This window comes from Staurois parvus, unplaced genomic scaffold (genome assembly GCF_062004578.1).
Source record: "Staurois parvus isolate SC_StPar_1 unplaced genomic scaffold, SC_StPar_1.0 ptg000018l, whole genome shotgun sequence".
Classification (NCBI taxonomy): domain Eukaryota; kingdom Metazoa; phylum Chordata; class Amphibia; order Anura; family Ranidae; genus Staurois; species Staurois parvus.
This window is the reverse complement of record NW_028317814.1, coordinates 606,349-678,437: the sequence shown is the minus strand read 5'-3', so window position 1 is coordinate 678,437 and position 72,089 is coordinate 606,349. Positions and strand designations below refer to the sequence as shown.

Here is a 72,089-nt window from a genome sequence, read left to right as displayed (position 1 = left end):
CCCACTGGAAGATTTCCCCTCTACTCCTGTTCTGGTGGCAACTCAAAATTTGGGATTTTGTTTTACTTTCATGCTCCATGATAAATGGAAAACAGAACATAAGAGGGTGAAGACCGCAATAAAACATGACAGGTGTTCTAATCCATCTCCACTCTATCCGAAAAAATATTTAAAAAAATTGCCGTTACATAGTTAGTCCGGCTGAAAAAAAAAAAAACAAAAACAAAAATCCATCCAGTTCAACCATAGAAAAAAATAAGTTATAATCCTATACCCACAGTTGATCCAGAGGAAGGCAAAAAAAAAAAAAAAATAAAAAAAAAAAAACCCCAGCAAAGCATGATCCAATTTGCTCCTGCTGGGAAAAAAAAAGTTCCTTCCTGATCCCCCGAGAGGCAATTGGATATTCGCTGGATCAACTTTACCTATGTTAGTATCCAGTTATATTCTGAGTATCTATGAAAGAATCCAGGCCTTTTTTGAAACAATCCACTGAGCTAACCAGAACCAACTCTCGAGGGAGTCTATTCCACATTTTCACAGCTCTCACTGTGAAGAAACCTTTCCGTGTTTGGAGATTACATTTCTTTTCCTCCAGACGTAAAGAGTGCCCCCTTGTCCTCTGTGATGACCTCAGGGTGAATAGCGCCTTTAGTTCTACTTTAAACTTTTCAAAAAGATAAAGATTTTACCTAAGGAAACCGAAAGCTTTGAATAACATCTTGCAAGTATCTGACCCATATACTGCTACGTAGCAAATGGCATCACACACGTGCCTCTCACACACATACAATTAAAACCCACCAGCTGCCAGAAACCATTTTAGCTATGGTGACTGACAAACTCCTCATGGTCAAGGCCGAGCCTCTTTCCTTTACAAGAGTAGCAAGTCTAATATTAAAAATTCTTACCCAAAACAACATGCCAACCCTGCAACACATTCTTACAAGCTCACACATAGAATCTGGCTTCCAAATACACGGACAAGATGCCTTGAAGAGGGTTAAATAAAGACTTACACAATTAGGACTGAAGACTTAGCATCACCATTCACTCCAAAAGGAGGATGACAGTAAAAGCAATTGCTCACAGCAGGGGTCTGTTCAATGGGCACTAGAATTCGTCTGCTGATCTAAGCCACAAGCATTCAGTGATCACACTGACATCTGCCTTGCGAGTTTACAGAGCAGAGCTGCAGCAAATGTTGCCATACAATGGACCACATGTGCTGGACACAAGGAGCTCTTTATAGGGCAGAAGCTACAACTGTCACTTTTAGACGGAGCTGCTGGTGTTAACCCCTCATGTATCACAGCACACCTGCAAGAATTAACCAAGTTGTCCCGCAGGAGGGCAAATACACAAACTGCGGAGCTTGTAAATCCAGGACTAAATATTTACGATTGAAGAGATTTATACACTTTACTCCCGTGTGTGACCTTTTCATTTAAAATCTGAAATACTGATAAGTCATTTCTTTTAAAAGCAAAAGGCGTCATTACCAAACATAAATCAGAACCTAACACTGTATATAAAAAAAAAAAAAAACCCCACACACCCACCCACCCACAATGTTACAAGTAGAATGCCCTATAGCTCAGAAACGGACTCAAAAACTGAATCAGATTGCCCCTGGATACACAAAATAACCGCACGAGGCTGGCACAACATACCATTCCTATTACTTTAAAAATGTCCAATGAATTTGCTACTCAGGCCTCCTATCTGGAGCTGCGCTGAAGCTTTCAGAGAGCAGAAGCTTTACAAAACATAATATAAGCAGCATAGCAACAATGAGAGATCATTCAACTATTTATAACTTGCTACGATCAGTGTGAAGAAACAGCACATGAAGCAGCACTGAAGGAGGACAGAAAGCACACAAGCAAACCTAGCTTTCCAGGTTCCTGAAGCCTCTGCGACACATGTTCTGGGGGAATGAAATCACACCGCTACATGCCGAGTCCCTGCACATCCAGCTGTGGTGGTGGGAAAAAGAGGAAGTTTGCAAGTTGACAGTATTTGCTATTCCACACTGCTGCAAGATCCCAAAATGGCTTCCCTATCTCAACAAAGCCTGAAGGATCAGCCTAATCTGATACTCCCACTCCACAGTTCAGCCTGTCCGTCTGAGCCACGCTTCAAACCGATTGGATGACTGCAATGCAAGGACAGCCCACAAGCCTAACTTAACCATTTACGTACCGTGCATAGTAGAAAGCAATGCCAGTCCTGTCTGCATGAATATCACTTGTTAATTGCAAGTACTTTGATTAAAGGGATTTGAAGAAACTGAATAGGAAATGACAGCCCTGCAGGACAGGAGCATTGCAATAGGTTTAGCTGATAAATACAAGTTACAGCTGATGGCTGCATTCTGGATTTAAAAGAACACAAAAATGCAAGATGAGAATTTGATGTTATGCTGTTCAGGAGCATAATAAATTGTGTTTACTAAAGAAATAAAATGAAAACGCAGCTAAGACTTTATTAACCACTTGCCTACCGGGCACTTATAACCCCTTCCTGTCCAGGCCGATTTTCAGCTTTCAGCGCTGTCGCACTTTGAATGACAATTGCGGGGTCATGCAACACTGTACCCATATGAAATATTTATCATTTTTTGAGACTGAGAGCTTTCTTTTGGTGGTATTTAACCACCTCTGGGTTTTTCATTTTTTGCTAAACAAACCAAAAACTGAATTTTGAAAAAAAAACAAAAAACACGTTTTAGGTTTTTGTTATAAAATTTTGTAAATAAGTGATTTTTCTCCTTCACCAATGTGCGCTGAGGCTGCAGTGATGGGCACCGATAGGTGGCAGTGATGGACATTGACACGCATCACTGATTGGCACTGAAAGGCAGCACTCATATGGCACTGACAGGTGGCTCAGATGGGCACTGATATGTTGCACTGATGTGCACTGGTAGGCACTGATATGAGGCATTGATGAGGCACTGGCAGGTGGCATTGATGAGGCACTGACAGCTGGCATTGATGGACACTGACAGCTGGCACTGCTGGGGCTACACTGATCATCAGTGCCCTGATGAGCAGTGTATATGTCCTCTCTGAGGAATGCCGATTACCGGCTCTCCTGCATGCTGACAGCTCGTGAAGAAAGATAACCAGCATTTCCCTATTTACATGCGATCAGCTGTGATTGGACACAGTGCACCACCGATCGCCGTGCTGCGCGCTCCCGGAGTCGTGCACACATGGTTAGAGTGGGAGGACTTCATATGACGTCCTCCCAGAACGAAAGAACCGCCTTGCACTCGTCATTTCCTTATATGGCGGGCGGGAAGCGGTTAAAAAAAAAAAACATGCTTTTCAAGCACATTGAGGTTTTTTACCCTTTTTATGCGTTTTACTTTTTTTTTTGGCCAATAGGAAAGTATGACTGTTCTGTTCATGTAGTGTCTCTCTGGTACTCAAGTAGTATCAAAGTCGCATCAAAGTAGTGCAGGAACCTTCATGTGTCCTTTCACAAGTGGGGAAAAAAAAATAATGCCTAGTACCAGTTAGAACTCACCAACCAGGGTGTAAAGCCCGATCTCTGGCTGCTATTTCCATTATGAAATAAATCCAACAATCTTAAAACATGCAGCTGCAGATGTGCACATAGATGTTAACAGCAGATATACAAACTTATCATCCACACACAGCCAAGAATGTGCAGACTGGAGACAGGACCAGCTGGTAATAGACCGTACCGGTACCAATGTGTGTACTGCAGATATTCTCACAGCACAACTATAAACATCTGAACTGAAACGAAGCACAGTCATAAAGTCACATACTTCATTCAACTGATAGAAAAAACAGGTACTTTGCATTGAAAACTATTAAGAGTACCTGTTTTTGTCTGTTATAACTGTTCTAAAAAAATTAGTTCTAAGAGAGAAAAAAAATAAATAAAAAAAAAAAATGCGTATTTCCAGAAATTTTCTAAATAAATAATATCATCACCCTTGCAGTAACAACCCCCCCCCCCCCCAGGGCACCTCGTTCGGGCACGGAGAAACACTGACAGGAATAGAAAAACTACCACAGAGCTCAATAGCGCCATGGTAGCTCATTGAGAAGTACAAGCCGACAGCCGCATAGGCTGTCAGGACTTATCTAGTTTTACATTCACAGAATTCTGTAAACGAATGACACCATCAGGTGGTCGGCGCCCCACACAGCCACGTTTTTTTTTTTTCAATAATGACAGCCAAGCAGGGGGGGGGGGGGATGGGAAGACTGGGGGGGTTTGGAGAAGGTAACCCACTAGCTGTCTCTCTATGGAGGTGAGTAGGCAGCAGCAACATGTTATATATTCCACCCAATAAAATAGGTGAAACATGTTCCCAAAGGTAAAGTTATCCTCTAAAGTGATTGTAAAGCTTACATTTTTTTTCCCCTAATAAAAAAAAAAAAAAAAAAAAAAAAAAAAAGAGAAGGTCATGCTAAGCTGCTTTGTGCAATGGTTTTGTACAGAGCTGCCCTGAACCTCCTCTTCTGTGCTCCGCTGCACACTTGCTATAGGGGCACTAGTGTGGGCCCAATCTTAAGCTGGGCTGTGTGCATCCATAGGACGCACACAGAGTTTCCAGCCCCACCTCACTGCTGCCGAGTTTCCTCTGAGAGGAAGAAGAGCTACTGCAGATGGGCACAGCACTGGATTGAGCTCAGGCAAGTGTTTATGGCATTAAAAAAAAACAAAAAAAAAAAAAAACATACTTACCAAGGTGGATGCAGCATCGGTCTGATGCTGCAACTGTCACCCAATGGCTCTAATGGTGAGAACTCAGCGATCACAAGACTGCTGAGTTCTCACAGCCACTCTGAGCAAACATCAGTGACTGTGCCCTCATACTCACAGGAGCGCTGGCCAGTGGAAGAGGGAGCAGCTGGCTCAGGCTCTCAGCAGATCACCGATAGGCTGACCCAGGTGCCGCTCCAGACTTTGGGCTGGATTTCGACTTTAAAGTCGGATCTTTCCCTGGGCTGGACCAGCCGATTGACTTCGGCCCGCTATCAGCTGAACACCGTTCACAGAAGTACACAATGAACTGCACTCCTGTGATCCACAAGAGAAGTACAAACAAAAGACCTTTGGCTGTATTTCTCCTTTAAGGTAAAAGAAAAAAACCCTTAATGGGGGGGCAGCATTACAAGGATACATTTTTTTTGCTCAAGATTCCTGGAGTTGAGATACAAGCGTCAGCAAATGGGGTATAAGTGGCTGCACGCAAACCATCCCCTGCTCATTGCTGGGTAGACAAACATTTTCCTGTTCTATTTATTTACTCTAGCGTAAGCCCACAAAAATCCAATCATTGGCTCATTTGGGTGACAACGCTGAACTGTTCTCATGTATGGATGCAATTAGGGTAAAGTGGTTGTAAAGCCTTACAATTTGTATATCCAGTAAAAAGTGACTGGCCTGAGGTGATACACAGATGAAACAACCCCCCCTATACAAGTTGTACCCGTTTATCTGAAGTATTTTTTCTACATCCATCAAAACCTAAAATTCATACAGCTTCTCTTAGCTTACAGAAAACAGGGGTGGAGAGCTGAAATTACACACAGCAGAGATCCGCGCAAAGAGCTCTTAGGGCCAGTTCACACTACATGCGTTTCAGTTGATTTTTTTTCTGCACCCAAAAAAAGGCACAAAAAAAACCAGAGTTGGACTTACCGGTAACTATTTCCAGGAGTCCTCCAGAACAGCCCAGGAGACAGTTTCTCCCACGGAACAGGAAACACAATACCCCACAGAGAATAAAAGTCGGTCCTCCAGGTTCCAGCCTCAGTAAACCCGAAGGACAGACCTCAAAAAAACAACTCAACATAGCATAACAATGCATCGGGCGGGAATCCGGCTGTACTGGAACACTCCTGGAAAAAGTTACCGTTACATCTAACTCTGGTTTTCCCCAAGTCGTCTTCCAGGACAGCCCATGAGAAGCAAGAACTTACCAACCTAGGGTGAGACCACTGCCTGGAGGACCTTATGCCCAAATGTGTGCTCCTGACTGTTCAGGAGATCCACCCGGTAGTGCTTGATAAATGTTGAGAAGCTTGACCAAGTTGCCGCCTTACAAATTAGATCCGGGGAAGCACCAGCTCTCTCTGCCCAGGACGTGGATAAGGCCCTAGTAGAATGTGCATTAATGAAAGGCACAAATAGCCCCCTCGTCTGGTAGCAACAAGAAATGGCTTGCTTGATCCATCTGGCAATAGTTTGCTTAGAAGTCTGAAATCCTTGACGTTTGCCAGCAAAGAGGATAAATAGAGCATCCTTCTGAATTGTTTGGATACTCCTAAATAATGCAAGAGACATTTTCTTATATCCATCCGACAGAAGGAAGGTAGCACAATGTCTTGTGACCTGTGAAAAGACGTGGCTACTTTTGGCAAAAAAACCCAGGTCTGTTTTCAGAATAATCCAGTCACCAAAAACACGCAAGAAAGGTTCTCTGATTGATAGAGCACGCAGCTCATTTATTCTATGAGCCATAGTGATAGCCATTAAAAACAAAAAAAACCCCAAAAAACCCCACAACCGTGTCTTCCACGGTAGTTTAATGTAAGCTTCTGTCAAAGGTTCAAAAAACGGACGGAAAGTCAACACCTGTAAAACTAAAGAAAGATCGCAAGAAGAGCAGGACTTCAAAAAGGCACCGGTCTCATTCTAGCCAATGACTTAAAGAAGCTGAAACAGAAAAGCTCCCAAAGCTGCTGCCTGTACCTTTATGGTGCTGAGAGATAGTCCTTTGTCTACTCCCTCCTGAAAGAAAACCAAGAACGTCTGAATGGAAGTCTCCATATGTCCCTTCATCATCTAAGAACTACATTTTTTCAAAATCTTAAAATAGATGGCTCTGGTAACTGGCTTACGATAGTTGATCAATGTCTGGACTACCCTATCTGAAAAAAAAAACTTCCCAGTTTTAACAACTGCTCCTCATGTACCTCGCCGAGAGGTTTAAACATGTCCAAGCCTGGACAATGAACTGGCCCGTGACAAAAGATCCTCCCTTTTTGGGAGAAACACTGGAGAGCAAACTGCAAACTGCTAGGGATTGCAGGAGGGCGAACCAAGGGTGCTTTGGCTCATCAGGATGAGTTTCAACTTCTCCAGCTGAAATTTTCATATTACTGCTGGGACTAGTCTAAAGGGGGAAAAGCGCAAGCTAGACTGTAGGGCACGGATGTTCCAGAGCATCCAAGGCCACTGCTGCATCCCCTGGATTCATAAAAAAAAAAAAAAAAAAAAAAAAAAAAAAAAATCACTGAACCTTCGCATTTGCTTGAGGTGCAAACAGGTCCATCTCCGGTTGGCCCCACATATCCGTGAGCCAAGAGAAAAGCTCTTCGGCCAGCGACCATTCCTCCTGGCACACCGCCTGACGACTGAGAAAATTGTCCAATATGTTTTGGGAACCCTTCAGTTGTAAGGCAGAAATTGATGCTAGAATGACCTCTGCTTGCATCACGATCCTCTTCACAATTGCCTGCAGTCGCAGACTTCTGCTTCCTCCCCGTTTGTTGATATAAGCCATAGTCATTCAGTTGTCTGACAGGATTTGTAAATGATGACCCTTCAATTGCACCTGAAAACTTATTTTCCACAGCCAAGAGTTCCCTTTGGTTTGAGGAATATCTGGCCTCCTCCCTTGACCACTGGTCCTGGGTGAACCTTTGTATGTGTGCCCCCCCAACCCCATGAGGAGGCATCTGTCGTTATCCTTTGGGAAACCAGCCAGATCCACTCTAGCCCCTTGAAGAGATGTGCCTCCGTTCTCCACCACAAAAGAGACTTCATGACTCTTCTCGGAAGGAGAACTCTGAGGTCTAAGGTATCCCTGGACCCATCCCAGGCTCTGAGCAAAAAATACTGTAGAGGCCTTTGGTGAAAATGGCCAAAGGTACTGCAGGAAAACACACCATCACGAGACATAATACTGCCAAAATCTCCCTCAGGGGAACCGGAAGATTTGATTACAGCTGCGCTACCAGATACGTCACTTTGTCTAGTTTGTCTGCAGGGAGAAATACGTTTTGAACTGTCGATTCTATGATGTACCCCAAGAATCTTATCAACTAACATGGCTCTGGATTCGATTTTTCCCAACTGATCATCCATCCTAGTGCTTAAATGGGTAAACTTTATATCTATCTACAACTGTTCTTCGCAGGGAGCCGCTAACAGGAGATCGCCTAAATAAGGAGATATCAAAATCTCAGTGGAGCCAGAGCTTCTTCCCGGACTTTGGAAAAAATCTGTGGGGCTGAAAACAGCCCGAAAGGGAGTGCTTTGCACTGCCAGTGCAGAACCTTCTCTTTCGACCTGATGACCAGTCTCAAGTACCACTGACAAGAGGGATGAATGGGTACATGAAGGTATGTATCCTCCAGATCCAAGGTCACCATAGAAGAACCCTGCCAAAGGATGTTCCTGAGAGTGTATATTGACTCCATACTAACATGTTTGTACTGTTCTGACTTGAGTCGTCACAAAGTCAGGATCAGGCAAAATTTGCTTGAGGGTCTTTTCACCATGAAAACATGAGAATAAAAACCCTAACCCCTCTCTCTTGTTTTGGAACTGGAACCAAGACCCTCTTGATCTACCATATCGCCTATTTGCAAGCACAATGCACTTGCCTTCTCCTGAACCCGAGGAGAATTTATGATCAAGAATCTTTGGGGGGGGGGGTCAAGGTATCGAATTCCAGCCTGTAACCCTGACTTTTCAGAAAGATAGATGGGCTGGAGGTGATAAACTCCTAAGCTGGGAGGAAGAAAGGAGTCATTGGGACTTAGAGGAGGGTTGAGGAGGATTAAACAAGATTCCTCCTTTAGCCTGACCTTTGTTGCCTGACCAACACTTCCTTGCGCTGGCCTCCATACCTTGTTCGGCTTGCTGCCTTTGGCCACAAAAAAGTTGCCTAAAACCCTGCTTTCTTAGAAGGGCTTATCAGGCGTACACTCTAGTATCTCCTGCAAACCGAGACCAAACAGGTTATTGTCATGCAAGGACCGTGTAAATGGCAGCACACACAATCAAGCCTTGGAGGCGGAATCACCAGACCAAGTTTTAAGTCAAAGTGATCTCCTAGCAGAGCTGATGATCTAGCTGCCATTCTTACTGCTTCTGCAGAAGAGTCTACTTAGAAACCAAACAGCTTTAAAAAGCATAGGGAAAGATGTTAAAATCTCTTCCCTGGATGTGCCACCACTTAGGGGAGGCTTCAGCCAAGCCAGCCAGAAGTCCAGATTTCTGGATAAACTTTTGAGGAAGGCCTCCACTTTCTTGTCCATAGCGTCCCTAAGGACTCCCATGTCCTCGGTCAGATTTTTTAGAAACCATTGATAAGGGTGCATCCAATTTAGGCTTCTTATTCCAGGGATGCTCAATCCCTTCCTTAAAGGGGAATCTTCTGAGGCTGAGAAAAAAAAAAAAAAAAAAAAGGCTTGTGTCCTGGTTTCTCTTCATTCCAATTCAATAGCCTCATTCAGAGATTTATGGACAGGAAAAACCTTGCACTTTTTACCCCGAAGACCCTCGTACATGTCTGGAGTCATGTCTGGAGGGCTGGGCCCTGTCTTCTAAATTCTAATGTTTCGTAAATGGCTTTCAGCTTTCTACTTCACCCAGAGAGAACTTGTATCTCAATGACCTAGCACCCGAGATCACTCCTTCCTCTGAAGATCTTCCCCTATCTTTGCTTTCCGAAGATGAGGAGTTCACCCCTGAAGCTCCGTCTAGGACCTCCCGCCTAGATTTAACCGATGTGCGGGTCTTGGCTGTAAAAGGGCTGGCTTCCTCTTGAGGAAAGAGGAGGTGGGGTAGGATTTTTAAAATCCTCCAACAGAGTCTAGAAGGAACTGAACATGGTTACCAACTCGTTCTTTACGAACGATAGCAATTTGACACAAGCTGAGGTAGAGTCCTCCTTGACAAGACTATTAATACAGAACCGACACAAGGGCTTGCTCCAAGTAGATCCCAATCTGGCTGCACAAACCGCACAATTTCTTCTCTTGGGGCCAGGGTCTGGACCCTTCTTCTGAGCTTTAGTCTGCAAAATAACAGCAGAAAATAAAAAGGACCCTGAGCCCCTATAAAACTTGCTAGACAACACACCCTGTGCTCTAATAAAAAAGGAGGAAATGTGCTTTGTCTGAAACAGCCTACCACCCAAGGAGCTGTATGCGACAGGATAAAATCTACACAGGCATACATGTGGGAGCCCTCCCCATTATATTTACCTGTGAGGAGCTGGTGCTTGCTTGCCCGGAATCAACCGCTAGAGGTGCAGCTGTGGGACATTCCAGCCTCTGCTGTTGAAGACCGCCGCACTAGCAGCCCAAATAGTCCGTCCTGCACCTTGGATGGGGATCGAAACCGGCATCACCCGCTGTGATGTCACTACAGCTTGTTACCAGCACAGAACTCAGAAGCCCCCCCCCCCCCCCCCCCGTGAGGATTAAGCCTGGGCAAGAGCCGAATACAGCCACCACTACTGCCCCAGGATGTGATCTCCAAATCACCAGGTAAAGCACCTCTTCCTCCACAGGCAGGGGGACCCTAGTCAAGAGATGCCACCACCGATCCGGTCCTCAGAAGGGACAGACTGTCGCAGCCTATCTCCAAAACATCCCTAAAGGAGAGTGCTGCAGGGCTAGAAGACAGGGATTCTCAAATGAAACGCTCCCCCCCCCCCCCCCAACAGAGCTTCCAACAAGCCCTGGGGAGAGGATTTTTCTTTATGGTTCCAGGAAACATGTTACCCCCATCCAGAGGACACACTAATGATGGAGGCTGGAGGACTTTTTATTCTCTTCAGAAAGTAGGTTATATGGTTGTCAAGGGCATAGTTCACATCAGTGCTTACAATTAAGTGAATTCCAGTTGCAGGAGAAAAAAAAAAAAAAAAAAAAAAAAAAAAAAAAAAAAAGGGAGAACAGGCTGCATTTTTCCTGCACAGAACTATACTGAAACTCTATAAAATGCATCAAAAACACACTGGACCGCACCAAAAATGCACTGGAATGCACTTGTCCCTACTTAAATTGCAGAAAAAGAGGAGGGAAAAAAAATGAACCAGAAAGCATCAAAAATGCACAGGACACGCTAAAAGCACATCGACCGCACATGCAGAAACGCATCTGGACTGCATTTCTATAGTGTGAACTGGCCCTTAGAGATAATTGGAGGGAGGGGCACACCCCCCCTTCACACAGCACACAGGAACAGAACTGAAGCTGTCAATTACAGGCTGTATGCTGGAGCTCCAACCCCCATCACCTTTTTTCTCTTGGCGTCAGGAAAACTTGTTTCACTGCTGATAGCAGGGGAACGAGGCAGCAGATAGAAATTAAATGTAGTGCTCTTAACTGAGACAAGTACACACTATAGAGGGATATGCTTTGTTCATATTTTATGCCTAATGTACAACCACTTTAAGGGGGACAGAAGCTTTCAGTGCCAAGGTTAGTGATTGGATCAAAGGTCAGGATTTTTTTTTTTTAATTAGTATCAGTGTCAGTTAGTGGCAGGATTAAAAAAAAAAAAAAAAAAAAAAAAAAAAAAAGCAAAAAAGGCACACTTATTTCTGGGTCGTACTACAGGTACAAACAACATACACATGTAGTATCGTTGAAATCATCAGGAGAAAAATTATTTTGGGTTGTTCTTTGGTGGTTGGTTATGGTAGTAGCAAGAAATATAGAACTACATTTTTTTTCTATTTTGAGTCAGTTTTCCTTTGATGAGTAAAAAAAAAAACAAAAAAAAAAACAAAAAAAAAACAAAAAAAAAAAAACACAGGATTGCTGGGAGGAAGGGGTACTGTACACCAATAAATGAATTTTACAGGTAAATAAAAAAATCCTCTTTCCCTCTCCTCATTTACAGGCAAGCCAAAGCTGTACAGCAAAAGTGACATCATTAGGGTTGAGGCAAGTTTACAATTTTGCCAGAGGTGCCTAAAAGGTCCACCTTTCTGACCATTTTTCATGTGTCGCTCAAATTTTATTTTTTAATTTACTGGCTCGGGGCTTTAGCCCTGGTTCGCACTATTTCAAAGTCACATGTCTGGACTTGGCAGATATCTGTGCGACTTCATGGACAGATGTCTATGCAAGTCACACCTGAAATCGCAAAAGATAGTTCAGGAACGACTTTCAAAATTGGAGCAACTTCGACACATTGCCAATAATAGGGTGCGACTTGTCAAGCGATTTGAAACTGTCAAATTGTGTAACAAGTCGCACCGATTATAACCAGGGCTTAATGTAAAAGTAATCTGGCCAGCTGTGGAGCCATCCGATCACTTTTACATGACCAGTGCACGTGACTGTCACCCCTGCATGCACCCGTATATGAAAACACATGCATGTATATGGCGATTGCACCACAAGTTATATATTGCCATCAATGACAGAGAGAGCAATCACTCTATGGCTATCATTTATGGTTTAATTGAAACCGATGAGCTGTAAAAGCATTTAAAGTTGAAAATTTTGGGTACTGTAATAGTATGTTCACCATTTAACAGGTGCATGCAGTTTTGAGGCCTATCACATTTGGTATTCATTTTCTCTACACTAACTCTTCCTTTATTTTGTACACAAAATTGTGTTTGTGTGTAACTTTTTTTTTCTTTAGGTATTATTTCCTAAAAATAAAGATTTGATAAACAGTTGCGCAAATATTTTGCAACATATACAACTACTCCACTTTCAGAAAAGATATAATGTTCTGGGATATTTAGTAATTTTATAGCCATATAAAATACAGCTTTTAACATGTTTTCAAAAAATGGAAAAAAAAAAAAAAAAAACACTCTAGAGTGAAAGTGGTTCATTTAAAAATTTAGAAGGAAGAAAAAAAATGTTTTCGTAATTTTTTTCTAATGCAACTTAAAAAATTTGCAGATATTCACACAAATATAAACTCAGCAAAGCTATCTGATGAAAGATATCCCAAAACCCGGAAATAAATCTTGCAATTATAAACTGAAGAAAAATGGAGCAGATGCAGCCAACAAAGTTAGGTGCAGTTTTTGTTAAAGCTGAAGTTTTTTTAGGTGCAGTTTTTGTTAAAGCTGAACTCAAGGAATTCAGCCACTTTGTAATATGTGCTCGCTTACTACAAGTGGAGTCCAACACGTTGTATGTCATCCGGAGGATTCATCTATTTAAAACTTCCGGTTAATGGACCTTCACCTTCTGTGAATAGGCAGCAGATGAAGATGCCATAAAAACTATCAGATGTAAATAAAAGAGATAAGTCCACTATAATCTGACATTCACCTTAAGAAGTGGTGTCACAACTTGAGTTGTATTAAAGCCCAAATATTACATCCCATACAAGTATAAAAAAAAAAAAAAAAAAGAAGGTACAAGCAAACATTATTAATATGTGTTGCGCTTTGATAATATTTTTACATTCACATGGGCATTCTGCAGATTTAACTGGTAGCTGTTCGATTATCTGTGGCAACTTCTGCACATACTTTCAGTGATCACTGCAGGTCCACAAAAATCAAACAAAACACGTTCCTTCAAAATTTAGTGCCAAAGGGTATCAGACTAAAGAAATACCTTGCTGCAGTACTCGCCTCCTCCTATCCAGCACGGTCCGCTACAGACTCACCTTTCGGTCCAGCGCTGCTGTCACAGCTTGAACAACACTCAGGTTTTTAATAAAGCTGGAAAAGGCAAACTCAGGCTCACTTCTGCAAGTGAAACCAATCAGCTTCCAGGTGTTATTGCCAAAGCTTAAACAAGCTGAGGTTAGGAGATGATTGGTTTTTTTGCAGAAGTGAGCCTGATTTTGCACTCTATTTACTAATAAGGCGGCTTCTGAAGGCAATTGGTTCAACTAGATTTTAGTTAGAGGTATCAGAATAAAAGGGAGATGAATACAAATGCATACTGCACTTTTCAGATATGCATTTGTAAAAAAATATTAAATGAATCTATCATTTTCCTTCGACTTCACAATTATGTGCCACTTTGTGTTGGTCTAGCACAGCAATGGGCAAACTACGGCCCGGCGGACCTTTTAATCCGGCCCGCGGAGCTAGGCTCCTCTCACAGTCCGCCCTGAAGACTGGTGTGGCATTAAAATCTGTCTCCTATGAGGATCTGTCCCCCTCGACGTATCTGCGCATGTGCCGGAGATCGCTGATCGGCTGCTAATGCCTGAAACTGGCACATGCGCAGATACGTCAAGGGGGACAGATCCTCATAGGAGACAGATTTTCATGCTACACCGGAACGGCGCGGGAAGACGGCGAGAGGAACGCGCGGAGCAAAGGTAAGTGAACTGACACAGGGGGGACTTGGGGACTTAATATGGGGGATGAATTACTCTATGGGGGGTGAATTACTCTATGGGGGGTGAATTACTATAGGGGGGGTGAATTACTATGCTTACTATGGGGGAATATTACTATACTTACTATGGATGACACATACACATCATTTATCTACTCTTGGTCCGGCCCCCGGGTCCAATATATGAACCCATTGCGGCCCTCAAGTCAAAAAGTTTGCCCACCCCTGGTCTAGCACATAAAATCCCAATAAAAAACATTTACGTTTTTGGTTTTAACATGATAAAATGTGGAAAATTTCAAGGGGAATTAATATTTTTTCAAGGCACTGTAAACCCCTCTGTGTCATGCTGGCCGCTGACCTTTGATGGTGGCCAAAGACCCCCCACACTGTAAAACACATTTCGTTAACTCAGCAATGAAAAACCAAAAATATTTAAACTCAACAAAACCAATGAATGCAGAGAACACTATTTAATGGTGAGTTTTAAAAAACCCTATTTAAAAAGCTCTGCTGTAGGTCTAATCCACTGGAACATCCCACATCAGGGCAATCAATAGGGCATCAAAACAAAACCAGACTAGCCTCAAAGAAAACAACACCAGCCAATCAAACTGCCTCCTGCAAAAAATGTTAGTGGATGTTGCCACATTCACCTTGCAAAACATATGAACTTATGACCAAGTGGCTGCCCTACAAACTTGAGGAATCTATGCTTCGTGGCAAAAAGGATGCCTATACACCAAACAGATCGCCTTCTAGCCACCTGTCAAGCTCCCTTTGAAAAGTGATCCACAACAGATTGCTCTGCAGAGGGCAATGCTAATGTAAATGAGCCCTAACAGCAGAAAGAGTCCAGGAATGAGGATGGGTCTGAGATCCTCAAAGCTGGCAAGAAGGAACAAGAGGATGGCAGACATGGTGATAAAGCCAGAAATGGTGTACAGGAATTGCACATTGGAGTGCCAAAAGTGCCCTAGATTGTCACAAATAGGCTAGTGGAAAGCGTCTATCCACACCATCTGTGACTGCCACCTCTGTCACCACTACACTCTGAGGCTCCATGTACACTGCAGCTGATAAACGCACGCTTAGGAGCTTTTCTGCGTTTATTTCAGCAGCCCCTGAACTCTCCCTAATGTTTTCCTATGTGTCCAAAAAAAACAACTGTAAACTCAACTGCCTGTAAACAACATAGTGTACATGAACGCATCAAACTTGCGTTCAGGAGTAGATTTCATCAGAGTTTCAAACGCTTGTAAACACGGCTAACTGCGTTTGGAAATTTTTTGTAACTCCCATTTCCAGATGCTGTCCAGAGCCTTTCATCATGCAAAATGCATGCAAAGCAATTTCCAGGTACTCAAATGGACCCGGTACACCATACGTTGAGGTTTCGCATGAAAGAATATATTTTAGACACTGCTGCAATAACTTCTGCACAGAAATGAGCTGGAACACATCCAAACAAAAAAAAAAAAAAAAAAAAAAAAAAAAAAAAAAAAAAAAAAAAAAGGACAGCTAATCTCAACAAATACTGCTCTCTCTGCTTCTGCTCTCTATTTCTCTCAAAATGTCTGAAATAGTTAATTTTTTTACGGTTTTTCAGTGCATTCTGGACATTTGGGAAGGTCTCCTGAGGTTATCTTAAAAAAAGCCTCTAAACACAAACGCTCATAAACGCACATAAGCGCAGTATGCAAACGTGGCTAACAGACATTTTTCAACCTACGTTTTCCAGCAGCCAGTTTCCATCGTTCAGAAGTGTCCGGTGTACATGGAGCCTGAGGGGTCAATAAACTAACACTTATCACATGCACTTTTTTTTTGTTCTGCTGGCATGGAGTCCCCCTTAAAATTCATGTCAGACCCTAGGGGCCAGGTATAGATTGTTGGAGAACCCCAAAGCTGTTCAACACGATTCCAGGTCCTTTGTTTAAATGTACCTGTTAGCAGTGACTCCCCCCACAAACAGCTGAATGAGCCATGCCGGGATGAGAGGCTGCTTATTAGAATGCCAGCAGATGTCAGCTCCCTGACAATCAGTATCCCTGAGTAGGAGCGGTTACATTTTAGCAGCGGTAGTAATGAGAATGTAACCTGGATTTGGGCTTTAACCACCACCCCAATGTACTGTGGACAGGCGGACGAGGAAAGCAAAGCGGCGTACCAGTATGTAGCTGCCTACTTCCAAGTTTAGGGCAAATGCATGCACGCCCCCAGCTGACACCCACTGTGATTGTGCACAGAGGGAGTCTGTCAGCAGGTCCCAGCCAGGACCTACCGATCGGCGGTGTACAATCACAGCCCAGAGCTGTGTTGTTCCCTCTGTACAAAGCTCTGTGATGAATGGCCTGTTTCTCATCCTGCTTTGCTTAACCATTTGCCTCCTGAGGATTTACCCTCCCCCCCAGGCCATTTTTTGCATTACAGCGCTCTGTTACTTTAACTGACAATTGTGCAGTCATGCAACGCTGCACCCAATTGAAGTTTACATCCTTTTTTGCCCCACGAACTGAGCTTTCTTTCAGTGGTATTTGATCGCCTGTGCATATTATTTTTTGCACTATAAGGAAAAAAAAAAGACAATTTTGAGGAAAAAAAAAAAAATTGACTTTTTGCTATTAAACATGTCCAGTAAAACTTTTTTTTTTTTTTTACAAGAATCAAATTTTGTCAAATGTATGCCAAAAGGTTTCCAAATGGCGGTATAGATACTGGAATTTTTTTTTTTTTTTTACACTAGTAATGGCAGCGACCGATCAGTGACTTATAGTGGGACTGCAGCAGGCATTTTGACACTGGCGGGAATTGACTTGGTGTCCCTGACATCCCCAGTGACACCAATACAGTGATCAGTGCAAAAAAAAAAAAAAAGCACTGACACTGTACTCATGATACTGGGCAGGAAGGGGTTAACACGAGGGATGATCAAAGGGTTAACTGTGTGCTGGGAGTATATTACTGGGGAGGTGTGTTGGTGCTTCACTGTAAGCTTGAGCCAACTGAGAGAACTGTTAGGAAACCTAGCCAACAAACAGAGGGATCAGATCTGTGCTCCTCAAACTGCTGAAGAAAATGAATTTACTGGTGCTGGATCTGGGGAAATCCTTGGATATGAGACAGTGAGTCCCTCTTACTGAAGGAAGCGTTGGTAGATTGGTAAGCCAGAATTCACTTACACAACACCCAGAGCATGAACTGCAATCATACTGTAGCTGCTCACTTGGAGAACTTACCTGTCCAGGTGGCCAGCAGTTTCTTCAATGGGCTATCAGGTGCTGGCGCCACCATCTTGACGAAGGGACACCTTGGGGCTTCACATCTGGTTTCCTACTGCACATGTGCAAAGCACACTGCACTTTGTGAATGGGTCACAGTCCTCAGACCTGTGAAGTGTCCAAGAAGGTAGTGGGGTAAGGAGGGGGGCCGAACTCCAGGGTCAATTCGCCGTGGTGAACTGAGCTGGAAGTGGATACCTGTCAAACTGCCCGACCACCCCCCCAAAAGTGGGTTGGGTGGATGACGAAAAGTGGAGCTTACCCTTTTGGGTAGAACTCGGCTTTGAGTTGAGAAGTTTGTGGTCAGTGAAGGACAGAGCAATGTTCTAATTTTAATGGATTGACGATGCTACCTTCCAAAGAAAAGATATTATAAGACCACCTTGGCTGAAGTGATGGTACATGGGACTTCGTGTAAGGGCCCAAAGGGAGGCACCATGAAGGACTTACAGGCCTAGTCCTATTGGGTCACAGGGATATCCAAGTAAAGGAGCAACCAGAAAGCACCAATCTCCAGCGATTTGAAGGAACTCTATTGATCCATATGGTCACAGCACTGGATCCTTCCTCACAGTTTGTAACACGTTTTTAAAAAAAATAGACTTTGTTGCTAGGTGCATTTTTACACAGAAACAAATGGTAATTTGCTGAAAAACAAAAAATAAAAATTTTTTTTTGCCATGTACTGCTAGTTGGAGGATACCGCTATCCAGAGTAAGGAATTTTGGGGGCAAAGACTTTGCAGCACTGTGAAACTCTCTGAAGCTGAAGCATTTTGCTCTCCGGAATACGAGTGGCTTCGCAGAGAAGCTGAAAATGTCAATTTCACTAGAAGTGAAGTTATCCTTTAAGCCAGTGGTTCTTAACCTGGGTTCGATCGAACCCCAGGGGTTCGGTGAGTCAGTCTCGCGGGTTCGGCGGAGGTGAAGACCCACACCTGACTCATATGATTCGTGCAGTAAATATTCATTATTATGCTTTTGTTTTTGTGTGAAAATCATGTTTTAATGGTTTTGTTCTTAACGGTTTTGTTCATTTTGTGCACCTATGTATAAATATATACCTAAATATATACCTATGTTTTGAATTTTAAAAATCATATTTTATTTTTCCAATTAAGAAGGGTTTGGTGAATGCGCATATGAAACTGGTGGGGTTCAGTACCTCCAACAAGGTTAAGAACCACTGCTTTAAGCCCTTCATCTTCTGGCACTAACCTGTCACCATTCCAACGCTACAATGCCAAGGCAGTAACAAATAGTGCAGCTGAATGAGAGAAGGCGGGGCTTAAAGGAAAACTTCACCTTTCGTGAATCTCCACCCAGAATAATACTTCAAGATATCTTTCCTCTAATTGGTCCCCGACTGGCTCCAGGACCATGTCAAAGGAAAGATCATTGGATTACGGCTGAAAGTATTACCACAAGTGGTCTGCACTCAGGGATGATGGTTTTCATGAACCCTTTGACTACTATAGTACGTTTATATAAACGTCTTGCCATTCAAGGGGTTAAATCAAACTCACAACTTCAGTAACTCATTAGCTTGGTAACGCTTTTTTCAGTCGGCTTCCAGCTTTCAAGTGATGACCTGGGAGGCTGTGGTGCTCCCCGACCACTTTTAAGGGTTTGCTTGAAAACCTGCAAGAATGAAACCATGATGTACGACATCTGAAATCTGCCCACCATGCATAAAGGCTAGCAGTGTCCCTAATTCTAGCCGTACGCTGCAACGTTCTGTTGTAAGCTGGTGGAAGGCTCCAGAATTTCCAACTACAGCATAAGTTCAATTGATTCACAGCGTCAAGTATAAACTGAAGCACTCTTGTTCCTGTGAAGTCAGTTTAGGTTGATCTCAACCCCAAATTCAGTCATTTGATCACTGAGTACAGGGAAATGGTTAAAGTAATGACTAGCAGAACACTGTAGTAAATAAGCGGACAAGACCGGCAAGTCCTCTGACATCCAGCAAGAAAGGGTCAGCAAGTCTTCTGTTGCCCAGCAAGCCCTGTGATGCCCAGCAAGCGCCAGCAAGTCCTCTGACACCCATTGAGCAAGGGGCAGCAAGTGTTCAATGACTGGCAAGTCCTCTGATGCCCAGCAAGCAAGGGCCAGCAAGTCCTCTGATGCTCAGCAACTCCAACGACTCCCAGCAAGTTCTTCAATGCCCAGCAAGCAAGAGCCAACAAGCCCACCTGTGGCCAGCAGTTCCACCGATGTCAAGCAGGTCCTCCCACGCCCAGCAAGAAAGGGCCGCCACGTTCTCCCACGCCCAGCAAGAAAGGGCCGCCACGTTCTCCCACGCCCAGCAAGAAAGGGCCGCCACGTTCTCCCACGCCCAGCAAGAAAGGGCCGCCACGTTCTCCCACGCCCAGCAAGAAAGGGCCGCCACGTTCTCCCACGCCCAGCAAGAAAGGGCCGCCACGTTCGCCCAGCAAGACAAGGCCCGCCAAGTTCTCCCACGCCCAGCAAAGCAAGGCCCGCCAAGTTCTCCCACGCCCAGCAAAGCAAGGCCCGCCAAGTTCTCCCACGCCCAGCAAAGCAAGGCCCGCCAAGTTCTCCCACGCCCAGCAAAGCAAGGCCCGCCAAGTTCTCCCACGCACAGCAAAGCAAGGCCCGCCAAGTTCTCCCACGCACAGCAAAGCAAGGCCCGCCAAGTTCTCCCACGCACAGCAAAGCAAGGCCCGCCAAGTTCTCCTACGCCCAGCAAAGCAAGGCCCGCCAAGTTCTCCCACGCCCAGCAAGGGCCAGAAAGCCAGCCAGCGCCCTGCAGTTCTGCCAACACTAAGCAAGTTCACCAATGCCCAGCAAGTAAGGGCCAGCAAGTCTGCCCACACCCAGCAAGAAGGGGCCGACAACTCCTATGATAGCCAGCAGGTAAGGGCTAGCAAGCAAGGACCACCACGTCTCCCACCACCTACCAAGGGAGGCACAGAATGCCAAGCCCAGCAAGTGAGGCCTAGTGTGTACTTTAGCACCCCAGTGTCTTGGATATGTCAGACTCCAGCCCCTCATACCGTACAGCACACAGCCGACCCCTTCCGCATCTCATACTCACCACGCCGGCCGCTCCGGTCTCCTCACAATGCGAAACACCTCCCCGGGTCAGTTACCGGTCACAGGGCGGAGCCAAGGGTGAGCCGCAGAGGCCGCTCTGTATAGAAATGTCGGTGACGTCATGACGCAGCTGGCGGGAAGCTGGTGAGGCAGTAGTGGAGTGGCGATGGACGGGGAAGAATGGTGACAGATTGCTGCCAAGGAACGCTTCCCATGCAGTACAATCACCTTCCAATGGAATGATGGAACGCTGCAGGATGATTCGTCTGTGTCCTCTGGGGACATAAATTGTTATTATGAACACCTTTTGGAATGTATTAAAGGAGAATATGAAAACCCAGATCTCTACAATTTCAGGGAAACCAATACAAGTCATTGTCATTTAAAAAGTCATTTTTACCACCTGTCTGCAGCTTTCATCAGAATACAGCCCAGCGCTCCTGTCATGGTGGTCCTTGTTCAGGCACTTCCTGCTGTAGGATGACAACGCTGTCCATGTTTCCTAGTTGTGCTGCAGAGTAGTCACCGTCATATGTCTTTTTGGTTGAGACTACAAGTGGTTGTTTTGGTGGCACACAGTGTGCAGATATTATCTGTTGTGAGACAAGAAGCAAGCTACAGGAGATCAGCGGCACTGAGATGTAACTAAGTATGAAACAAGGAGGAATGCAAACATTTTATTTAAAAAAGGCAATTGTTTACGTCACACAGCACTTCTGTAAACTGTATGCACCCGGGTGCTTGGCTAGAGACAGATGTTAGGACACGGTGCTGCAGTGCTCTCTGTGCTCCCAATGGAGTTCAGCTGAATGGGTTAACACTACCTGACCATCCACCAGGGGGAGCTGACAAGTAGAAGGAGCTCAAGATACTTTGTGGTTGGCTGCATTGAATCATGGGAGATGTGCTGCAGGAAATAAACTTTTCTATGGTAGTCTATGAACCATTGGACTACAATTCCCAATGCAAGTTGGGTACAAAGATAGAGTTGTATTTTCTCTGGCTGAATACGAAAGGATTTCCTCTTTGATATGAGGAGATTGAGGTGTGCACATGTGCTGAGGACCAGGCGCTTCAAGAAGGGAGCTGACATCTGAACACAGCTGGACCCCTGTTGCTGTATCGCTGGGACTGGTGCCTTTAACCTGTTGCTGCTTGCAGAGACTGAGCACGTAGGGACTGGCCATCTAACTAGCAGCATTACTTGCTGTGTGCAGGCTTTACTGGGATATACTCATGTGCACCACCATAAAGACTGGGTCCCAATGCTAGCTGGCTGAACTAGGACTAAAGACTGCTCACTCTGGTAGCTGCTTCACAAGAACCTTGACTACTGTCCATAGTAAGAGGTACCTCTTTAGGGAGTCTTAAATTTCATTACTGCCATTCATGTAAAGTACACTCTAAGGCAGGGGTGGGCAAACTTTTTGACTTGAGGGCCGCAATGGGTTCATATATTGGACCCGGGGGCTGGACCAAGAGTAGATGAATGATGTGTATGTGTCATCCATAGTAAGTATAGTAATATTCCCCCATAGTAAGCATAGTAAATTATCCCCCATATAGTAATTCATCCCCCATATAGTAATTCATCCCCCATATAGTAATTCATCCCCCATAGTAATTCATCCCCCATATTAATTCATCGCCATGGACGTTCTCAAGTTTCCAGGCAGAAAGAACGGTAAAAGTGCAGGCAGGGCACAGGACAAAGCACTCGGGACAAAATGTATGTGAAATGGTTTGATACAGTAATGTAATCCTAACAGATTACAGTGTATTGTGTGTATGTCATGTTTTTACTTTTTTGAATCTCTCTTACTGACGCTCGTAGGGAACAGAACCCAGAAGACGGATGCCGGCATCGGCCGGAGGACATCGAGGGATCGCAGGACCAGGTAGGGATCGGGGTATCGCAGGAAAAGCACAACAGTATAATCCCGAGTGTGGCTCGGGGTTATCGCTTTTGGTACTGTAAATCAACTCCGAGCCACAGTCGGTTACCACTAGGAAGGTTAAAGTGGTTGTAAAGGTAAACCGTTTTTAGCTTGATGCATTCTCTGCATTAAAGTAAGGAAACACTTTGAATAGTAGCGCCCCCCCCAAATACTCATCTGAGCCCAATCTCGGTCCCACACTATGCACAGCAGCTCCTGTCCTGGCTCTCACAGGCTTGCTTAAGAGCAGTGGAAGCCATTGGCTCCTGCTGCTGTCAGTCAAAACCTGTGGAAATAAAAGAAAGGCGCAGCGCTTAAAAATAAATGACTAAAAATGCACATATAAAAATTAAAAACTTAATGATGTGCCCACATAAAGTGACACAGTGCAAATCAGGTGTAAATAAATCTGAAATAAGGTGCTATATTGCGTGACAATCGTGAGCACTTGTTAGTGCTAAAATACACCACAGATAATGAGGTATAAAGTCCACAATTTAATAAAGGTGGAGATCCATCAAATGGTCTCAATCAGGTTATCAATATACTTCTAGTGGTCATTCAGGTGATGTGCCAGAGTTAGACATTAAGATTGTGTACTCACCAGATGCAAAATCATAATACGCATTTGTATTTATGATAAGTCAGCCGGATGTCCCCTTTAAGGATATCAACAGGATATTTATTCTGGCCATTAAAAAGAATGAACACTCAAGCGCTAAATGCGCCTAGAACTTAAAGTGGTTGTACAGGCTGAAGGTATGCATGAAGGACAACAAATTTCAGTGTGCAGCATCCCCCACAGCCCCCTCAATACGTACCTGAGCCCCATCGCAATGCAGCGATGTGAACAACAGCCTCGGCTGTCCCGGGTCTGTGCCTCCTCATTGGCTGAGACAGCAAGCAGAAGCCATTGGCTCCCGCTGCTGTCATTCACCGCTAGTCAGCCAATGAAGAGGGGGGGCGGGGCCAAGCTGCTGCTCCATGTGTGAATGGACACATGGAGTAGTGGGTGCCCCCATAGCAAGCTTCTTGCTGTGGGGGCACCCGACAGGAGGGAGGGGCCAGGAGAACCTGCGGGGGACCCGAGAAGAGGAGGATCTAGGCTGCTCTGTGCAAAACCACTGCATACAGTAGATAAGTATAGCATGTTTTTTTATTTTCCAAGAGAAAAAAAACTAACGTTTAGAATCACTTAAAGTGCATTCAGATGCATTTACCTGTGTTTAGGAGTGTCAGGCTTTTTTTTTTTGCTGCAAAACATTCCTCTCCTGCATGCAGGTTGGTTTTTCTGCCTCTAAACGCCTGTAAACACTTCTGTGTGCATGGACATGTGAGCTAACACAGATGGGCATTTAAGGGCAGAAAAATAAAAAACACTCAACACCCTGAAAAGCGGCGTTTTTGTGTATTTAAAGATTGGCTTAAAGATTGCACAATTTTCTTTCTTTCTGAAAGGAAAGAAAATTGCTCATCAGTATTGATGGGGGGAGGATGGGTATCCCTCCCACAGCACTGTTTAGCCTTCCATGTTGGCAGACCACAGTGATCACTGTTGGCAGTTATATCTACTGTCAGTGATTGCACTAAAAAAATCAGAGAGGCTGGTCATACTGAAGTTGATCAATGAATCGACTTCAGCACAACCAACCTGCCTATAGATGGATCAAATCTCGGCTGGTGACTGCTGAAACGACTGGGATTTGATCCATCTATGGCTGGTATAAGTGAACTTCCTGCATGCTTGCCCATCCAACTGCCCTGTGATGCCCTGCATAGAGAATTATTCACACTACATATCTGGCCTTCCTTGTTTCTTGTTGTTTCTTGGCAAAACAATTGACCTTGGAAATATAGTCACAAGACACCTGTGAACCCATATTCTTAAAGACTTGTTCAACAGTTCCTCATTCCAGGCTCATTCACCCAAACATTGCCATGATCATACAGGTTGAAGTGCTCACAGATTGTTGTCTTTTCTATGCATTGTTACTGTGGTGACAGTAGCTTAGCAGGTGGGCGGTGATAGTTGCTGGCTTGTAATTTTAGAATCAGGACTTCTAGTCAAGCTTTACTTTACTTTTGGTCTTTTCAAGGACTTTATTCCTGCAGCAGTCATTGTACAGTCAGCATTCATTTTCCAGCAGCAACAATGAACAGTCCTGGCTTCATTTTGGTATTGCTGACCATGTTGACAGTTGGGGCACAGGATCACCTACCTCCTGGAGTTGAGCGAAGTAAGTTGATTAATTTGTATTATTCAAATTTTTGGACACGGTTTTAAAGGTTTAGTCCATAAATTCGGTTTCAGGTGCAAGTAGATTGTATCATCCACTCTCTTTTATATCTCTGGGGCTCTGATGACAAGATCCCTACTCCTGAGATTACAGTCCCAACAAAGGTAACAGGACCACCATTAACGTTGTACCCTAAGAAAAGTTTTTTTTCTCCTATAGGCAACATTTCAGTCCTTCCAGACAATTGTTACGTTATATGAGTTCTTAGGTCTGTCCATCGCCGTCATCCAACACGGTAGTGTCACCATGATGGATCCATAACCATTGTAACATCGCTTTTTTTCTTCACTCTTCCTGTTACAGTTGGTTATAATTGTAAAATCACTGCTCAACCAGAATTAAACTTTAAGCAAAACTACTGTAAACCCATCAATTTAAAGTGAAATTAAACCTAAATCTAAAAATGATGACAGGTAGGATTTTTATGACAGAAGAGATCCTAAGCTAAGCATACATTTACGTAATGGCTCTGTGTTGTGATGATGTAACTCCCATGTGCATGTGCTGAAGTAACTTCACCATGACCTGGCCAGTGGCCAAGGAGTCAGAACCCAAAGGAAAGACAGGGAGAAGATGAAAGCACCCATCGCCAACTGGAGCACTGACAGTGCGGCTCTGGAGGAGAATGCTTACCAGGTACAGTGGTGAAAATAATTATTTGATCCCCTGCAGATTTTGTAAATTTGCCCAATTAGAAAGAAATTAAGGGTCTATCATTTTTATTATAGGTGTATTTTAAATGATAGAGACAGAATATCAACCAAAAATCCAGAAAGAAACACATATTACACATGCTATAAATTGTATCGCAGTTCAGTAAGTAAAATAAGTATTTGATCCCCAAGCAAAACATGACTTAGTACTTGGTGGAGAAACCCTTCTTGGCAAGCACAATGGTAAGACATTTCTTGTAGTTGGTTACCCCCTCAAAAAGTGTCAAATGTGGCAGCGGAGGGGAGGAGGAGACAAACAATGTTTCTTTATAAATTTAGGTCAAAATGTATACTGCTCCATTTATTTGGTAAACATAACCCATTACAGTGAATATTAATTAGTCTGAAAGTTATCAAGCCTACAAACTATGGGATATACAATATCTGTAAACTTTTTGGAAAGTAGACAGTCCAAGGTATTTAGTAAGAGGCATGGCAGGTGTTTTCAAGTTGTAATTGTCACCATTTTTTGTAAAATTAAGAAATGGAATAAAAAAAATTCTCATAATTTTTTTACATACTGTTACCAGTACAATACAGTACAGTGTCATCATATGACTGGTGTGGCGGTGATCAGGGATACTGACAGTATGTAAGGAAAAAAAGTTTAAATAATTTTTTAATTAAATATTTTAAACTTTTTTTTTTAACATTTTTTTTAATACTTTCATCAGGGTAGTTCAGTGCCACCATAGTGACATTGTACTACTCTTGGGGGTGATCAGGGATTTTTTTTTTACACTGTTATTGCTTATAACAGTGAAGTTCACTGTTACAAGAAATAGTTTTAGATGTCATGAATAGGTTAACATTTATGACAGCTTAGTTACTGTTGACATGCTGTGATTGGCTGCAGCTAATCACATGGTACAAGTAGCCAGGTACCATGTGATAGCTGTGGGCCAATCTCAGCATCCCAACAGTAATCGAGTTGTCATGAATGGAAACCCACTCATGGCAGTTTGCTTACATAAATATCATGTGATGGCTATTATTATTTTTATTATACAGGATTTATATGGCACCAACAGTTTGTTCAGCACTTTACAATATGATGGGAGTCAATACAAGAGGGATAGGAGGGCCCTGCTCCTTGGAGCTTACAATCTAAGAGCCTATGATTGGTTATAGTGATCACATGATACCCCGGCCACTCAAAGCGGCCTGGTACTGAGTGCTGTGATCACAGCGGTCACAGAACCACACAGTTGCGCATCACAGGGGGTGAGCGAATGTGCATTTGCCAGGCGACATACCAGTATATCACCCAGTATAGCTGTTCCACCCTTCCACAGTAAATGTACTGTTTGCAGGCGGCAAGTGGGCAGAGCAGTGCGCACATTACTTTTGGTGCAGTATATTGTGATTCAGCCCATTCAAAATGAAAATTGCATATAAATTGCGCAGGAACACGCAGCACAATAGTATCTGTCAAAATAGCATTCCAAAGATTGAGCTTGTAGGCTTACATGGGACTTCCATGATTACACATGGTGCTTTACTTCCCTCTGTTTGCTGGCTTATGACAACATCCTTAGCTGCTGCACTCCTGCCTCCATTAGCAGCAGGTATACTGGGCTCCTGTAGATATTTAAGTCTACAAGCTCAACCTTTGGAATGTCACCTGTGCTATTTTGACAGATACTGTTGCTGAGATACATATCTCTAATGCACAATATTGCTGTTCTTTTAACGGACACTGCCATTATTCCCTTGGTTGGTTTGAGACTTACAGGCAACAAGGGAGAGACTCTGCCAAGATAAATCCACCAATTTAATTAGATGTTCTCTAAGCTCTTTGGTGTTTTTGGATTATGGTACCTATTTCCACCACTCCAAGTGGTTTTCACTAATAGCAGCTGGAGATGACAATTTGGTTGGACTGTCTTATATACAATCTTTTTACAATACTGGACCTACTGCCGGACAAGTTTGTGCTATGTTAGCTGTGAACTGTATGCACAGAATATTTGGACATTCCAGCAGACTTACAGTTGGGAAAATAATTATTTGATATCCTGCAGACACCAAACAAACCATTGGTAACACAATACGCCGCCATGGATTGAAATCCTACAGTGCCCACAAAGTCCCCTTCTTCAAGAAGGCACAAGTACAGGCCCATCTGAAGTTTGCTAATGAACATCTAAATGATTCAGAGAAGGATTGGGAGAAAGTGTTGTTGTCAGATGAGACCAAAATTAAGCTCTTTGGCATTAACTCGACTTGCTGTGTTTGGAGGAAGAAGAATGCTGACTATGACCCTAAGAACATCATCCCTACAGTCAAGCATGGAGGTGGAAACATTGTGTTTGGGCTTGGGTGAGGACATCTGGATCCCTGGAGAGGTAAGTGTCTTTAACCACTCGACAACCAGGCTATAACCAAATGACGGCTACAGCGTGGTCGTCTAGTTCTAGGGCCCCTGGGGCACGCACCCATGGAGCTCTGTGATCATTTGGACGCAGATGATCACATGATGTGGTAAAGGGCCAATCACAGCGCCATTTTACTACATGATCAGCTATACCCAATGACACAGCTGAACACAATGTAAATACAGTTACCGGTTATCGGCTGCCCTTTCCTCATGCTGTCACAGTGTGAGGAGAGAGGAGAGCTGGTAATCAGCAAATCTATTCAAACATCTGAGGGCATCAGTGCAGCCTCAAGGGGACATTAGCGCAGTCCTAGAAGTGTCCAACAGTGCACTCCCAACCAGGGGCGGACTGACAACTCATGGGGCCCCTGGGCAATAGGGGATCATGGGGCCCCTGTGTCCTTGCCCAAACGCAAAAAAGCCTATGAAAAAGGTACCAGGGGCATCTCATAGGGCCCCCTACTGACCCCGGGCCCTCGGGCAGTGCCCTAGTTTCCAAATGATCAGTCCGCCACTGTTCCCAACAGTGTCCATCAGTGCCATCAGTCAGTGTCCATCAGTGCCGCCAGTCATTGCCGTCTATCAATGACATTCAGTACCGCCTATCAGTGCCCACCCATGCCGCATATCACTGCAGCCTCATCAGTGTCTCCTTGTCAGTGCCCATCAGTGCTGCCTATGAGTGCAGCCTCATCAATGCCACCTCATCAGTACCCATCAGTGCAGCCTCATCAATGCCACCTCATCAGTACCCATCAGTGCAGCCTCATCAGCACACATCAGTGAAGGAGAAAAATTACCTGTTTGCAAAATTTTATATCAGAAACTAAGAAAAAAATCATTGGTCTTTTTTATTTAACAAATAATACAAATAATAAAAAAACCCAGTGCTGAGTAAATACCACCAAAAGAAAGATCTATATTTCTCAATAAAAATTATATACACCAGTTTGGTCCTTTGATGTGCGTTTAACAGAAGGAAACCATGCTGCTGAAAACGCATGTAAATGCAATGCAGTACAAAAAAATTACATAATTGTTAAAAAATGTATAACAAACGTACTGCAAATGTATGTAAGCGCACATCTGGAACTGCAAACTGATTGTGCAGATTGCGGTGTGAAGGTCCCTTTATATACATTTAAAATACGTATATGTAAAAGAAGGTATCGGTTATATTTTTGTCACACCATGCGTTAGCCTTGTTCAAGCTAAAAACTGGTTCACGCTGGTGTGTGCGGTGCTTTTAGGTAAGTTGCCACTGAATTCTATGTAATGTTGTTTTGCTGCATCAAAGAAGCAGCAAGCAGAACTTTTTTTTTTTAAAGCACCACACCTAAAGCGCACATAAAATGCACAGGTGTGAACAGGGCCTAATAGCAAAAAAAAAAGGCAATGTATAGTCACTGATTTAAATGCGTTTTTTTAAATGGTACTATATGTGCAGCTCCCATTTGTTGCTATATAACCCTACCTACCATATTCCAATATCATCCTGTGACTTTTTGCACAAAGAGATCTTTCCAGTTAATCAAGTCTCATCTTATATAAACATTTATCCAGTGTCTGTAAATAAAAAGTTCCCACCGCAATAGCAAAAGTGTTAAAAAAAAAAAGCACACAGTCAACAATAACAGCACTTTTCTTTAATAGAGTGCTGAAGAATCTGTGTGAGGACCGGTTCACACTATAGAAACGCAGTCCAGATGCATTCTGGATGCATTTTTGCATGCACATTTTTGACGCATTCCAGTTAATTTTTTCCTCTTTTTCTTCAATTTAAATAGGGTCATGTGTGTTCCAGTGCACTTTTGGTGCATCTCAGTGCGTTCCGGTGTGTTTTCGATGCATTTTACCGCGCTCCAGTACAGTTCTGTCCAGAAAAAATGCAGCGTGTTCTACTTTTTTTTCTGCAACCGGAACTCACTGGAACTTCAAGCACTGATGTAAACTATGACATTGACAACCATATAACCTACTTTCTGTGCGTTTTGGATGCAGAGAAAAAGCAACTGAAATGCATGTAGTTTAAACTGGTCCTTAGGCTTTATTGGTGTCCCAGTTCAGCAGATTCTTCTCATTTCCTGTGTTGTCACCAGCATAACTCCAAACTTTCCTTTATTTGGAGGGACAGTCTCTCTTTTGGATGAAAATTCTTCTGTTCTTTCCTCTTCAGTTGTCCCTCTTTGCGGTCTGATATATTGACTTCTATACAAATTTTCTATTTCTTATTATTGTTATTTTTATTATGTTATCAGATGTTAGGTGGAGGAAGGATAGGCTTTCCTGAATGGATGAGTTTTCATAAATCTGAAGGCAGACAAAGTAGGAGATAGCTGTACAGGTTGGGGCAGTTCCAGAAGATGGGAGAGGCTTTGGAGTCCTAGAAGCAAGCATGGAAGGAGGTGACGAGGGAGCTAGAGAGCAGGAGGTCTTGGGTATTTAACTACTAAGCAAGGTATACTACACTAAACTTTTATAGTGGTACTAAACCACATAAAAAAAATCCAAACTGACCCCCCCGCCCCGGCGAACTCATGTCGCAATGTGCTATTATGCACTGTGCATACTAGTACATTATGACAAACTTACCTACAAAACGGGACCCTCCAGTGGCAAGCTGTCACAGAATCATGGCCGCAGCACAGCTCTCTCAATGGTTGGCATGCCATTACATCGCTGGCTTCTATACATGTAAATATCTTCTCTAGTGCACGTCTAGGAGATATCGACGATACCTACAGGTAAGCCTTATAGATGTACAAGTTATAGTCATACAAGATAAAAAGCGGAGTTTACTACCACGTTTAATACAACTTCTAAATCAACATAACTAGACTTGGGCTCCTTGGAAGCCGAAGGTTCTTCCAGAGGTTGTTAGGGGTTCCTTGAGCAATGAGAAATGTTTGCCTCTCTGATAAGTTGCCAGTGACACCAATGATATTTTTAGCCATCTGTCGATCTATCTAGCTTTTGTGGGTTTAAGCAATCATTTCTGTACATACAGTGAGGAACAGAAGTATTTGAACACCCTGCGATTTTGCAGGTTCTCCCACTTAGAAATCATGGAGGGGTTCTGAAATTCACATTGTAGGTGCATTCCCACTTTGAGAGACAGAATTAAAAAAAGAAATTCAGGAAATCACATTTTATGATTTTTAAAGAATTTATTTGTCTTGCACTGCTGAACATAAGTATTTGAACACCTAAGAAAAAGCAAGAATTCTGTCTCTCAAAGACCTGTTACTGTGCCTTTTAAAAAGTCCACCTCTACTCCACTCATTAATCTAACTTAGTAGCACCTGTCTGAGCTCTTTAAAGACACCTGTCCACCCCACACTCAGTCAGACGCCAACTACTACCATGGGCAAGACCACAGAGCTGTCAAAAGACACCAGAGACAAAATTGTGGACCTCCACCAGGCTGGAAAGGGCTACGGGGCAATTGCCAAGCAGCTTAGTGAAAATAGATCATCTGTTGGAGCAATTGTTAGAAAATGGAAGAGGCTAAAGACGACTGTCAGTCTCCCTCGGACTGGGGCTCCATGCAAAATCTCACCTCGTGGGGTATCACTGATGATAAGAAGGGTGAGGAATCAGCCCAGAACTACAAGTGAGGAGCTGGTCATTGACACCCCACAAGGGGTGTTCAAATACTTCTGTTCCTCACTGTATGTACAGAAATGATTGCTTAAACCCACAAAAGCTAGATAGATCGACAGATGGCTAAAAATATCATTGGTGTCATTGGCAACTTATCAGAGAGGCAAACATTTCTCATTGCTCAAGGAACCCCTAACAACCTCTGGAAGAACCTTCGGCTTCCAAGGAGCCCAAGTCTAGATATGTTGATTTAGAAGTTGTATTAAAAGTGGTAGTAAACTCCGCTTTTTATCTTGTATAACTATAACTTAACTGGGAATGCACCTACAATGTGAATTTCAGACCCCTCCATGATTTCTAAGTGGGAGAACTTGCAAAATCGCAGGGTGTTCAAATATCTCTGTTCCTCACTGTATAAGTTCCTGATGATCAGCATAATTGGAACATGGAAGGGATATGTCTTTTGCCTACCTACTCAAGGGTACTCAAAGGTGTTCTTCTTTTCCATCTCAGAGAATTGAGAGGTATGGTCACCATATTGGGAGAGGATGGTGCCCAAGGTGGCCATTGTTTTGTATGACAAGCAGGGTGGCCGGGCAGAGAGCTCAGTAACGCAGAGTCTGTGGTTTTACCAGGCCCAGCATTACTGAGTAGCCCTGAGGATGGAGTTTCTGGTAGTTCACTCCAGCCTCTGTGCCATCACACCCAGCTTCTTCAGACTTCTCTGCTCAATATGAATCAAAATATATGTTTTGTCTGAACTACTTAAACATCCAACCTGTATAACCAATAACCTGTAATTTATATTATATAATGACATTACACTTCCCCAATTGTAGCAGTTGTTATTGCTAATAAGCTACAATTATAATCGGTTGTAAAATATTCTGCTTATATTTTTGTCATCTTTATTTATGTGAAGTCTTTATATCTGAATTAGTATAAATAGTGATTATCTATTTATCATTTCTGTATTACTGTGTACCCAACCCATCCTAACATTTATACATTAAAATAATAACCCAGGGAGAGTGCGCATGCGCGGCCGCCGGGATCGGATGTCCCGGCATTAGCTCCGCACATCTCCGGCACTGACAGCAGCCCATAAAAGGGCATAGTGCCGCTTCACCCCCGGGGCCCCCCCCTGCCTATCTCCGGATCTCGGGCACCTGTCACTATGCCCGGCAAGTCGGCGATTAAGAGCCGTGGAGGCTCCCAGCTGCGGCTCCCTGCGGGGACTGGGAGGACCAAGATGGCGGCCGGATCGGCGCCCGCGGCTCATGGGGTCTCCTCTGCCTCTCCTACAGCAGCACCTCTCCCTCGGAGAGAGAAGATGGGCTCCTCGTCCCACGCTGGGCCAGGGAGGACTACAGCAGCATCGCTAGGTGGGGTGAGTGACTTCCTGCAGCCCCCCCAGTCATCCTCCAGCCCTGTGCCACTAGAGTCCCAGGCTTCGGCCTGTCCATTGAGCCGTGACTCCCCTGCATCCTCGCCCTTGAGCAGCGACATAGCTGCCATTTTTTCAAGCCAGCATAGCGGTCCAGATCCCGCTGATGACAGCCCGGCTTCCTCGCCAACGATTCCTCCTGACCCGCCTCTATACTCTTGTGATGCGACTTTGATAGCTCGATTCGCAGATTTGCTGCAACGCGAATTAGACAGAGCTACCTCAAAATTGGCGGCGGATTTAAAGCAGGATTTTCAGGCCTTGGGCCACCGTTTAGACTGTATTGAGGCTAAAGTTGATGCGACAGTCCAAAGTATCTCCCAAAATTCTAACATGATCACCGACTTGCAAGATCGCCTGGAGGAGGCGTATTCTAAAATTGATGACCTGGAGAATCGGGCTAGGCGATACAATTTTCGCATTCGAGGTCTTCCTGAGTCGGTTAAGGAGCTTACTAGCTGCGCACATACCCTCATGCGGTCCGCTATGCCTGCAATTGATGATCTTCATCTTGAGATTGATCGCATTCACCGGGCATTGATCCCCCCCCGGCAAGGGGGGCCTCCTAGAGATATCATCGTCAAGCCTCATTTTTTTCAGGTTAAGGAAGCGGTTATGCGGTTTGGCAGGGAGAATCCGGATATAGAGCTTGCAGGGCACAAGGTACAAATCTTTGCTGATGTTTCGTCGGCCACTATCCAGAGGCGGCGCTCCCTCAAGCCACTTCTTTCTCACTTGGTTCAAAAGGGCATTAAATATCGCTGGGCCTACCCTTTTCGTCTGCAGTTCACTCTTAATGGGAAATCCTATGGGTTTACTACATTCCAGGATGGCGAGGAGTTGCTGCTTCAGCTGGGTATTATATCTCGCAGTCCGACGTCCCATTCTCCCACGGGATCGGCTTCTCGACCTCCGCCGCTCCAGCCTTTGTGGACTACTCCATCGTCTAAGAAGAAGGGGTCCCGGAATCCGCCCGGGTGGACTTCTTGAACTTTTGTGTTCTTTTGGGGACTTTTCGCTGGAATATGTTCGTTTATGGCGGCCTTTCTGTGGCTCTTCGGAGCATTGGCCGCTGTTGTTATATTGGTTTGGGGGGATGGGCTGGGGGTGGGACTTAGGATGTTAATTACATTTGTTTGCTGAATATCATTTCAGTGGCTCTAATTGCTTTGTTTTTTTGTTTAATGCACTGTGCGTTTGATTTATTGTTATTGGGTTGTAACTGCTGTTCGTGCCGGAGAGTGTCTTTGCGCTCTCCCTGATTGGAAGACTCTTCCCCGGGAATGTTTCTCTGGGCAGACCTATTCCACCGCAGGGCTATTGCTCTGTATTTCCTGGTACATTGTTTCCTTCATTTTCTGATACTGTTTTGTGTACCGCGGTCACTTGGCATTTGGACTTTTGTGATCCGAATGTTCTCTTTTTTTTTTTCTGTTTTTTTTCTGTCTTTTTTCTTTTTGTTGTTTTCTGATTTTTTGGGGGGTCAGCTGGCGACATTTAGGGACTTATAGGGATCTTCTTACTTTTAAGGAACGAGGGGTCTTTATTCTGCTTAGTTCCATAATTATTTGTCATGTCTTCCGTACGGTCCACTAGCGGAGAAATTCGCTTCCTTTCTCATAATGTTCAGGGGTTCAATTCCCCATCCAAACGTATACAGGCTTTCAGCTCATACTACTCCCTTGGGGCGGATATAGTTGCCTTACAGGAGACTCATTTTCCACCCTCCTTCTCTCCACGTTATATTCATAAAAATTACCCTCTCTGCTTTTTTGCTAATGCCACAGAGAAAAAGCGGGGGGTGGCCCTTTGCTTTTCTCGTCGAGTGTCCTTTGTTGACTCTAAAATTATCCGGGACAAGGAGGGGAGATATCTTTTGGTGAAAGGCCACTTGGGAGGCGACCTTATCACTTTTATAATTTATTATACCCCCAATACCAATCAGGTTGAATTTTTCCAATCTTTGCTAAGTACTCTGGTAGGAGAATTTGAGGGTGACGTTATTCTAGCTGGTGACTCTAATTTAGCATTGGATCAGACTCTGGATCGTTCCCAAACCGCCACGCTTCAACCTCCTTCTAGACGGAGCCGTAAATTGGCTCAACTTTTATATCGCTATGATCTTATTGATGCATGGAGGGAGGCTAATCCTACTTCCCGAGACTACTCCCACTACTCCAGGGCTCATGATAGTTATTCTCGCATTGACCATATTTTTCTTCATACATATTCACTCCCCAAACTTGTCACTGCTAAAATCTTTTCCACGCCCTGGTCTGACCACGACCCAGTTTCTATCACCTTTTCGTCCGAGACTCTTGGTAAGACGGCTTTTCATTGGCGTCTTAATGACTCTATTTTGGGTAATCCATCTCATTGTCGGGAAATTTCATCGCACCTACAAATGTTTTTTGATTTTAATAAAGCAGAGGACACGAACCCGGCGATTAATTGGGCAGCTCATAAGGCCTCAGTCAGGGGCTATATTATTCAACTCTCTTCTCGTTTAAAAAAAGCCCGAACTGACCTACTTGCTACTAAAACTCAGTTATATATTGACCTGGTTGCTCAACATAAACATCATCCCAGTTCTGATTTGTTACTTAAACTTGACCAGGCCCGACTGGAACTTAATTTATGTCTTACTACCACTGCGGATAAACAACTTCGTTGGTCTAATCATAAATTCTTTACGTGGAGGGACAGACCTGGCACCTTGTTGGCACGCAAGCTGACTCCTAGACACTCCCAGACGGCCCTCCCCAAGCTCAGACTGGACAATGGTTCGTTATCCCAGGACCCGGGTAAGATCCTCCACAAATTTCAGTCTTTTTACTCTCAGCTTTATAGTTCGCCCACGGGGGGCTGTTCTTCTTCCTCTCTGGAGGCTTTTTTGGAGTCTATCTCCTTTTCCCCCCTCCAGGAGGCACATAGGGAGCTAATGGAACAACCTATCTCCTGTGAAGAGGTTGGGAATGCGGTGAAATCCCTGGCCTCTCACAAGGCCCCGGGACCGGATGGTCTTCCTAATACTTACTATAAAGCTTTCCCGGACATTCTGATACCCCATATGGCCCTGTACTTTAATTATTTGCGGGAGGGGGGTGTGGTTCTCCCAGAGGAAAATAAGGCATTCATTAGTGTCATTCCCAAGCCTTTCAAGGATGCCGCTATGGTCTCCAATTACCGGCCTATTTCTTTAATTAATTGTGATTTAAAGATTCTTACTAAAATCCTGGCCTTACGGCTCCATAATTTCTTGGCCTTATACATTCATGATGACCAATCAGGATTCATAAGTGGTCGACAAACATCGGACCAAATTAGGCGGACTATAGCTTTGCTGTCAGCTGTGCAGTCCAATTGGGATGGATCGTCGCAAAGGGATGTTTTTCTACTGTCACTGGATATTCAGAAGGCATTCGACAGTCTGTCCTGGGATTATTTGTTTAAAACGTTGGACAGGTTTGGGTTTGGCCCTTATTTTACGACGTTGTTGCGGGCCCTCTATTCTACCCCGTCAGCTCAGGTATCCATTCGTGGTCATAAATCAGTTCCTTTTTCGATAGAGCGAGGAACTAGACAGGGATGTCCTCTTTCTCCGTTGCTCTTTGCATTGGCGATGGAACCTCTTGCGATTGCTATTCGCGCTGATTCCTCTATATCGGGTGTTATCTGTGGTCAAAGGGTTCATAAATGTGCCCTATTTGCCGATGATGTTCTTATGTATATATCTGATCCTCGAACGTCTCTACCTGGTTTCTTCCATCTGTTTCATCGTTTTTCTGAGGTCTCCGGTCTTACGCTCAACTCCTCTAAAACTGTTGCTTTGAATATCTCTTTACCCGATTCAGAGGTTCGCTACTGCCGGGAAAACTTTGCTTTTCAGTGGGCTCCTGGTTCTCTCCCCTATCTGGGGATTCTTCTTACGAAATCTGTATCGACGCTATACCAGGCCAACTATATCCCGCTTTTCAAGCGACTTAAGAATGACTTATTAGCCTGGCAGGATCTTTCTCTTTCCTGGTTCGGTAGAATTAATTCTATTAAAATGACCTTCCTACCTAGATTATTATACTATTTTAGGACGTTACCAATTTTGATTCCCAAACGAGAACTAGTCTTCCTGCAGGCTGCAGTCTCCAGATTTGTTTGGAGGGGAAAGCGCCCTAGGCTGAACAAATCTACCTTGTTTTCTTTGAAGAGGCATGGTGGTTTGGGACTCCCTAATCTTTTCGCATATTTTCAGGCGGCCCAAATAGCACAATTATCTTGTACTACGGCCAGGGGATATGTCCCCCAATGGGTTGGGATTGAGGCTCTTTCGTGCCGTCCATATGCTATTGGTACTCTCATGTGGCTTCCCAATAGATTGCGCCCTCCTATTTTGTGTCCTACTCTATCTTATTCATTGTCAGTGTGGGATAGATGGCGAGCTCGTAAACCTTTTTTCTCTCCGCATACTCCGTTGGCTCCGGTGTTTGGTAATCCTGAGTTTGTTCCGGGTTTGTCTTTCGCGGGGTTCCAATGGTGGATTAATAAGGGTTTGCTACGTATTGGTGATTATTTAGATGGGGTTCGCCCTCGGTCTCGTCAGTATTTTGTGAATTTTTGTGGGATGCCTCGTGGAGAGATATTTCGTTACCATCAACTTCGCTCTTTTATTGATAGCAAACTTAGACTACTCACAGAACCTTGTGCGCTTACTTCCCTCGAGGTCTCCTGTGGGGCGAGTGGGGTAATGCGGGGTCGCTTGTCCATTGTTTATGCTTTGTTGGTTGATCCTCTAACAAAATTGTCTTACATGACTTTATGGGAACGGGATTTAAATAGTTCATTGGATTTGGATACCTGGCGGACGGCGGCCCATGCCTTATCGAAGATTTCGATTAACACTGATCTTGTTGAATCTAATTACAAGACGCTACTTCGGTGGTATTTGGTCCCTGCTCGCCTAGCCATTATGTATCCTTCCGTTTCTTCTGCCTGTTTCCGACGCTGTGGTCAAGAGGGTACTATGTTCCATGTCTGGTGGAAATGCCCAGTCGTGAGTAGGTTCTGGATCCGCATATTTAATTTTCTTTACTCAGTGACAGGAATTAATATCCGTAGATCGCCGGAAGTAGCCTTGTTTAATATACTACCCTCTGATGTTCCCAAAGGATCGATTAAACTAATTGTATATATCTTATTGGCGGCTCGCATTACTATAGCTAGGAGTTGGAAGCAATCTTTGATCCCGCTGGATAGGGTGAAACAAAAACTGAACTGGATAATGGTTAATGATAAACTGACGAGTATCGTCTCTGATGATGTGTCCAGATTTGAGAGGACTTGGGATCCTTGGATTGCTTATATTACTGTATCGTGAGTGTCTGGCAGCTGACCCCCCCCCCCCCCCCCCTCCTTTCTCTATTTTTCCTCTTTTTTTCTCTTTTCCTACTATTTGTTAAACATTTTTATTTTTCTTTGTTATTTTTGGTCTATTTTGCTATAATTGTTGTTTATTGATCTTTGAAACTTATATATTTTGATGGCTTTGACTTTTTTCATGTGCATTGTAATGCTATTATCTGCTAAATTTCTTTTTTTTTTTTTTTTTTTTTTTTTTACCTACCAGTATTATGTTTATGATTCTGAATCTGGTTCCATTTTGTTGGTGGGCCCTTTCTTTTTTTTTTCTTTTCTTTTATTGTTAGCCATCTTGTTTTAATATGTTTATTTCTCAATAAAAATATTGAAATATAAAATAATAACCCAGGGGAAAATACCAGAAATATACAAAAGAAAGCCTTGCTGTGTCACCTCTGCCAGCTCCATCACCACACCCCTGCACATCCTGGCTCTCCTGAAATTGGCCTCCTACTGCAGTGCCAGAAAGAGGTTTATACAAGAAATAACATTGTTAACTAGAGGAATGAGTGAGTAAAACACACATGACTCTCCTGTAAATATGCGTAAAATTATCATTTCATTATATGGAAAAAAGACACATGTCTACAATGTGAAAACAATTCTATACCCACCGTGATCTTAAAGTAGAACTAAAGGAAAAATGCTTTTTTTTTCAGTTTGGATAGAGAAAGTTTGGGTTGTAACCAGGGCTTTTTTTTCAGGAACTCAACCATGAATCTCCCCACACACATACACCCTCCAAACATCAAATAGTGGGTGTTTCAAAATTACACTCCAGGAGGGTCTTAAAGGGGCATTAAATACCAGGAGGGCATTACGTGCAGAGTTCAGGGGGTTACAGTGCATAGGGGTACACTACGTACAGAGTTTGGTGGTTCGCTACGTACATAGTGCAGAGTTCAGGGGTGTGCTGCATACAGAGTGCAGTGTTCAGGGGTGTACTACACACAGCGTGCAGAGTTCAGGGGTATGCTACACACAGAGTTCAGAGGTGCGCTACGCACAGAGTGCAGATTTCAGGGGTGCACTACGCACAGAGTGCAGATTTCAGGGGTGCACTTCGCACAGAGTGCAGATTTCAGGGGTGCACTACGCACAGAGTGCATAGTTCAGGGGTGCTCTACACACAGAGTGCAGAGTTCAGTCTTCTTCCACATTTGCTTACCTCTGCATCCCCCATCCACGTCTCACCCCTTTCACCCCTCTTCATCCTTGTCCTCTGAATGTAACCCCCCTCCATTGCCTCCATCTTCTCCTCTCTCGTTAAAAGCCCCACCATCTTCCACGTAACTTACTTTTAAAGCTGTATTAGGCTGAAGCACCCTGCTGATTCTCTGCCTCCCTGCACGCTTTAGGCAGCTCCGTCTGTCTCACTTGCAGGGAGAACATCCAGTGGGGGTGTTGGCATCTGTACTGCACCCTGGGCACCTGCATCTCCCTTGTCCCTGTCCTGCACTCAGTGGGAGCCTCTCAGGAGACCAAATCTGTGGGAGCCATTGGGCGACAAGCTGTCACTTGTAAACACAGAAGCTGGTGGTGAGCAGGGAGCAGAGGGCCAGAGCCAGAGGTGCTGAAGTTCCACCAAGTTCCAGCTGTAAAAAAGGCCTGGTTTTAACCCTTGTCAGGTTTTCATTTGCCATCTGTGTCCCATTGGGGATTCACTTCCCATAGCCAAAGCAAGAAGTGTGAGGATATCCCTCCAAAGTGAAGGAATCCCTGTCTGTCAACAGGATCACCAGAACTAGTGTCCTCATTGGAAGATTCCCCTTCTATTACTGTTCTGGAGACCACTTAAAATTTGGAATTTTCTTTCACTTATTGCGATAACAGTGAACAGGACAAATAGAGAGGGTGCATCTAATGTGATGTGAATTCCTTGTGCATGTGCAGGAGTGACGTCATCGCAGCCCAGCCGACCAAGCGGCTGAAGAGTTCAAACAGAAGGAAGGAAGACAGAGAAGATGACTGTCAGGAGCGTTGACAGTGCAGCACTGGAGGGGATCACTGCCATTATGTGCTAATATGTTGTGTATGCTAGTACAGTATAGCTAAAATCTCCTGGGGTCCATTTCTTTATTTACTTATATTTAGTAGAGGTTCAGTTCAACTTTGAAGCTCATCTGTATCAACAAAGTTGACAACTACTGCATTATGGTAATGGGAGATAAAGCTACACCTTAGCACATGTTAACACAGCAGTGTTTGTGGTGTGTTGTGGTGCTATTCATTTACAACACACCCATGCATTGTGGCGCACTGGATTACAAAAAAAGGGCCATAAGAATTTTCTGCCTGTTGAGGTGTCTTGGCTGCTCACTCCAAATGAAAGGATTGCTTTAACAATGCACATTTTAACAGAATATACTGTATGAAGGAGCCCCAAATATGTTCATGCACATCATTACTGACATAAAGTCAATCACTTTCAAATGCAGTTAAAAAAAAAACAACATACAAGGTACTACCCTTAAAGATCTCAAAATGTGAAATGTTTCATATGAATCTTAAAATTGTCCCCTAGAGCTTCACCTTGATCTGTTGAAACTATGTCAGTTATCTGTTTGTACTGAAAATGTGAAAGCTTTGCAGACAAAAGAGATCTATGGGTTAGGACTTTTTTCAAAGAGGGCCAGATTGGATGAAGTGAACATGGTGGAGGGCCGAACATTTTTCCGAACATTCTTTGAACCATTACAATTAAATGCAAATAAATTATTTTATGCCAAGTTAATTGCAAACGACATACTTTTCATTTCATAACATTAAGATCAACTGACAGCTGAGTTTTCACAATGTATTGAAAATAAATTTTAAAAAAACTTACCTGCACTAATGTGAAGGGTGAAAAAGGTAGCTGGAGCTGAAGTCTCTGCTCGGCAGCCGGGAGGGGAAGAGAAACACACTTCACGCTGGAAGCCCGGCCCTGACGTCACCGCCCTCTGTCGCTCCCAGCGCGGCGCAGTCACGCATGCGCACTGCTCTCAAGCAGAAGACTGTCTGCCACAGAAGGGAGGGCCGTGCGACAGCCGCATTTACACAGACCAGGGAGAGCGCGCCGCAGTCACGCATGCGCACTGCCCTCTGCTCTCAAGCAGAAGACTGTCTGCCATAGAAGGGAGGGCCACATTACACAGAGCAGGGAGGGCTGTTGGAGGGCCGTATTAAACCGACCCCCGGGCTGTGAATGGCCCGCGGGCCGGACTTTGGACATGCCTGGGTTAGGACATGGATTTGTGGTTGTACATCCAAATTATGACAGGCGATCACAGATCTGCATTTTAATTTTTTTTTAGAGAAAATTGTTTATTTTTAAATGCATTTTGTATATTGATGAGTGAAGCATCTATGGTTGAAGAACTTGGCTTTATTGCCTGCTGAGTTAAAAGTTAGCACGGAACTAAGTCCGCATGCACACGGGACGTTTTGATAACGCTGGCAATGTTAGCTGTGTAAAGTCACATTAAAAATGCGAGTTTTTCAGCTTTTTTTTAGCATTTTTGCATTAGCGTTTAGCTGTGTTTTATCGCGTTTAGCGGCTTTTTCCTATGTTTTTCCACGTTTGCGTTTTTTAGCATTTTGTTACCCCCCCAAAATTTTTTGGGGTCAAAAAAAGGCCAAATACTGCAGTTTGCGGCATTGTGCCACGTTTTACCATGTTTTGTCGCATTTTTCAACGTTAGAGCGTTTTTACAGGTAAAAAACTCCTTTAGAAACCCACTAGTTCTGGGGTGTTTTTTTCCAGCCAAAAAATGTCCCAGCCAAAAAACGTTGATTACAGTCTGTGTGTATGGACACGTAGGATAACATGTTGGGATGTTTACTAGCTGTAGAAAAAAACGTCAAAAGCCAAAAACAGCCGCTGTAAAAACGTCACGTGTGCATGAGGACTAAGAGTCAAAATACTTTACTTCCAGCAGTCTGATTCTGTGAAGACCTTCACCAGTGCCGGCATCTTCTCACCAGCTTCTTCTAAGTGCCAATCTTCAGCTGTCTTGATTGGCCGGCGCTCGATGATGTCACTCTTGTGCATGCACGGGAATACAGTCACCCCTTCACATAGGCACTGTACCCAAATGTAAACTGAACTGTATTTTTAAAATTTTTCTTGTTGCTAGGCAACTTTAAAACGCGAAATGCATAAAAATTGCGGCAAAAATGAAATACATGCTTTTTCCATTGAAGTCTATAGAACCAAAAACGCACATTTTGCATTAAAAAATGGACCCAGACGCCTTTCCAAAAAGTGCACAGGGTGAAAACGCAGAGATGTGAACATGTCCCCTAGGAAATCATGTTAAATGGACTGTACCGCGTTGCTGCAAAACACTGCAGAAAATGCTTAGGTGTGAACCTGGGGTAAAATCTGGTGCAGCTCTGCATAGAAACTAATCAACTTCCAGGTTATTTTTTCAAAGCTTAATTGAACAAGCTGAGGTTAGAAGCTGATATTGTTTTTTATGCAGATTTTACACCCCCCCCCCCCCCCCCCCGTTTTAGTAAATCAACCCCACTGTCTTCTTGGATAGCTGTGATATAGCAACCCAAGGAGGCGGGGGGTGGCTGGCAGGTAAAAACTAGAATACATTTTTTTTGCATTTGGGTAAGAGTTAGAGGGAAGAAATGAATAAATTGTTGTTTTGGTGCGTTAAGGAGGTTGGGATTCGCTGTAAATAAATCTAATTTCTCCTTTTTGATATCCGTCTAAGGCTACGTTCACAATAGCTTTGTCAGCATGCGTCAGACAGGCATTTGAGAAGCGTTTTTAATGCTTCTCAAACGTCTATGAAAATTCTGCACATGGCAGCAGACAGTGCTGTTCACACTGAAGCATTAGCGTTGCGGCAAAACTGACGCCTCATGTGGAGTCAGGAGGAGTTGAAGCCTCCCTTTCAAGTCTATGGTGCGCTCCTCAAACGCCTGGCATGTGTGTGTGGGGCGCTTGCGAGACGGTTGTGAGGCATTTGTGGAGCGTTAATACCATTTAACTTCATTATAGGCATTTGTGGTGCAGTTTTAACGCTTGGAAAATCACCGCCTCAAAACCGCGCATAGGGCGTTTGGGGAGCGTTTGAGGAGCGTTAAAAATGTTAAAAACGCTATAGGGGCATTTGGCAAGAGTTAGAAATAAAGTCAAGTGTGACTGGGCCCTTATTGTGACTTTAATGGTTTACATTTTATTTGCTTTTATAAGTTCCAAAGCCTTTGTAGTGGATATTTAAGATATTTAAAAAGGGCTAGGCTACCAAACCCGTTCAACAAGATTTTCTAGCCGTGCAGCTCAACCCTGGACTTTATTCTAAGAAATGCAGCTAATTAGTGGATTGAATGGCTCCTTCTGCCTATACCTAGAAAATCCCAGCCAAAATCGTTAGGTACATTAGACTCCAAAAAAATTATTTTCTAGTCCAGGTATTGGATGATCACAACCAGGGGCGGACTGACCATTCGGGATCTCGGGCAGTGCCCGAGGGCCCAAGGTCAGTAGGGGGCCCCATGAGATGGGGACCTTCCCCTGGTACCTTTCATAGGCTTTTTTGGGTGTGGTTTGAGTGTGGGTGAGGACACAGGGGCCCCATGATCCCCTATTGCCCGGGGGCCCCATGAGTTGTCAGTCCGCCCCTGATCATAACTTGTATGTATTTGATCAGACATGTTCTGAATTTCTAGTGAGATGGAATAGAATAGCGATGAGATCAGATAAAAAGTGTTGTTTTATATAACTGAGTAGTATTGTATGCTGTGTGCTTGTATAGTCATTTTTTAGTTGCAATCATAATATCCACATGTCACATTATTTCTATTTAATAGGGATTTCAGCAGTATACTCTTATAGACTGGGCTCACAGATCTTGAATATTTATTATTTGTTACCAATAAAGAATAAGTGGTTTTAGCAAGTCCGTTATGTGTGTCCATCTGATTCTAGATTTAGAGTTTTCTGACTTTCTCCAAAAAAAAAAGAAGTGTGTACAGCTTAAAGTGAACCATATCAAAAGACAAAGCATGGGTGCATCAGTATCACATAAAAGATTGAATGATGGGGCTATGTAAGTGATTCACATATGTCATAGCTGCTTGCTATGGGGGCTCACTTCTGAGCCCCACTCTGTGTCCCCCCGCCCTCCCGCTGTCTCCACATTGACTCACTGGCTGTGATTGACAGCAGTGGGAGCCAACAGTTCCCACGCTATGCCTCAGCCAACACTATATTGCCAAAAGTATTGGGACGCCTGCCTTTACACGCACATGAACTTTAATGGCATCCCAGTCTTAGTCCATAGGGTTCAATATTGAGTTGGCCCCGCCCTTTTCAGCTATAACAGCTTCAACTCTTCTGGGAAGGCTGTCCACAAGGAGTGTGTCTATGGGAATGTTTGACCATTCTTCCAGAAGCGTATTTGTGAGGTCAGGCACTGATGTCAGACGAGAAGTCCTGGCTCGCAGTCTCCGCTCTAATTCATCCCAAAGGTGTTCTATCGGGTTGAGGTCAGGACTCTGTGCAGGCCAGTCAAGTTCCTCCACCCCAAATTCACTCATCCATGTCTTTATGGACCTTGCTTTGTGCACTGGTGCATAGTCATGTTGGAACAGGAAGGGACCATCCCCAAACTCTTCCCACAAAGTTGGGAGAATGAAATTGTTCAAAATGTCTTGGTATGCTGATGTCTTAAGAGTTCCCTTCACTGGAACTAAGGGGCCAATCCCAACCCCTGAAAAACAACCCCACACCATAATCCTCCCTCCACCAAACTTTACACTTGGCACAATGCAGTCAGACAAGTACCGTTCTCCTGGCAGCCGACAAACCCAGACATATCCATTGGATTGCAAGACAGTAAAGCGTGATTCGTCACTCCAGAGAACACGTCTCCACTGCTCTAGAGTTCAGTGGCGGCATTCTTTACACTACTGCATCCGACGCTTTGCATTGCGCTTGGTGATGTAAGGCTTGGATGCAGCTGCTCGGCCATGGAAGCCCATTTCATGAAGCTCTCTATGCACTGTTGTTGTGCTAATCTGAAGGCCACATGAAGTTTGGAGGTCTTTAGCTATTGACTCTGCAGACAGTTGGCGACTTCTTCGCACTGTGCATTTACAATGCGCTGACCCCGCTCTGTCATTTTACGTGGCCTACCACTTCGTGCCTGAGTTGCTGTTGCTCCCAATTGCTTACACTTTGTTACAATACCACTAACAGTTGACCGTGGAATATTTAGTAGCAAGGAAATTTCACAGATGGACTTATTGCACAGATGACAACCTATCACGGTACCACGCTTGAATTCACTGAGCTCCTGAGAGCGACCCATTCTTTCACAAATGTTTGTAGAAGCAGTCTGCATGCCTAGGTGCTTGACTTTATACACCTGTGGCCATGGAGGTGATTGGAACACCTGAATCCAATGATTTGGAGGGGCGTCCCAATACTTTTGGCAATAAAGTGTAGATGTAAACCCTAAATAGATAACAGTTTGTTTTACAGCACTGCAAATTATAAATAATTGGATTTTTTCTTCTTTTTATAAACCACTCTATTTACTTTTTTTAATCATTTTAACATCTCAGGGCTGCTGATCACTTCCAGGCTGTTTCATCCATTTCCTGTCTACATATATTTTTTCCAGCGTTGGCTGCATGTCTTGTCTCGATAGGCTTCCTGATAGTGACACACGTGGATAATGCCTACATAATATCTCTTAGTTTGTGAGAGGTGAGCTTAACAACTCAGCAGCAGAACTAGGAGATGTGCCACCCTAAGGGCTTGTATACACAGTGCAGTGACTGGCGGTGTTCCACACTTGATGAACGCCAGTCACCGCTAGGACACATACAAAACAATTATTTTCCATGTTCCCTATTCTCACTGCAATGCAGCATGGAGGTGCGGTGCAGTAAATACTAGTAAAATGACACATTTTACCATACTACACAGGTAGGCATCACAAAGCATTGTGCTACTGTGCAGTGACATGAATGAAGATCACTTTGTGCACATCAAATACAATTAGCAAAACAAAACAAAAAACAAAACTGATATACTGAAACTCACATCACACCGGACCCCTTTTTGCAGCAGCCCACACACTAAGCCAGAGCATTCAGTGTTCACGCAGGGTGAACAGGGCCTTAAACAGAAAGTGCCTGAAAGGTGACATTCATGGCAGGTTCTTTTAATAAAAGCTGCACACTTAATATTATTGAGAATAGTCATTTAGTTTCTACACATCCAAGCTGAACTCTGGGCACAAAATCTTTCATTTAACCACTAGCCTACCGGGCACTTTCACCCCCTGCCTGCCCAGGCCAGTTTTCAGCTTTCATCACGATTGCATTTTGAATGACAATTGCACGGTCATGCAACACTGTACCCATATGAAATGTATATCATTATTTTGCTACAGATAGAGTTTTCTTTTTGTGGTATTTAAGCCCTTCACTCTCGGCCCTTTAAGGGTTCCAGAAGCCGCGGGGCGGGGTTTAGGGTCATTTGACCGCCGTGACGCGGTCACATGATCGGGAAAGGTCCCAATTGAAAGAGGAGATCGGGACCTTTCCGTGAGTATCGGACATGTGTGCTGGGAGCGCGCAGGGCGTGCGCTCTAGGCACATATGTACTTTTTTAATAGAACGCAAATGTGCGGACACTCGGCGTCTAGGCTGAGAGGCCGCAGATTTGTGTGCGGCCAGCGTGAAGAGGTTAATCACCACTGGGTTTTTCTATTTTTTGCTAAACAAATGAAAAAAGACTGAAATTTAAAAAAAAAAATACAGTTTACTTAGTTTCTGTTATAAAATTTTGCAAAGAAATAGGTTTTCTTCTTCTATGCTATGCGCTGATGAAGCTGCAGTGATGAAGCTGATGAGGCTGCACTGATAAGGAGGCACTGGTGAGGCTGCAATGATGGGCAGCATTGTTAGGAGGCACTAATGGGCACTGATGAGGAGGCACTGATAGGCGGCATTGATGTGCACTGATAGGTTGCACTGATGGGCACTGACAGGCTGCAATGATGGGCACTCATAGGCTGCACTGCTGGGCACTGACAGTCTGAACTGATGGGGCTGCACTGATAGACAGGGCACTAGTGATCAGTGCCCTTATTATTAGTGTCAGTTCCCTGTCAGAATTGCCAGTTACTGGCTCTGCTTTCCTCACACTGACAACCCGTTAGGGCAGTGGTTCTCAACCTGTGGGTTGCGACCCCTTTGGGGGTCGAACGACCCTTTCACAGGGGTCCCCTAAGACCATCAGAAAACACATATTTCCAATGTGTAAAGAGCAGCTACTGTGTAGAAAGCAGCTGCTGTGTTGAAAGCAGCTACTCTGTTAAAAGCAGCTACTGTGTTGAAAGCAGCAGTATTGGAGGTAAAACGACACTTCATGAATTATAATTACTGGGTAAATAATTTTATGGTTGGGGGTCACCACAACATGAGGAACTGTATTAAAGGGTCACGGCATTAGGAAGGTTGAGAACCACTGCGTTAGGGAAAGACTGGCGATAACCGGTAAGTCTGTTTAAAATGTGATCAGCTGTGGTTAGACAAGCTGATCACATGGCGAAGGGCTGTTGTGATGGGCCCTTTACCACGATCTGTGATCAGTCACAGGGCACGCCAGGTGCATGCACCCAGGGAGGATATCAATAGACGCCTTCCCAGAACTAGCCAACTGCCCTGTAGCTGTCTTTCAGCTATAACATGGTCGGCAAGTGGTTAAACACATTTCTCAATCGCCAAATAGGATAGAGCTGAGAAAGACCCAGCATGACAACCCACTACAGACTGCCTACAGAAAAACTACAGGGGATGAAGAGGGTGGGTAACAAGACCAGTCACCCTGCACAAGGAGAGAAAGCAGCAGTTACTGGTCTTCATCACAGGAAGTTCCTGCACAGAGACATTTCGCACTGGATCACTGCACAGATCTGGAAAAAGAAATACACAAAGTAGTGTAAGTAAGAATGCACATGCCGGCCATCCCCGGGTCGAATTCCGAATTTTCGTATGAAAATCTTTTCTAAGAATTTTCATTTGAATTTCGCACCATTAGTGGGCCACAGCAACGGCTGATTTTCGTGTGACCATTGAATCTGAGTGATCGGCATGTTGCAAATGTTTTGAAAAACTAACAAATTCAATGATGGGAGAATCATGCAAGAAATCGAAAAAGAAATGAGCATGAGCTGGGACCTGGAAAGAAAAGAAAATTCTTGGCCCCAAAAACGTTTTCTGTAGCAACATGAGGTGAAATTGAAGGCTTGGTTGGTAGAATTTCAAAATCAATGGTGGCATCACCCGGTTACAAAACAATTTCCGATTTTCTAAAGAAAATTCATTTGGAATTTGACCCATGTATGGCCTGCTTTAGAACTAACCCTAAGTGTTTTCTGCAGCGTTTCGCAAAACGCAGTACAGTCCATTTAACATGATTTCTTTTGGGACATGTTCACGTCTTCACCCGATGCATGTTTTGGAAAGGGTCAGGGACTTTTTTGAATGCAAAAAGTTAAATTTTTGGTTCTATAGACTTCAATGGAAAAGCTGCAGAAAAGCATATATTGCATTTTTGATGTGTTTTCGCCTCGTCTTTGATACGTGTTCCATTTTAAATCTTCATGGGCCCCCTACTGACCGTGGGCCCTCGGGCAGTGCCTGAGTTTCCAAATGGTCAGTCCGCCCCTGGTTCTGCGTCAGTGACTTTAAGCATTGAAACCAACAAATCTTCAAGATAGTCAGGCATTAACATTTGCAGAAGGAGGTCATCAATGGCAGCCTGAATATTCTCTTTAAAGGAGCCCACATGTGAAGTGTGAGACGTTTGTGATCCAGACGATTATTATGTCAAAGGTGTAAAACATGAAATACTAACATTGTGTTTTCTTTTCTCAGGAATGTATTGTGAAACCTGCTTAGCAACGGTTCAAGGTATTTTATCTCTTTACTGCATGTAAACAATTTATTACTGATAAGTAACCATAATTTGTCCATTTATGGCCATGATTGACATCTTTTTCAGGACTGAAGAAAATATTGAACGAGTCAAGCAGTGTGCAGAACAGGACAAAGATCATAAAAGAAATGAAGAAAGTGTGCAGCACTTTGGATGAAAAGGCCATCATTGCTTGCAAACATCTGCTAAGTAAGTCTACAGGCACTGACCCAATACAGGAAAGGTGACAGGGCCTAGGGCAGCAAGATTTTGTAAAGTTTTACATAAAAAAAAAAAATCTAAGTACATTGAAAAAAAAAACCCAGATTTCCAGCAAAACACAAATTTCAGGAAATTTATGTTACGGTAAATAGAAATATGGCTTTAAATATTCTCTTTCCAAGGAAAAAAAGTTGCATAAAAATCTTGGCCTATTGTAAGAATTAGATCCTGTCTTACATACTGCTCTGCTTCTGTACATAGTAGCCTGTAGTCATTATACTAACCTACCCTATCTACCCTAGCCTACCCTATCTACCCTAGCCTACTCTATCCACCCTAGCCTACCTTAGCCTACTCTATCCACCCTAGTCTACCCTATCTACCCTAGCCTACTCTATCCACCCTAGCCTACCCTATCCACCCTAGCCTACCCTATCCACCCTAGCCTACCCTATCTACCCTAGCCTACTCTATCCACCCTAGCCTACTCTATCCACCCTAGCCTACCCTATCTACCCTAGCCTACCCTATCTACCCTAGCCTACTCTATCCACCCTAGCCTACCCTATCTACCTTAGCCTATTCTATCCACCCTAGCCTACCCTATCCACCCTAGCCTACCCTAGCCTACTCTATCCACCCTAGCCTACCCTATCTACCCTAGCCTACTCTATCCACCCTAGCCTACCTTAGCCTACTCTATCTACCCTAGCCTACTCTATCCACCCTAGTCTACCCTATCTACCCTAGCCTACTCTATCCACCCTAGCCTACCCTAGCCTACCCTATCTACCCTAGCCTACTCTATCCACCCTAGCCTACCCTATCCACCCTAGCCTACCCTATCTACCCTAGCCTACTCTATCCACCCTAGCCTACTCTATCCACCCTAGCCTACCCTATCTACCCTAGCCTACCCTATCTACCCTAGCCTACTCTATCCACCCTAGCCTACCCTATCTACCTTAGCCTATTCTATCCACCCTAGCCTACCCTATCTACCCTAGCCTACCCTATCTACCCTAGCCTACTCTATCCACCCTAGCCTACCCTATCTACCCTAGCCTACTCTATCCACCCTAGCCTACCCTATCTACCTTAGCCTATTCTATCCACCCTAGCCTACCCTATCCACCCTAGCCTACCCTAGCCTACTCTATCCACCCTAGCCTACCCTATCTACCCTAGCCTACTCTATCCACCCTAGCCTACCTTAGCCTACTCTATCTACCCTAGCCTACTCTATCCACCCTAGTCTACCCTATCTACCCTAGCCTACTCTATCCACCCTAGCCTACCCTAGCCTACCCTATCTACCCTAGCCTACTCTATCCACCCTAGCCTACCCTATCTACCCTAGCCTATTCTATCCACCCTAGCCTACCCTATCCACCCTAGCCTACCCTAGCCTACTCTATCCACCCTAGCCTACCCTATCTACTTTAGCCTACTCTATCCACCCTAGCCTACCCTAGCCTACTCTATCTACCCTACTCTATCCACCCTAGTCTACCCTATCTACCCTAGCCTACTCTATCCACCCTAGCCTACCCTATCTACCCTAGCCTACTCTATCCACCCTAGCCTACCCTATCTACCCTAGCCTACTCTATCTACCCTAGCCTACCCTATCTACCCTAGCCTACTCTATCCACCCTAGCCTACCCTATCTACCTTAGCCTATTCTATCCACCTTAGCCTACCCTATCCACCCTAGCCTACCCTAGCCTACTCTATCCACCCTAGCCTACCCTATCTACCCTAGCCTACTCTATCCACCCTAGCCTACCTTAGCCTACTCTATCTACCCTAGCCTACTCTATCCACCCTAGTCTACCCTATCTACCCTAGCCTACTCTATCCACCCTAGCCTACCCTAGCCTACTCTATCCACCCTAGCCTACTCTATCCACCCTAGCCTACCCTATCTACCCTAGCCTATTCTATCCACCCTAGCCTACCCTATCCACCCTAGCCTACCCTAGCCTACTCTATCCACCCTAGCCTACCCTATCTACCTTAGCTTACTCTATCCACCCTAGCCTACCCTAGCCTACTCTATCTACCCTAGCCTACTCTATCCACCCTAGCCTACCCTATCTACCGTAGCCTACTCTATCCACCCTAGCCTACTCTATCGCCCTAGCCTACCATATCTTATTGTAAAAGAAGAATGCAGGTTAGTACTTTGGAGCTTTGGTTTTAGCTTAATATATACAATGGGTATAAAAAAGAATCACCCCCCCTTTAAAATAATTACATTTTGGTGCTTTGCAGTCTAAAATGAAGACACCGTTTTTGTTTTATCCAGGTGTATATACTCAGGGCAACTTATAACATCCAAGTGAAAGATATAACACCAACATTTTTAAAAAATTCAAAACAGAATCATTGAGTTGGAAAAAGGATCACCCACTTGTGTCAGTATTTTGTTGAACCACCTTTTCCTTTAATTACAGCCTTTAGTCTGTTGTGATATGTCTCTACTAACTTTGAACATCTAGACTTTGCAATATTTGCTCACTCTTCTTTACAGAACTGCTCAAGTTCAGGTAAATTTGATGGTGAACATTTGTCTTCAAGTCATTCCACAGATTTTCATTGGGGTTACGTCTGGGCTTTGACTTGGCCATGCAAGGACATTTACCTTGTTCTCCAACCACTGTGTGGTCATTTGTGCTGTGTGCATTGGGTCATTGTCATTTTGGAAGGTAAACCTTCTGACCATTGACAACTTTCTGGCAGAGAGCAGCAGACTGTCTTGAAGAATTTGACGGTATTTTGCCTCATCTATTTTTCCTTCTATCCTGACAAGTACTCCAGTGCCTGCTGTAGAGAAACCCCCCATAACAGGAGATTACTACCTCCATGCTTTACTGTAGGAATGGTGTTATTTGGGTGGTGAGCTGTATTGGATTTCCCCCAGATATATCATTTAGTGGTGAGGCCAAATAATTAAGTTTTAGTCTCATCTGACCATAATACCTTTTTCTATGTGACCTCAAAGTCTGCAAGGTGTGTTTTGGCAAATCTCAGTTATGACTACATGTGGCCTTTCTTGAGGAGTGGCTTTTTTCTTGTAACCCTCCCATACAAGCCATATTTGTGGGGAATTTGTGATATTGTTCTCGCATGCACACCATGACCTATCATTGTCATAAATTCCTGCAACTGCTTCAGAGTTGCTGTAAGCCTCTTGGTAGCCTCTCTGACCAGTTTCCTTCTTGTTCTTTCATCCAGTTTGAAGCGACGGCCTAATCCAGGGAGGGTCTGTGTTGTGTTAAATACCTTCCACTTCATAGCCACTCATCATCCGCCCTATAGCAGAAATGTTATATTTCCAGGTAGGGGGCCTATGCGCCACCCTACCCCGTGCCACTATTAGTGGTTGGGAATGTCAATCACTGGGTCCCAGTTGGCAAAGCTGACAGGAGAGAGACCTGTGAAGATATAAATGTTGGGGTATGTTTCTGGCACTCATTAGAACTAAAGAAGTGGCTTGTGTAAGCTATGAGACATTTTTACATTGCAGAAGTCAAGTTGAATGTGACTATTAGTAGCTATACCGTGCACTAGACATGCATTTTCATAGTTAAGCCTAGACCAACCTTTTTTAACCAGGGTTCCCAAGTCCCGGGGGGTGCCTTAAGGTTTCTTCAGGGGTGCCTTGGAAAAATGCCTAAAAAATTGCATACAAGCCAGCAAGTGGATCAAGCCTGCCTTTTAGCTACACAAAGCCACAGGTTTTCATTGTGCAGCATAAACCTTCAAACCACTGGCATCCTAACAACTAGTGATGTCTTCGGTTGATAAAGAGGATGTCAGGCATTTTCACAGCATCCTTGTTTGCCTCTGCTTTGCTCCTCTCCATGGCGGCTGTTAGAAAACACGGGGCCCCATACAGCCAACCTGACAGGTCCCCCTAAAAAAATCAACCTGCTTACTATGTTTCAGTTATGAATGAACACCATGAGTAATTGGTACTGATCACTCATTGCGTTCATTCAGGAAAGGAAGGGGTTGGTAAATGTGACATATTTACCAGCCCCTTCTCTCACTCTCCATCCTGGTGGATCCTATTGCGTGACTGGAGTTGCCGGGTGGAAAGGAGAGGAGGGAATCCAGCAGCACTGAAGGGGTTGGGGCACAGGGGGGGTCTGGGTAGCAGAGGGAAACGTATGGTGCATTGGGGAGGGGTGTGATGGGTGGGGGGGGGGGGATTACTAGAATTGATTCCTTGTGTGGCTGTCTCTGCAGCAGATGAAAGTTATCAGGAGGGAGAGAAGAAACCAGATTTCAGATGCTGTAGAGAGTGCCATACAAGGGATTGGTTCCAGTAATTGCCCCACCCCCCGCTGTGCCGATCACCCTTCCTTCCCACAAATTTGATTCACCCAGCCCTCCTGCTGGCCTGGGCCCCATAGAGGAGGACTGGTGGCACCCCCTTATCCATGGCCCTGCTCCTCTCCATCAGCACTGGGATCACATTAGCAGAGTGAGGGAGAGAAACTGAGCAAGGAAAGAAACATTGGAATACTAGTCATTACCAGTGTGCAAAGGTGAGCTTTGCTTTGGAAGAATAAATCACCTCTAACGTTAGGTGTCCTTAGTAAAAGTTTTTTACATGTTAGAAAGGGGTGCCTCCAGATTGTACAGAATTTTAAAGGTTGCCTTGACTGAAGAAGGTTGAGAAACACTGATCTAGACAATTAAATATTTTAAGAATGAGTATTTCCCAACTGTGGTCACTGCATGACTGATGTCCATGTATAATGTGCTTTCTACCATATGAATAATCACCTACCATGCATTAGATCATTGCAAACTCATTGTGTAACGTGGATGAACTCATTTGTAATTGGTTCTTTATAAGCTCTTTTTAAATGCACACCTAGACTAAGCACATTTCATATAGTTATTATGTGCAGTTACCACCTGCAGGAATCTCAGTATGAAAGCTAATATTCATGGTTCTTAACTGGATCACTATATGACCAAGTGCTTAGACACATTGAAGCCGTTTCTGAGCAGCAAGGCAGAGCTTCATGATAATGCAAACTAAATATGCCTTTGTTGGTTGGTCATATTGGAAGGTTTGCTGATACACATCCATTATGTTTCTGTAATTCCTGCATCTTATGTGTTTATAACAGAATCCCATGAAGAGAAATTTGTGGAAATTTTACAAGCAGAGAAGGAAAAGACTTCGGAGACTGACCTGTGTTATATTCACACCATGGCCTGTGCTGGAATGAAGAAAAAGCACTTAGAGGCAAGTATTGGTTATGGATTACATGTCAAATTGTGAATGATTACAGTGCATCTACAGCCATATAAACCCAAAAACAAAAATGTAATGTATTGCAGATTATAAGTGGCAACATTATTTTTATTTCTTTATTTTCACTGGGTGATTCTGTCAGTAACACCCTTTCTACCTTAGGGTGACAACATTACCCTACCATACTATATCTGTGGAGAAGCAGTATTGTCAACCCAGGACTGAATTCATTTTCGTTTCTCCATAACATAATGTTAAAGAGAGAATAGATATAAATAGACAAATGAGATAATATGATAAATAATATAGAGAGATGATGATTCTCCTCTATCAGTAGAGGGAGGTGGTCCATAGTTGTCATGTACCTGGTGGAAGCTGCACTGATGGGATCTCCTATCCTGTTTTCGCCCCAAGAGTGATGAGAGGATTAGACAGGACACAGAGTGGCAAGGGTACTTATAGAAGGTTCTGGACAACAAAAGAGCTTGATCTTGTGGTTAGGCAGAAGATCAGGAAACGGATGCCAGATGTTGTCACAGAACTTGCAAGAGCAGGCAACGCGATCAGATGAGCAGTGCAGGTACAACAGTGGGGCAGTGCAGGTACAGAATTAAAAGGTAGCAGCATAAACAGGAGCCAAGGTCAGTTTCAAATGAGCAGGAACAGGCCAGAACTGTATGCAGGATGAGGAGTCAAGTAACAAAATAGGGGTCAGGTACCCAAGGAGTCAAGATCAGAAGATGTCAGAAGATAAGCTGGATAGAACACAGAAGCAAGCAGGGTGTGGTCGCAGATCGCAAGAGCTGATGAACTCACGACCAGGGGCGGACTGACCATTTGGAAACTTGGGCACTGCCCAAGGGCCTGGGGTTAGTAGGGGGCCCCATAAGATGCCCCTGGTACCTTTTTCATAGGCTTTTTTGAGTTTGGGCAAGGACACAGGGGCCCCATGATCCCCTATTGCCCTGGGGCCCCATGAGTTGTCAGTCCGCCCCTGCTCACGACCACTCAGCAATTATCTTGAGCCTTGTAGTGTTTTAAACAGGCCATTGAGTGCCAAAGTCAATTCAAACATGCACACTGATTCTCATGTGCAGTGCTCATGCTTACACACACAGCGCTGATTCTGTGCACAGACCTATGGACAGTTCCATGCCCACGCGTAGTTCTTTGGGCATGGGCATGAACTTGGTTTTCCTGACAATAGTCCACAGACAGAACTGGAAACAATGCACTAATCCCTAACCCCCCCCCCCATCCTTGACAGCGGATGAGGGTTCCTCTTCCCATACCCGCTGTCACAATTTAAAAACAGTGCAGATGTGCAGGGCTCCACCCACAAAGCTGCATCATTCATTCACACAGATCTGTGAATGTATGAATTACAAGTCCCATCTCTTCCACTGCGGCAGACGGCTTGTATTCCTCAATGAATTGCAAGGATGCTGGTGAGCATCCTTATAGTTCATTCCTGCATTTCTGTAACTATCTGTTCCTATAGGAGGTACAGGCAGACAGCTGTATTGAGTGTCTGCAGGAGCTTGACATTGCACTCACGATCCGCTGATCATGGGTGCAATGCACAGCAGGCTTCTAAGAAAAAAAATAAATGCATGTTTTTTACCTGCAACAAATTTGTGAAATTATTATTTATTTATTTTTTATTTATTAAAGGTAAACATATCCTTTTAATACACCATATAGGGATCACATAAGTAAAGTTTAGTGTTAGCATTTACATACACTTTAAATGCTGGAGACTTCATGCTGCGAAGTGTGTCACAGAAAGTCGCACAAGTCAAAACACATTCATTTCAGTGGATGCTGTCTTAATTGCTGCTCAAGTCTCAGCGACAAAATAAAATAGTTCCTGCACCATTCTGCATCTTTTTGCTACCTGAGTATCATAGACTACAATATTAAAATCACAAAAGTTGCAAGGAGGTAGTTTCTTTCTCTTATCTTTGTGCCTTTGCTGCAACTTCAGAGGGTTTTGTAAGTTCAGTATTATGTATCACACTCTGTAGCGTTATGATTGGCCAGAGCCAAAGTAGCAAAACATGAAAGTCACATTGAAGTTGCATCAAGTTCCCAGCAAGTAACACTGCAGGTTGCACGACTTTGGGGTCGCAGCAGTGTGAACCAAGCCTAAATGGACAGAGATCCAACAATGTCACCATCAGCTGTCTCCAAATGACTTAGAAGATTCTGCTTAGAAAGCTACAGGTGTGCTCCAGATTTGGTCAAATGTCAAAGGTCAAATTTGGATCCATCCACCCAAAAATGACATTTTAGTTGTTAGTTTATGTTGATAAGATGAATGCCTACTCACTTCTTTAGATGGAGGTTGATGGGGGATCAGTGACTGAATAAAATATCTAAGAGCAGGTTAAATATCTAGTTAAAGCGGAGCTCCACCCAAAAGAGGAAGTTCCGCTTTAAGCCTTTCTCCCCCACTTCCCATAAAGGATTGGCACCTTTGGGGAGGGGGTGGGGGGGATGGGTGCCCGCTCCCAGTTCCACTGTGATTGCTTAGGCAGTCGGAAGCAGAAGTTGACTTCCTCCCTCCCCTTAGTCTTCTGGGACACGTGACAGGTCCCAGAAGACTACGGGGCCATTCACAAAGTGCAACGCTTCTTGCGCATGCGCAGTGGGCACCCGACTGTGAAGCCGCAAACTGTCACAGCCAAGTGCCCACACTGAAGATGCCGGCATTGGGAAGAAAAGACGGACGGTGACACCAGCTCTGGTGAGGACCCCGCTGGACCGAGGGACATGTAAGTGGCTGTATTTCAAATGTCAGCAGCTACAGTATTTGTAGCTGCTGACTTTTTTTTCAGGTGGAACTCCGCTTTAAATAGGTAAGTCTTCAGGGTGTGTTAAAGGTCTGGTTTACCCACTCGACCTCTGGAAGGTTTTGCCCCCTTCGTGACCAGAGATTTTTTTTTCTATTCAGCAATGTGCTACTGTGACTGGTAGTTGTTTGGTCATGCAACACTACCCAAATGAAATTTATATAATTTTTTTCACACAAAGAGCTTTCTTTTTATTATATAGAAAAAAAAAAGAAAGAAAATTTTGAAAAAAACAATATTTTCTACTTTGTTAAACATATCCAATAAAAAAATTCTTCATAAGTTTAGGCCAAAATTTATTCTGCTACATGTCTTTTGTAAAAAAACATCCCAGTAAGTATATATTGATTGGTTTGTGTAAAAGTGTCAACAAACTACGGTATATACACTGGAATTTACGCAGCTATAACTGGTAATGGCGGTGATCAGCGACTTATAGTGGGACTGTGCTAGTGTGGCAGGCAATCTGGCGCTATGAAGTACACTAAGTGACATCAATAGTGATACCAGTACAGTGATCAGATATAATAGTGTAAACTGTCACTGTACTAATGACACTGGCTGGGAAGGGGTTATGAATGGACAATCAATAATTTAACTGTGTGCCTAGCAAGGGTAATATGTGCTGCATTTACTTACAGATCTGGCTGCTTCTTCTCTCTGCTTTGCAGGGCGAAGAAAAAGCCAGATTGTTGCTCTGCGTGTATGTAAGCACAGCCGATTGGCAGGTCTCAGCCATTATTCATTGACTGACACCTGTTGCCAAAATAGTTTTGTGTCCAACCATGGTGTGGGCAGCAGGGGGCGCACATGCACACTCCAAACCTGGAAGCAAGCTCACAATGTTTATTTACATGGCTGAGTCTGCATCTGCCACCCAATCACAGTAAATATCAATGTATTTTAGTTCAACGCATGGTATCTAGAAGCAGCAACACTTTGAACATCAATAGGGTCATGTATGCCAAATGTCTATGCACTCCAGTAGACGCTGGCCTTAAAGTGAACCTGTCAGGCTTCGAAATGTCTAAGTTAACTACACTGATGATGTACAGACAGCTTGTGTCCATGAAAGTACCTTTGATAATCTTCCAATAATTTCCTGCATCCCTGAGCAGCTGTTGCTTTCCAGGCTTGGGCCATTTAATGCCTACCAAGTAAAATGTGAAGAAGCAAGCTAAATGAGAGAGAGTTAATGGCAACAGCAAGAGCGATAATTAGAGCCAATCAGCAATGGTAATCTACAGAGAAGTGACAGGATTAGCTGTCTATAATGACTGTGACGTCTCTCCATAATCCCATCTCTATCAGCTTTCAGTTACTATTACACTCTCAGCATATCATTAAATCCCTGTTACCGAACGAAATTCCAAGAGTTGTGAATGCTATAAATGGCACTGAGAAACCGTAAAATAAATATACACACGATAAACCAAATGTCACTCACAGCTTTGTTTCTTGTAACATGTTGAGTATGTAATTTAGAGATTAGATATATATTAGCTCCCCTTTTAGAATCAGAAAATTAGGCAAAACTGGTAATAATATATACAGCGGGCAAAATAAATATTGACCACGGCACCATTTTTCTAGGTAAATATATTTATAAAGGTGTTATTGACATGAAATTTTCACCACATGTCAGTAAAAACCCATGCAATCCAAACACACAAAGAAACCAAAACAAATACGCTTAGAAATTAAGTTATGTGTAAGAAAACTGGCACCTTTAGAAATATATTTACTGAGAAAAATGGTGACATGTTCAATACTTATTTTACCCTCTCTACTTAGTGTAGCACCCTCCTTGTTTAGCTAGGGGGAGCTAGACCCTAATGGTTACTCAGGAGCTGGTTAGCAGCTCAGATGTGATAGCTAGATAGGTCAAATTTTGGTCAGGGTTGAGAGACTGTGCAGGCCAGCCCCTCTAGAATTTCCTGGTCTGAGTCTTTCGGAAGAAGGCCTTGGAGACAGTGCATAGATCTGAGGAGTGACTGGTTGCACTCTTGTGGGACCTCAGCCAATCCCCAACAGAAGGGTTGGTAAGGGGCTGGGACTCCCTTAAAAGTGTAAGAACCTGCTCAGGAGTGTGGAGATTGTGGTGGAAGGAGGAATAGGAAGATGTGAGGCTGGAGGAGGAAGGCTGCCAGGAGGCCTAGTGGGATGAGGCTTGCCTGTGAGCCTGGAGCTGGAAAGGAGGAAAACTTGGAACTCACTGGTCCCCTGGACCACCTGCATGGCAGAGAAGCCCAACTGATAGGGCTGATAGGAGCAGCCATCTCACAAATGGTACAGGAGAGGATCTGAGTGACCTGCACCCCCTGGGAGGATAGGGGAAAGAGCAGTCTGGTGGGAAACCAGATTATCCCCCTATTAGTTACTGTTCACCTTATTTAAAGGAACAGGAGTCAGATCCCCTGCTCAGGAAGAACGTCTTCAGATTGCTGGGTGAAGAGGAGTTCATCTAGGGTCTGGGGTGGTACAACTGAGAGATGCTGGCTAGCACTCCAACAGAGACTGCATCAGAGAAGAGAAGCTTGTGAATAGTTCAGGAAGTTGTGTTCAGATATCGGTTCTCTTGGGCATCCTATACCTCACTTACCCCATCCAAGTTCTAATCCCCTCTATAAAATAACAAAACCAATGCTCAAGGACTGATTTCTGTCTCCGGATGAAAGCTTGTGTGGTAGATGCTGAATGACTGGCTATGCAGGACTATAGGGGGACCCAATTCATCACCAATCCCTAAGGGGGTTAGTTCTACATTAGCAAAAGCAGAAAATTTGGCATTTAGGGGCCCTAGGATTGATGCTGCCGCCATCTCGGTGAGTATAAATGTTTGGGTTTTTTTTAGATTCCCACACTTCCCTTTTAAACATGCAAGCTTTTAGGATAATTTAGATCCCTTCTTTATTTATATATAAAATCCCCAAAGAATACATCTTTAATAACTTAAGTAGCCAATAAAGGGGATCACTAAAGCTAACCATTGATGAAAGAAAATTCATCTGGTTTAGCACAGACCGGTCAAATTTCGATATATCTATGGCCATTCCTGCTCTATAGAAGTCGATCTAATGATCACTAGCTGCAGCTGCTGATCAATGTATTCTGACAGCAGAGGAGCCCTGCTGTCAGAATACTATGACACAGCAGGGAGGATTCCTCCCTCTCTTTTGTTTTTTTTATTCAGCACAACCCTGTACTACTGATACTTAGAAAATTAGGGAAGTTCTAATTTAGTCCAGAGTTTTTCAGTGTAATTCCAGATTTTTTTTTAAATGTAATCTCTTGTAGTGATTTTTTATTGCTGAATAGATGAAGGAATACATGATGCAATGTGCATTCATTCTAGGTGGCGGACCATAAATTTGAAGATAACTTAAAAGAGTTTCTCGAGAAGCATTCAGACCAAGTGCGTCGTGTCAACCCAACTGCAGCAAAAAAAGATGAAAATTTAAATCACAAAAAGGACGAACTTTGACCTTGAGTTCTATAAAAGTGTTTCTTGATGCACCCATGCAGCTATTTGAGAGCTCCCTGTTAATTAGAGATGTATTTCCTGTCCTCTTTTCTCGGACTGCATTTTGAAGTGCTTATGAAGTTGGACATGGCTGAACCAATAAAAACAATACAATACCCACTGAAGTTTAATGTAGGATTGCCACCTAAATTAAAATTATTCTATGGTTTTTTTAACATTTTTTTATTATTTTTATTCGTTTTACAACAAGCAGTATAGCACATACAGTCAGGTCCATAAATATTGGGACATGGACACAATTCTAACATTTTTGGCTCTATACACCACCACCATGGATTTGAAATGAAACGAACAAGATGTGCTTTAACTGCAGACTGTCAGCTTTAATTTGAGGGTATTTACATCCAAATCAGGTGAACGGTGTAGGAATTACAACAGTTTGCATATGTGCCTCCCACTTCGGCTGTAACTTCGGGTTAGTCCAACATGAAAACACAGTTAAATTACAACAAAAGAAATTTAAAAAAAAGAAGGGAAAGATGCTGACCAAATACACCTGTAGCCTGTACAGTACACCCCACACCTCAGGCGAAAGAAAGGACGTATATCCGCCCCACCTGTAATACAGCAAGAAACCCAAACTACATATTCCACATTTCCTTCATCATTTTAGATATAAAATAGGCAGCACATATTCGCAGATAGTGTGCCAGGGCGGATTACAAAAACATTGCATGCATGTTACTATGCATAGTCAAGGGTAAAAAAAACACAAAAAACAACCAATCAGTATAAAGAATGATTATGCTGTAACAGTAACAGGAGACTCAACCCATCCTCCCCCCACTATTACATTTTTGAAATGCTCCCCTACTGATGTAAGTTGCCTTATAGAATGGGAGAACCTTGTTCACCAAAGCTTTCAAGGCCACCAGATATGGTGCTGCAGGCTTTTTCCAAGAAAGTATGTTTCCTGGCATAATACAAAAGTAAAGTAAAAAGTGTGCGTATAACTCTAGTGGGAGCCAGGCCATCCACTAAGCTTAATAGACAAGCTCTGACAGAAGGACTAATGTGTATGGTGGTGACAGATTGAATACATTGAAGGACATCCTGCAAATTTGTCTGTATGTGCGGACAATTCGAGAAGATGTGCACAGAGTCTGGAGGAACGATGCCAGCAGGAGGAGCCGTTATCCCTGGACATTTTGGCTAATTTGTGTGGTGTAAGATATACTCTATGTAGAAGTTTATAATGGATCAAGCGGTCTCTCGCAGTGACCAACCTAGTAAAAGGGGCCTCCCACACGTCCTCCCAATACTCATTATTCAAATCAGGCACCACAGTTGTCCAAAATGTTCTACAATTTTGCAACACTGTGGTTGTTTCAGGGAACAGATATTTATAGATATTGGACAGAGGATTTGAAAGATCATCATCCCTCAACAATAATTCCAATTCGGAGGGGTGGAAGGAGACCTGGGCAGATCCAAATTGGGACTGGTAGGCATGTCTCAACTGTAGATGATGGAAACATTGGAGTTTTGGTAGGTGGTATAGGGATCTCCTCCAGAGTTACCATGGGCCTCTTGGCTGCTTCTTTGATTAATGCTCTCCTTGCTCAGCCTGTCAGTTTAGGTGGGCGGCCATGTCTTGGTAGGTCTGCAGTTATGCCATACTTTTTCCATTTTCGGATGATGGATTGAACAGTGCTCAGTGAGATGTTCAAAGCTTGGGATATTTTTTTTCTAACCTAACCCTGCTTTAAACGTCTCCACAATTTTATCCCTGACCTGTCTGGTGTGCTCCGTGGTCTTCATGATGTTGTTTGTTCACTAATGTTCTCTAACAAACCTCTGAGGGCTTCACAGAACAGATGTATTTATACTGAGATTAAATTACACACAGGTGGACTCTACTTACTAATTAGGTGACTTCTGAAGGCAATTGGTTCCACTAGTTAGATTTTAGATTTTAGTTAGAGGTATCAGAGTAAAGGGGGCTGAATACAAATGCACGCCACACTTTTCAGATATCTATTTGTAAAAAATTTTGAAATCCATTTATCATTTTCCTTCCACTTCACAATTATTTGCCACTTTGTGTTGGTCTATTACAAAAAATCCCAATAAAATACTTTTATGTTTTTGGTTGTAACATGACCAAATGTGGAAAATTTCAAGGGGTATGAATACTTTTTCAAGGCACTGTACATGGGACAAAATATTACATGTACTTTGTCCCATATGGGACAGAATTGCAAAATGAAAATTATAGTGCCAGATCCTCCTTAACCCACTTGCCATCCGTAGGATGTGATATGACATCCTACTACTAGCTATACCATGACTTGGATAAATGAGAACCTTCACAGACATTGCAGTAAAAACATCATCTAGAGTTCTAACCCTTCCTGGGATACGTAAAACTGCAAAATATAATAAATGGGACTTAATCCTCCTCAACAGCAGTAATCTTGAATACAGATTCCTTTTATTGGCTGATTGGGAGATTGTGACATTGATTGGTTGAAGTGGAGATTGTTCAACCAACTCCCCACCTTAGCCATTCAGAGGAATCCCTGTATTCATTACTGAAACGCAATTAGGTTGATTTACTAAAACTGGAGCACACATCTGGTGCAGCTGTGCATAGTAACCAATCAGCATCTAACTTCAGCTGGTTCAATGAAGCTTTGACAATAAAACGAGAAAGCTGATTGGTTGCTATGCATAAGTGCACTAAATTCTGGGTGCTCCAGTTTTAGTAAATCTCACTAATGCTTCCTGGTGAATGGCTGAAGAGCAACAGCTCTGTATACTGTATGTAGCTTATGCTACATACAGTTTATACAGTGCTTCCAGTGGGCACATCGCTTCTCGGCCTTTTGGCTAAGGTCAAGTGTAGTATCTGTTGTTATCAGTGTCTAGTAGGGGTGCTCCGCCCTCATTCTTGCTTTAAGGCGAGGATGGCTGGCTGTATTATTATTATTATTATACAGTATTTATAAAGCGCCAATAGTTCGCTCAGCGCTGTACATTACAGAGGGGGACAGAACATGTGACAGAACAATACCAATACAATGCAAAACATGAGGGGATTGAGGGCCCTGCTCTTTCGAGCTTACAATCTAGGAGATAGTACCCCTGCTGGTATGATCGGGGCTCCGAAGGCTAGAACCAGCTGGAAGAGAAACCAAGGCACCCACAGGCTGTTGGGGCCTGGGAGTAAAACTTGAGGGGCCCAGTTCCTCCTGATTTGAACGGATATACCTTGTCTGGCCAGGGGCCGGGGAGGCAGACAGTCCTCAGAGCAGTGCCCCCTGAGTGGTCACCTCAGGGGTGCTCTTAGTAGCACACCGGGGTGGAATCCCAAGTGTGAAAAGTGCAAATGGTCACTATTCCATTTTTCTGCACTTTTTCTGCACTGCGCCTATTGGCTAAGTCCAGGGCAATTTTTTTGATATGGGCCTCAGAGCCTAGCCAGTGCACAATTGCACGGCCACTTGTGGGTCCTTGGGCCTGCCCTGAAGTCTAGGGGGAGGATTCATGGCCATCAGGTTCCTTCCTACCCTGTCCCTGGGGGTCCCTCTTCGGGAGAGCCCCCTGACCTAGTACTTGGTGGTCGATTTCGGCTGGCCACAAGGAAAGGGGTCCGCCAGGCCTTTTGGCTAGGTGGACCATGTGGAAACCTTTGCCCTTCAGGAGCCTTGCACCCTGGGGGATCAGGGTAGGGGTCCTACCCCTTGGGGGGGTGGACTAAAGCACACCCCTAAGTGCACTTTTTTTGTGTCTGTGCTTTGCACTTGCACGTTTTTTGTTCACTTACGGGTTTTTGTTTTTTCACACCTCCGCGGACTTGATAAAAAAAATCTGTTAGTGAAGCAAATTGTTTGGACCAGCTTGGTCCAAACAAACTATTTAAATTCTCATGACACATAGGGTTAGGATTTAATTTGACCAGATATCAGCTTCTTGCAGTCCCTGTAAATCAGGGCTGGAGTGTGAGAGGAAGAAGCAGTACAAGGAGCCAATCAGTTCATGTGCCAACAAGGAAGATGCTGAGTGGTTAGCTTTACTGTGCTGGTTCTTCTTTCACTGTCCAGTCATAGGCTGAGGCAGGGCCAGGACGACGTGGGCTCAGTGGAAATTGGTTGAATCATCAGACTGAGAGCATCTGGTGGCAGTGTGGTATATTCTCTGGCTTGAAGGTATATATTGCAGCAAAAGCTAGTTTTGCTATTTTATCTTTGAATGGGCTATTCATTTGTGCCTTATTTTTGGCTGGGGTTCTGCTTTGAGTTTAAGAGTGATGATGGGTTAGGTTAGGACATCTGACAGGTTTTATTCCTGTCTAGGTTCATTGGTACTGGAACTGACAGTAAGGGAAAAGACACATTTCCTAATACAGGAATAGAGTGAAAATGTTCCAAAAGAAATACTTATTCTTCTGACAACTTTCTAAGAAGGAATCTCTTAGAGATATTTCACTTTGGAGAGATTTCCTCGCAGTTCCTGTTGTGTCAGCAGGTCAGGAATCTCCCCAATGCCACACAGGGGTTTCAACCATTCCGTACTCTATTCAAATTGAAAAAAAAAAAAAGATTAAAGACATCTAACAACAGAAGGTATCCATATGTCTTATCCCATCAGATATTTCAAACATAAGAGGATTAGTTCTCATTTTAAAAGACTGAAGAGAGTCAAGAATATCATCCCTGGCTCCATATGGCTAACTACATCAAGAACCATTGGTGTGTAGCACAGATAAGCCCTAACATAACTCTCTGGGTCATTGAATCTAAATATACTTTGATGTTAAAAAGGTTTTTGCAACTTTTCATTGTGAGTCTTCCAGACCTTAATTTTTGCCAGGTTTTATCCTCTATGAATTTGTTCCTCTTGAAAATAAAAGCAAAACTGTAAATGGATTTGTCACAGCTCTAAAATTGTGTGCAGAATTCAAACCTTTTTAAAGCTGCATGCTGCGTGTGAGCTAGGTACCTTTTCTTTGGCAAGAAAATCTATCTTCACATGTCAAGATAACCCAAATTCTTTTTTACTTGTTAACAACCAAATTACGAAAACTTGAATAATAACACCGCTGTAAAGGGAGCCCTTCATCCTAATTGGTGCAGAGGAGAGGTGTTGATTGCTTATTCTTATGCTAACTGATAAAGAGAAAGACAGCTCCGTGTGTACTATGTGTCACCATCAGAATCATACATAAGTCAACAAAATAAAAAAAAATAATAATTTGGTTCCCAACCGCCCCACGCAGATTCACTGCTGCAGCGCGGCCGCTCTGTGCTGGATCATGCATATGGTACGCAATCAGCTCTTCCGGGTAGGACGCTCACCACACGCTGTGAATTATTACTGCACTTTTAAAAGTGCTAATATGCCCATTGCAAAGCTATGTGATGTTTATTAAACTGACCTTTTTCTCTTCCAGCTGCTGTTGACATCGCTAGGCTACTAGAAAGATCCTAGGGGACATGCACTTGGTACTTCTCCCTCTGCGTGGGACAGAAGCTGGAGCTCCTGCTCCCTCTGTGGCCAATTGCTTTCTCTGCTGTGGGTGCCAGCTTCATGTACTTTGATGCTCTCGGATGGTGAGCCAACTGCCATCCCAGAGCATAAGGTCGTAGGTCATGGGTTGAGCAACCCCCTGTCATAGGCCAAAAATTATATTTTCTCTGTCTTCCTTTAATATCTTCAGGACAAGAAGGAAAACCTTCCAATTAAGACATGTGCATAGAAAAAACAACTTGACGGGGATGGTAATTATTCCCTATGTCAGTGGTTCTCAACCTTCCTAATGCCGCGACCCTTTAATACAGTTCCTCATGTTGTGGTGACCCCCAACCATAAAATTATTTTCGTTGCTACTTCATAACTGTAATTTTGCAGTGAGAGGAATAGTGCCACATAATTGGTGTCAGTGAGAGGAATAGTGCCACATCACTGATGTCAGTGGGAGGAATAGTGCCCCATCATTGGTATCAGTGGGAGGAATAGTGCCCCATCGTTGGCATCAGTGGGAGGAATAGTGCCACATTGTTGGTGTCAGTGTGGGAGGTATAGTGCCCCATCATTGGTGTCAGTGGGGGGGAATAGTGCCCCATCATTGGTGTCAGTGTGGGAGGTATAGTGCCCCATCATTGGTGTCAGTGGAAGGAATAGTGCCCCATCATTGGTGTCAGTGTGGGAGGTATAGTGCCCCATCATTGGTGTCAGTGGGGGGGAATAGTGCCCCATCATTGATACTAGTGTGGGGGGGGAATTGTGCCCCATCATTGGTGTCAGTGGGGGGGTAGTGCCCCATCGTTGGTGTCAGTGGGGGGAGGAATAGTGCCCAATCGTTGGTGTCAGTGGGGGAAGGAATAGTGCCCCATCATTGGTGTCAGTGGGGGGGGGGGAGGAAATAGTGCCCCATCATTGGTGTCAGTGGGAGGAATAGTGCCCCATCATTGGTATTAGTGACACCAATGATGGGGCACTATTCCTCCTACTGACACCAATGATACTTACCTTGCTGACTCCTGCTCCAGCCTCGGCTCGCTCCCTCCCTCTCCCATCTACAGCCAGCATACCTGGCTGCAGCAGCACCATCTGCACGCTACAGACACTTACCTGTCAGCTGTCTTCCTTCTCCGGCTGCTCCCTTGCTCGATCTTCTTTGATCTTCGTGCTGCTGCTTGGCTCCTCCTCCTCGCCGGTGATTGGCTGCCTGTGTGCCTCTCCTGAGCTACAGTTCTGGCGGCCAATCACTGGCGAGGAGGCGGAGCTGTTGAGTGATCCCGGGGATGTGGCCAGATGACAGGGGCGGCATGTCATCCCGCACACACATGACGTCCAGGGAAATGTGGACTTATCTGCATGTGGGCGGACCCGCCTGGAGACTGATAGAGGAGTGGTGTCTCGGTTCCTAAGACCATCGGAAATATGTGTTCTCTGATGGTCTTAGGAGACCCCTGTGAAAGGGTTGTTCGACCCCCAAAGGGGTCGTGACCCACAGGTTGAGAACCGCTGCCCTATGTGAAGTCAGGCTTTATATTAGCATCCCACAATACACTAGAAATCAGACAGAAGTTATGCAGCAAAAATTAAATCCTTATTTAAAGGCTAAGTTCACCTTTGGAATATGCTACATCCTAAATTAGGGTATAACATGCTCCAGCTCATCCCCAATTACCTCTCTCACCCCTTCCCCTGTGATGGCAAGAAGGGGATCTTCTCCACTCACCCACTGACACATTTAAAAGCAGCGCAGCTGTGCAAGGCGCTACCCAAAACAGCTGTGTCATTCATTCACCGTAATCTGTGCGTGCAGAAACTGTAAGTCTTGTCTGTCGATGAGGCAGACAGCTTGCAGTTCTCAATGGACTGCGTGTGCCTTTGCAGTCCATTCACTCTTCCTCCAGCTTTGTAACTGAAAGCCGCAGAGAAGTATGGGCATAAGGCTGGAGAAAGCACGTGCAGGAGCCTGATTTTGCCCTCGCGGTCCACTGATCAAGGTTGCAATGCTTTGTAGGCTCCTGTAGAGAAGTATACATACTTTTCTTTTTCTGCATAAATATGTGCATTTAATATTTTTATTTTCCTAAAATGTGAACTTATTCTTTAAATTAGAACTAAAGTCAACAAAATATCTCTGAGACCAAGCACCAGTGGGCTTGGCGAACCGCGTCAGAGAGCATGGCCAGAACAGCGTCTGAGGCCATTCCTCAACATTGGACCCCTGGGGTCGGTTGAGCAGCGTCCATCCCTTCACTTGCATTGGCTTGATACTGTAATCGCTCTGACTCATGCTCCCCTCGTCTCACTTGCCGGTGGGGTGATCTTTTTCCTTCCATCCATAGCTTGGAGAGGCACCACAATGTATACTTTTCGCTATCAATAAAATATCACCCACAAGCCTTTCACTGGTGCTGACATCTTCTACCTGGCTTTTAGGGCTGTCTTGATTGGCTGGTGTGGGATGATGTAATGCATGATTTACCCCAGCATTGAGGTGTGCCCAGAATGTATGGCAAGATACATATGCAGCTCATTGTACATTCTAAAGAAGACTTCAAATACCAGGCAATATAGTATGCCTCTTCTGTAATAACAGTGTGCCTGTTTGCAATTTTTTTCTTTAAATTTTAGTTCTGCTTTAAATGTGTTGCTAGCATAATTTAACCGCTTCCTGTCCGGCCCATGTATATAAACGGCTGGATGGGAGCAGTGCAGGAGTGGGTTGCCGTTCATAAACAGCGCCCGCATTTTCAGCCTGGGAGCGCGCGGCACTACGATCCAGTGCCCGCTGTGTCCGGAAGACACAGCGGAACACCGATCGCTGTACAGAACCTCTGTGTGAGGTCCCGGTTATGTGATCACTGATTGGCCAATCAGTGATCACATGAATAGTAGTAAGCAAGATGTCACTTCTGACATCATTGCTTACTACTTGTGAAATCTGTGAATGATCACAGGTCACGTGGTACAAGGCTATTCACAACAGCCTTGTACCATGTGACAATCTGACCAATCACAGTTCGCACAGTATTTCTCAATGGCTGCAATAATGCAGCCAGAGAGAAGGAGAAATTATTGCGTTTACAGCCTTTATGGGTGTAAAAGCAATCAGTGTAAAAAAAATAAATAAATCTTCATTACCCCCCACCAGTAGTACAGTGTCTCTATGATGACATTGTACTGTTAGGGTAACAGTATGTTAAAAAAAAACAAATAATATAAACAAAAACAATTTAGAAAAATTATAATTTTTGGTTATAAACTAATTTGGGTTTTTTGTTTTTTTTTTTTACTAAAAAGATAGCCGAGTACATTTTGGCCAAGATTTATGAAGAAAGATAATTTATTTGCAAAATGTTATAAGCAAAACACTTTTTTTTTACATTTTTGGACTTTCACTTATATAGCAAAAAAAAAATCCCAGTGGTGAATAAATATTACCAAAATAAAGTTTTATTGGTCTCAAAAAATGCTAACAAATTCATATGGGTACAGTGTTGCATGACCGCGCAATTGTCATTCAAAGTGTGACAGCGCTGAAAGCTGAAAATTGGCCTGGACAGGAAGGAGGTAAAAGTGTCCAGACTTGAAGTGGTTAAAGTGGTTGTAAACCTCAGACATGAAATATGAACAAATCATATCCCTCTATAGTTTGTACTTGTCTCAATTAAGAGCACTAAGTGTCATCTCTGTCTGCTGCCTCACTCCTCTGCTATCAGCATGAATCACTTCTGACAAGTTTTCGGACACCAAGAGAAAAATGGTGACGGGAGGGACCTCCAGCAGATTGACAGCCTCAGCTCTGTTCCTGTGTACTGTGTGGATGAGGTGTGTCCCTTTCCTCCAATCAGCTCTCCTCGATCTCTGCAGTGTGCATTTATTTCTCTCTGCCCCCTTTTCTCTGGACTCTCAGACAAGCTTTACAAATGCAGCACTTTGATCGGATGCAGAGAAACTGCAGATAAACAGGTACAACTGTAGGAGAATTGTTTCACCTCTGTATATTACCTGAGGCCAATCACTTCACTGGGTATATGTGAAGGCTTACTACTACTTTAAGTAAATGACATTGGCTTTAAAACCCAATATAGGGTTTTCTTTCCAACATAAAAAATGTCACGTCACCCTGCAAATGCAGTGAAACATTATCAAACATTTTATAGCTTTTTTTATTACTTTATTTTGTATCATGCTGGGGAACAGAGCTATGAAGGAAGAAAAATAAAACCAGCTGTGTCCTACAAGAATAGCTTTGCTTTCCCTGTGAGCTCTGTAAGCTATTGTTTTAGTAAATCTTAAAAGTCTTTAAATAAAATGCTTTTCTTGTGGGAGGAACAACAAACACAATGAAAACATAACTACAGTGAGTGGCAAAGTGTCTGTCATGCAGACACAAAATTAAAAAAACAAAAAAAAAACAACATGCTGCCTAGAACCTAGAAAAGGTGTTCAATTGGCTGTGCCACTGGGCACACAGCTGACTATATTTTTATGAAATACTGCTATTTAAATATTCTTCAGCATCAGACCAGGTGTGTCAAGTGCCTGCAATCTGTGGGGTGGAGGAAACACAGAAGGGGACCAGGCATCATCTGACACTCCCAAAAGGTTTAAATGCAGAAAAATTTTCAGCTAGGGGCATTTTGCAAATATAGAGGAGACCAGATGCAGGCAGCGGAAGAGGCAAGCTTTAAAGTGGTTGTAAGACATGAAAATATGAACAAATCATATCCCTTTACAGTGTGTACTTGTCTCAATTAAGAGCACAAACATGTCTGTCTACTGCTTCAATCCTCTGCTATCAGTTCAATCACCCCTGACAAGTTTTCCTGACACCAAGAGAAAAATGGTGACAGGGGAGGGACCTCCAACATATTGACAGCCTCAGCTCTGTTCCTGTGAGCTGTGTGAAGGGGGGTGTGTCTCTTCTCTCCAATCAGCTCTCAGAGCTGTCCTCACTGATCTCTGCAGAGTGTAGTTTCAGCCCCGTTTTTCTGAACTCTTAGACAAGCTTTACAAATTCAGTACTTTGAATGGATGTAGAGCAGACTGTAGATAGACAGGTGATACACAGAGATGAAAATAATCCTCCATAAATTGTTACCTAAGGCCAGTCACTTCACTGGATATATGCAAGGGTTTACAACCACTTTAAGCAGCATTATTTCCAGGGAACATGATTTTTTTTAAATGTTTTATGTCCACATGACAGGGTCACTTTAAACCCCATGCTAGAACACAGTAGGGTTAACCACTGAGATACCATGTCACCTAGCTACAGATAAAGGAGCATCTACCCACAAATTCAAGT

General features: G+C 43.8%; 2 protein-coding genes and 1 pseudogene across 5 annotated transcripts in view; 2 read left to right on the top strand and 1 right to left on the bottom strand.

Moving 5' to 3' along the window:
- SUN1 (Sad1 and UNC84 domain containing 1) overlaps positions 1-2,089 on the bottom strand; it is a 98,881-nt gene extending 96,792 nt beyond the window's left edge. For all 4 annotated transcript variants that reach the window (XM_089681833.1, XM_089681838.1, XM_089681855.1 and 1 more), the window contains exon 1: positions 1,892-2,089. The gene's annotated coding sequence lies outside the window, so the exon portion shown is untranslated. The remainder of the gene's footprint in view (positions 1-1,891) is intronic.
- Positions 2,090-24,666: 22,577 nt separating this feature from the next.
- LOC149473005 (uncharacterized) lies at positions 24,667-61,414 on the top strand. The gene is made up of 5 exons (XM_089684202.1): positions 24,667-24,862; positions 49,374-49,409; positions 49,501-49,623; positions 54,789-54,907; positions 61,127-61,414. Exons 1-5 carry the CDS (start codon positions 24,778-24,780, stop codon positions 61,253-61,255), a joined length of 492 nt encoding a protein of 163 aa, XP_089540328.1. The 5' UTR covers positions 24,667-24,777; the 3' UTR covers positions 61,256-61,414.
- A 2,713-nt stretch (positions 61,415-64,127) lies between these two features.
- On the top strand, positions 64,128-64,283 carry LOC149473004 (U2 spliceosomal RNA; annotated as a pseudogene).
- The last annotated feature ends 7,806 nt before the right edge of the window (positions 64,284-72,089 follow it).

What these genes read in the sequence shown, in the direction of transcription:
- LOC149473005 (XM_089684202.1), top strand. Translation starts at nt 24,778, where the DNA reads ATGAACAGTCCTGGCTTCATTTTGGTATTGCTGACCATGTTGACAGTT. An exon ending in CTGCTTAGCAACGGTTCAAG is followed by an intron (nt 49,410 to 49,500) that starts GTATTTTATCTC and finishes CATCTTTTTCAG; the next exon opens with GACTGAAGAAAATATTGAAC. An exon ending in TGAAGAAAAAGCACTTAGAG is followed by an intron (nt 54,908 to 61,126) that starts GCAAGTATTGGT and finishes CATTCATTCTAG; the next exon opens with GTGGCGGACCATAAATTTGA.